This window comes from Pelobates fuscus, chromosome 6, assembly GCF_036172605.1.
Source record: "Pelobates fuscus isolate aPelFus1 chromosome 6, aPelFus1.pri, whole genome shotgun sequence".
Lineage (NCBI taxonomy): Eukaryota > Metazoa > Chordata > Amphibia > Anura > Pelobatidae > Pelobates > Pelobates fuscus.
Window position 1 is genome coordinate 133,856,312 of NC_086322.1, and position 72,089 is coordinate 133,928,400.

Genomic DNA, 72,089 nt, shown 5'->3' on the forward strand with positions numbered 1-72,089 from the left:
CATTACAGCTCTACTTCAAATGTATAGGTAGGTAATGTAAGAAATAGATTCAATTCTCACACATAAATTACTGTTAATGAAAGAGGAACTCAAAAAAAAAAGACACGTTTAAAGCCTATTTTTCAGATTCTTACATTATTATTGTTATTATTATTAGCATTTATATAGTGCTGACGTATTGAGCAGTGATTTACAATATCATAAAGGGGTGTGTTTAACTATTATATCTAAAAATTAGACAATTGCAAATTGTTACAGGAACAATAGATTGATTAGAACTTTGTTTGAAAGAGCTTACAATCTGAAGGAGGTGGTGTGTTAAAAAGACAACAGTAAGGAAGCGTGGAGAATTGCAACCAAGTGACAGAGTGGGAAAATGGCAGAATTGGAAGTTGAGAGTTAAGAGAGCACGGAAGTTGGGTTTACATCTAAAAGGGTATTCAATTATATAGTCCTATGTTTTTATTTTATAAAAAGATTAAGTATCTACAGTTGCAAGAAAAAGTATGTGAACTCTTTGGAATGATATGGATTTCTGCACACATTGGTCATAAAATGTGATGTGATCATCATCTTAGTCACAAAAATAGACAATCACAGTCTGCTTAAACTAATATCAAACAAAGAATTAAATGTTGCCATGTTTTTATTGAACACACCATGTAAACATTCAAAGTGCAGGTGGAAAAAGTATGCGAACTCTTGGATTTAATAACTGGTTGAACCTCCTTTGGCAGCAATAACTTCAACCAAATGTTTCCTGTAGTTGCAGATCAGACGTGCACAATGGTCAGGAGTAATTCTTGACCATTCCTCTTTACAGAACTGTTTCAGTTCAGCAATATTCTTGGGATGTCTGGTGAGAATCGCTTTCTTGAGGTCATGCCACAGCATCTCAATCTGGTTGAGGTCAGGACTCTGACTGGGCCACTTCAGAAGGCGTATTTTCTTCTGTTTAAGCCATTCTGTTGTTGATTTACTTCTATGCTTTGGGTCATTGTCCTGTTGCAACACCCATCTTCTGTTGAGCTTCAGCTGGTAGACAGATGGCCTTGAGTTCTCCTGCAAAATGTCTTGATAAAGTTGGGAATTCTTTTTTCCTTCGATGATAGCAATCCATCCAGGCCCTGACGCAGCAAAGCAGCCTCAATCCATGATGCCCCCACCACCATACTTCACAGTTGGGATGAGGTTTTGATGTTGGTGTGCTGTGCCTCTTTTTCGCCACACATAGTGTTGTGTGTTTCTTCCAAACAACTCAACTTTGGTTTCATCTGTCCACAGAATATTTTGCCAGTACTGCTGTGGAACATCCAGGTGCTCTTGTGCAAACTGTAAACGTGCAACAATGTTTTGTTTGGACAGCAGTGGCTTCCTCTGTGGTATCCTCCCATGAAATCCATTCTTGTTTAGTGTTTTATGTATTGTAGATTCGCTAACAGGGATGTTAGCAATTGCCAGTGACTTTTGTAAGTCTTTAGCTGACACTCTAGGATTCTTCTTCACCTCATTGAGCAGTCTGCGCTGTGCTCTGCAGTCATCTTTACAGGACGACCACTCCTAGGGAGAGTAGCAGCAGTGCTGAACTTTCTCCATTTATAGACAAATTGTCTTTCCATGGACTGATGAACAGCAAGGCTCTTGGAGATACTTTTATCACCCTTTCCAGCTTTATGCAATTCAACAATTCTTAATCATAGGTCTTCTGAGAGCTCTTTTGTGTGAGGCATCATTCACATCAGGCAATGCTTCTTGTGAAAAGCAAACCCAGAACTGGTGTGTGTTTTTTATAGGGCAGGGCAGCTGTAACCAACACCTCCAGTCTCATCTAATTGATTGGGCTCCAGTTGGCTGGCATCTCACTCCAATTAGCTCTTGGAGATGTCATTAGTCTAGGGGTTTGCATACTTTTTCCACCTGCACTGTGAATGTTTACATGGTGTGTTCAATAAAAACATGGCAACATTTCATTCTTTGTGTGTTATTAGTTTAAGCAGACTGTGATTGTCTATTGTTGTGACTTAGATGATGATCAGATCACATTTTATGACCAATTTGTGCAGAAATCCATATCATTCCAAAGGGTTCACATACTTGTTCTTGCAACTGTATATCATAAAACATGTGCTTGTAGGATTAGAAAAAAAAGTACACGCAGTTATTTCCTTTGCTTTTTTAGTAAAATGTACGTTGTTTGCTTTTAAGGGTTTTTTTTTTTTTTTTTTTTTAAAAAGTCTGATGAGAAATATAAACACAACTTCATCATCTCATTAAAGTGGTGTAGGTGCAGGTAACTTTTTTCCCTTTGGTTTTTACTGAATGTATTGGGGTTGATGTGTACTATGGTTGTTGCTGCCACCCAAGAGTATTAGAAGCTTAAGTACAGGACTTGTTTTTTTGTATTTGTATTCACTTTTGTATAACACAGCTATGTTACAATGCTGCCACCCACCCCATGTGCTCTCTATTAAGGGTGAATAAGTATGTAGGGGTTTAGAAAAATACCCCTCTCTGTCTCTTCAGAGCAAGCATGTCAAACTCAAAGGCTAGCATGGGCCAAATAAACAAGGTTTAAGTTTATGTGGGCTGCAAAAAAAACCTTAAATTTTCATAGAAACGTAGGTTTGTTTTGAAAAGAACAGTATAAAAGAAAACAGCATCCCCCCTAACAAACCCCAGCCCCCCATCTACTAATCCCCAGTCCCCCATCTATACTAAATCCCATTCCCCCTCTCTATACTAAATCCCAGTCCCCCTCTATATTAATTCCCAGTCCCACCGTCTATACTAAATCCCAGTTACACGCTTCTAGTAAATCACAGCACTCCCCTCTAGTAAACTCCCGCCCTTGTTAAAAAAATAATAATAATAATAATAATATTAGCCAACAAGCAGACTCCATTCACATTGCCAGTATATGACTCCAGTGTCCAGCCTCTGCTATCCCCTCAATGGCGCCGTCCGTGCCCTGTGCCAAAGCAGATCCTTCCACTACTCATTGAAACCCTGTGAAGATGCCTTTAACTTTGGTTATTTTTTGCACCTTGTTGCACCTATGCTGCAGACCGAGCTCTCTCCCTGGTCTCTAACCATTAAATGCACTTGGAAGACACCTGCGCATGTGCAGTTTGTGCCTTAAAGGCTTAATACTGATGACTTGCATTATGGGAATACAGATTGTGGCAGCCATCTTGGATGAGGGTAATTGCCAGTAAGTACCTAAAATGGAGGGGAAATTACTGTAAACATTCCAAGCTTATTTGGAAAGCATTTGCAGGTTCTCCAGACATGGATAAATGCTGTTTTCAGCCAGTTTAAATATGTTTGACTGTTTTCTTGGTTATGGAACTTGACAGTGCCCTTTTGTACTTTTATACTTTGCCATGTGTAATATTTATTTTGTTTATTTTATGTCTGAATCTACACCATGTTCTGATTGTGATGGAAATGCAGTGGTAGGAAAACTGTTATGCATTGCATGTTTTCAGAAGGTAACCTCTTCAGCTTCACTTATAGCTTACAAAGGAAGTTTCAATGTATTTTCTGAATCTACACCATGTTTTGGTTCTGATGAGAAAGCAGTGTAAGAAAATGTATGCTCTTTCTCCATAAGGTAGCATCTTCAGCATCACCTATACCGGCACAGCCACATGACAGCTGTGATGATGCTACCGCTTGATAACTCTACGCTTTTTTTACGCAAAAGTGTACACAGACTTGTCCAAATTTATACGCCTGCTGATGCAGGTTGTCATCAAGCTTTAGTTTTTACTGCTGTTTCAAAATCCTATGATGAGTAAGATGAATCTGTAGCCTCCAAGGGAATATTTAGCACCAGAAATCCTGCCTAAGGAGAATGCTTATCAATGTCATTCTATACCTGTACTGAAGGGTACCTATTGAGTATTGGAGCCCCTGGTGCTTTGCTTCATGTAAGCAACAATTAAACTCAAGCCATCACTGAGGGTGTTGAAGTCCATTTGTGACCTACCACTGGTCTTACAAGCTCTGACTAAACCATCATTCAAACCTCTAGCAGGCGCTTCCATGATGTTAGCACAGATGGTGCTGTTGTTGGTGGCTGGTACCTCAGCAAGGTGAATGTGTGAACTCCAGGCTTGATCCTGTGTACCCCCATTCACTGAATTTCAACAGGATATTATTGTCTTGCATTTAGCACCAGAGATCCTGCCTAAAGTGAAAGCATTTTAATGCCATTCTCTACCTATACCAAAGGATTTCAGGGCACTCTAGTGCTATTGCAGCATGGTGGGCTTTCAGTCTCTGCTGAAACTTTGTAAAGTTGGCATTTGGACCTCTTTGAACTTGTTTGTCCTGCATTACATATTGGACATTGAATCAATCAATGAGGTGTAATTTGGACGTCACGTCCTTAACTCAGTTCAATTTTCTAATCAATGTTGAATTGTTCTGATTATTTGATTGCCAGTTATGTATGTTTCTGTCCCTCCCTGGTATGCTTGGGTATTCCCGTGTATATGCTGCCATTTTTAGCCAGGAAAGAGGAAAATGTATTCAAACTTACCATATTTTTCTTTTCCTGGCTATTATTCATGGCAGCATATACTACCCACCCAGTGTTGGTTTTGCTTTTTCTGTAGGAGCTTGTTACTGATTGAGGGACCTATGCAGGGATACTCCTTTTATTTTTTTTGTTTTATTCCTGTCCTATCGGCTGTAGGGGGAGGAGCTAACCCATGTGTGTATGCTGCCATGAATAGTAGCCAGGAAAAGAAAATTACGGTAAGTATGAATACATTTTCCTCTTCAGTGAATAACTCTGGTTGGGTCAAAATTAGAAATGTACTAGATATCTGAAGCAAATATAGCTTCAATTTAGAAAAAACTAATTAGCAAAACAACTCGGAACATTAAATGAAAAAATAGAGCCCAAATAAATTTAAAGGATATACTCATATACTCAGGTGTAAGCAAAAAAAAAATATGCAAGAGCAAAATTATAAGAATAATAGTAGGAGTAATATTTCAGCAAGGAAATGTATACATTTTCTAATGAGAGTATGCAACAAAGGATTAACATTCTCACTTTATTTCTGGGTCATAGTGTTTGATCTATTCAGTGTTCAGCAAGGAAACTGCATCACTACATATCAGACAGCATGTGTAAAATGATATCTCAGATCTCCTCAGTTCCAAGCAACTTTGTTTCTTAGCTATTGTACAACCTTGCAAATGTCAAACTTCTATGCACACACACATATATATATATATATATATATATATATATATATATATATATATATATATATAGTTGCAAGAAAAAGTATGTGAACCCTTTGGAATGATATGGATTTCTGCACAAATTTGTGCAGAAATCCATATCATTCCAAAGGGTTCACATACTTTTTCTTGCAACTGTGTATATATATACATATATATATATGCACATTTACAGACACACACAAATACACGAGCTTACACAAACATTTAGAAACTCATATGCACAGACATAAACAGATATTAAAGCGAGGCAGCAGTCTTCCATTTTTTTAGAGGTGGGGTAGAAGAAGAACTGTAAAAAGCCTTCTTACCTGCCACCGTTCCCTGTCTAAACAGAAAATGTATGTGTGCTACAAGGCTGCTTGGCAGAACACGACCAACCCAGGGTTGATGCACAAGTGTTTTGGCGACATGGCACCCCCCTGAATGACTTGGATGATATTTGATATATTATTGTGATAATTTCAGGGGAAACTATTTGGTTGAACCAAAAGTCCCAAATTGGCTAATCAGTGTACAGCAAAGTATGTACATAATATAAATATCATGTATATATTTTGCAGTACACTGATAGTTGCATTTCCCCACCTATCAGATCAAATGAGAAGATGTAACAGAGGGAAAAAAAAACGAGGAATAGTTGAAAAAAAAACCTGTATTTATATATTTGAAATAAATGTATAAAAATAAATATAGATTTTTTTTTTCTTTTTTTTTTTTTTACTGTTCCTTTTTTTTTACTGGTCACTTCTCACTTGACCTGTGAATAAAATCAACATTTAGGGGCTGATCCCTAACCATCAATGATCTTTTCACTATCAATAATCTATTTGGCACCCCAATCCCCAATCACAAAACAAATAAATCACTTGTATATTATCTGTTTTGGTTCTTTCATGATATATCTACATGTGATTCAGAGTTATGGAATTCGGGTGACCCACTAATCGCCTGAGATCATAATGATTCGCAATTCATTTGAAACCAAATGACCAAGTCTATTGCTCACATCTTGATAATTTTCTCTCCACAGTCCATAATATAACTAGCTTACAGAAAATACAAAGAAACATTATTTCCACCTCTACCTGCAACTTTAAAGGAACACTATAGTCACCAAAACGGCTTTAGCTTAATTAAGCAGTTTTTTTTTTGTATAAATATTATGCATCTGCATTCTCATTGCTAAATTCACTGTCATTTAAGAGTTAAATCACTTTTGTTTCTGTTTATGCAGCCATAGCCAAACCTCCCTTTGCTGTGACTGACACAGCATGAATGAAAACAGAATGGTTGAATTTTCAGTCAGATGTAACTTCCTTTAAAGTTTTTATCTCCTGCTCTGTAAATTGAACTTTAATTACATAAAGGAGTCTCATGCAGGTTCTAGCCATCTATTAACAGAGCGGTAAATAAGAAAATCTAAATTAAACAGAATTTGTACTAAAGAAATTGTAAACATTAGATTTCTTTACAGGAAGTGTTTAGGAAGGCTGTATCAGTCACATGCAGCGAGGTGTGCATAGGGCTGCATAAACAAAGTGATCTAACTCCTAAATAACAGTGAATTGAGCAGTGAGACTGTATTGTTTATTAATATTTTGGATGATAGTCTGGTTGGCAAACTTTTGCCACATTTTTATTTTAATCCCTCTCCATAAATACCTTGTCCTAAACCAATTGTTATTTCTGTTCATTAGACCTCAGTTCATAAACACAGATAATAGAACATTCAGTGAAACGTAATGTTCTTTAAGCATACTTGCCTGATAATCCCAACCCCAATATGGTTTCTATTGAGATTTTGTATCTTACTTCCTCTAGATTATGAGCGAGGTCCTCAATATATTTTTGTTTTCCATTAACATTTAATATATATCTTAATTGCAGTTATACACCCACAATTATAGTGTAATACATGTGTGTGTGTGTGTATATATATATATATATATATATATATATATATATATATATATATATATATATATATATATATATATATCAATAATAATAATACATTGGAAATTATCAGTGTTATATCAGAGAGCAAAGAAAATGCCTGACAGCAGCTTTACTCTAAATGAAATGTGTTGTGAAACATATCTGCCTGGCAAAAGGCAAATCTCATCTTATTTAGAGGAACTACTTTGGACGAAACCCAATGATCAATGCAGAGAACTAATTTTCAAACAGCTTCTGGTTTGAACATTTCTCATCAGCATATAAATGTTGCATAGCAAATCCAAAAGGACAACTCTGCAATCAAACAGTTCTAGGTGTCAGCTTTGCAATTAGCTACAGCCATTGCAACATCTGCCTGCTTTTTTCTTGTTTTTCTTGTTTTTTTCCAGAGTTTTTGCAGAAGACAGAAACACATTACAGATTAACTTAATTTTCTAACTGCTATGAGTCAGACATTTCTGATAAAAAAAGAGTTTATATTTTTTTCTATCATACAAACAGCAGGTAAAAAGGATATTTTGGGTCTTTCAAAACTGCTTTTTGAAGTTGGTTCATACTCAATCTGTTCACTAAGTGCAAAGTTAATTTAAATTAACTACAGATTTGAAATTATTTATAGATTTAAAGGGAACCTTGACCTCTCCCCATTCTTAAAGGGACACTCCAGGCACCCAGACCACTTCAGCTCATTGGAGTGGTCTGGGTGCCAACTCCCACTACCCTTAACCCTGCAAGTGTAATTATTGCAGTTTTTTTTAAAACTGCAATATTTACCTTGCAGGGTTAAGTCCTCCCCTAGTGGCTGTCTATTAGACAGCCACTAGAGGACACTTCCTGCTTCATAGCACAGGTTTTCTGTGCTAGAGCGTCGCTGGACGTCCTCACGCTGTGTGAGGACCTCCAGCGTCGCTCTATTCCCCATAGGGAAGCATTGAAATTCATTTTCAATGCTTTCCTATGGGGTGCGCTAATGCGCATGCGCGGCATTGCCGCGCATGCGCATTATGTCTCCTCGGCCGGCGGGCGAGATCAGTCTCGCCCACCGGCCGACGTAACCAGAAGGAGGAGCGGCGGGGGAGGAGGAAGCAGCGACGTGGGACCTGTCGCTGCCCCTGGTAAGTGACTGAAGGGGTTTTCACCCCTTCAGCAACTTGGGATTGGGGGGTGGGAGGGAGAGGGACCCTCCAGTGCCAGGAAAACTGATTGTTTTCCTAGCACTGGAGTTTCCCTTTAATTGCATTGCCCAAAAAAAGTTTGGGCTGGCGAAGAAGGGAAAGGCTTGCAAAGGTTGCAGACGAAAGATCATTTTTTTTATTTTTATATAGTATTTGGGAAGTTTACCGGTATACCCAGGGGCGTATTAGCCGCGAGGCAAACAAGGCATTTGCCTTGGGCGGCATTTTCCAGGGGGCGGCAAAAAAAGCCGCCCCCAAATGCCCAAGGTAAATGTCTTGTTAGCCTTGCGGCTAACAGACATGCCGGCGGGCGGGCGGCTGGCCGGCGAGGGAAAACTTCCCCTGAGCTGTCTGCTCAGCTCCCTCGCCAGCCGCTGAGTGAGGGTCGGAGGCGGAGCCGGAATATGACGTCATATTCCGGCTCCCAGCCTCACTCTGAGGCGCGCGAGGGAGCTGAGCAGACAGCTCAGGGGAAGTGCTCCCTCGCCGGCCAGCCGCCCGCCCACCCGCCAGGCAGGCAGTGCCGCCCGATCGCCCAGCAGCCACTGGACCACCAGGGAAGAAGAGACACCCCCCCCTCCCCAGCATTCCCAAAGGTAAGGAGGCTGGGGGGGGGGGGGGTTAATAAAAAAAAAAAACGTGTTAAAAATAAATATAAAAAAAACGTGTTAAAAATAAATATAAAAAAATGTGTTAAAAATAAATTTAAAAAAATGTGTTAAAAATAAATTGAAAAAAAATGTGTTAAAAATGAATTAAAAAAAAAAATGTGTTAAAAATAAATTAAAAAAAAAGTGTGAAAAATAAATTTTAAAAAAATGTGTTAATGTGGGTGGGTGAGTGTGTGTCTGTGTCTGTTAGTGTGTGTGTCTGTGTCTGTTAGTGTGTGTCTGTGTCTGTTAGTGTGTGTCAGTGTGTGTGTGTCTGTTAGTGTGTGTGTGTGTGTCTGACTGTGTGTGTGTCTGACTGTGTGTGTGTATGTTAGTGAGTGCGTATGTTAGTGAGTGTGTGTGTCTTTTAGTGTGTGTGTCTGTGTCTGTTAGTGTGTGTGTCTGTTAGTGTTTGTGTCTGTTAGTGTTTGTGTCTGTTAGTGTTTGTGTCTGTGTCTGTTAGTGTGTGTGTCTGTGTCTGACTGTGTGTGTCTGACTGTGTGTGTATGTTAGTGAGTGTGTATGTTAGTGAGTGTGTGTGTCTGCTAGTGAGTGAGTGTGTGTCTGTTAGTGTGTGTCTGTTAGTGAGTGTATTTGTCTGTTACTGAGTGTGAGTGTGTCTGTTAGTGTGTGTGTGTTTCTGTTAGCTAGTGTATGCGTATCTGTCAGTGAATGTGTGTGTGTGTATTTAGTATGCGGGGCGGGTTGAAAGGTTGGGTGGGGGTGGCGCGGGGGGAGGGGGGGCGCCTGAGTTTTGTCCTGCCTAGGGCAGCACAAAACCAGGATACACCACTGGGTATACCCCACTTTTAAGTACACAATGGGACCAGAGCATGTATGTAAAACGAAAATGTACTTAAAGTGAAGCAATACCTTTTTCACTGACCAATGCAATTACAGGCATAACTGATCCTGCAACTGCAGATTTCCAGTGATTTTATTTCCAGTGATTTATTTACTGATTTCCAGTGGGCTTTTTATTCAGTTAAAACAAACAGTAAAAATAAAAATCTCATTCCAGATTGTACCAATTATCTTTAATGTTTTACTCATCTGACAACCTTAAACTGGGAGGAAAATTTAAATAAACCTGCCCACGGGGTCATTTTCTGTCAATACAGTGCCAATTTGTATTTATTAGCAGCTAACTTGAACACTTTGTTTAGAAACACCTCTTCATCACTTTAAGCATTTCTGGTTTAACTTTGAATCCTCAGAATTGTGGCTAATGCAGCTAAGTCGTAGTTATAGAAAATGGCAGGGTAAATAAATCCTTTTACTGGATGGCAGCCAATTGCAGAATATGAACAATGTATGGGCAGAAAAAAAAAAAAAATATATATATATATATATATATATTCAGCTAGGAGTAGACAATATAAATTTGAGATGATTAACCTGTGCCATGTCAGAAGGTGTGAAAAGTTCTTGCCCCAAAGACACTGAACTGAGCTGCTCCAGGCAAGAATAGAACCTTCCATTTCCTGTTCACTCACGGACAGAAGAGGCGCAGGAATGTCTGTACTCACGAGGCACCTTTATGTACACTCACGGGTATGTCTGTACTCGTGAGTGTACTTAAAGTGAGTGTATGTAAAGCGGGGTATGCCTGTAGTATCCTTTTAAGGAGAAGTTAATAGAGACAATAGAGAAGTTAATAGAGACAATTAGTATCAGAGGAAACTTAAACACTGTGCTTTCTCTGACAGTGAATATAAAATGCAGGATGATATTAAATTCTACCCCAACCCCCCTAAAGTAAAAAAAAAAAAAAAATTAAATATGTTTACACCACAGCTATATGTCTTAAACATATGAAAAATGTAGTATCATACTTGTCACGGCAAGGGTGCATAATTCATTGTTGCACTATATATTATTGCAATTTAATGTGATTTGTGTAGCACATACATGAATTGGCGGCTTGGTAGAGGACAGATGCCAGAAAGGGTTACTATAAATTTATATAGGAATATGATAGAGGTCAGGTGGTTTATAACATAAAATGCTCTTTTGATCAACCAAGGCTTCTGCAAGGTGTGAAAAGTTGCACCTCTATTGCCTGTATGTCTAGTTTCAATGTACACTAACTGACTTCGACCTTATGGCCTCTTAATAGATAGTGGATTCCTTAAAATCTTAATTGGCAATTAGGACCCTTGTGTCCGAGTGTCACATCCAAAAGAAACATAAATAATAACTCACAGATTAATAATTTAGCCTCATTGTGTGCATATTTAGAATGGGCAAGCATAAACATGGCTACCAGTGCCCAAGCCATTTGGAAGGAATTTTGATGTCCATTATATTAGATCCTAGTAGAATATGTCTATGGAATCGAAAAATTACAAATTTATAGATACAATTATTATTTCTGTGGCAGCACAAAAGAGGAGATAAAACCAACCTTGGAACACAAGGGGGTGGTCACTTAGTTTCTATAGATACGCCTTATCTCCACTAGAGTTGAGCGAACCCGAACTGTAAAGTTCGGGTTCGTTCCGAACATTAAGATTTTTGGACCCCGGACCCGAACACGACATATAACTGTATGTTCCGGTTGGAGTTCGGTGTTCGGCGATTTAATGGCACATTTTGAAAGGCTGCAGGGCAGCCAATCAACAAGCGTTTGACTCGTGTGCCCTTAGAAGGGCATGGCTGTGATTGGCCAGTGCAGCATGTGACCCAGCCTCTATATAAGCTGGTTACTTAGTATTATTAAATTATGCCCCTACTCGCTATACCGCGAGTAAGGGCATGTCTATTAAACAGCCTGTTGCTGCTCACTGTTAAAAAAAAAAAAAAAAAAAAAAAAAAGAACAGTCCCCCCTCCTGAGCGACGTGCGAGTGGGGGATTTTAAACTAAAAGGGGGACCTATTGCCCTCCAAGCCCCGACACCTGAGCGGCAGGTGGGGGCCCTAAATATCAATAAAGGGGGACCTATTGTCCTCCCTTCCAGCCCCCCCTGAATGGCGGGTGGGAGCCCTAAATATCAATAGGGGGGACCTATTGTACTCCCCCCTGACCCCCACCCCTGAGCAGTGGGTGGGGGCCCTAAATATCAATAAGGGGTGGGGACCTATTGTCCTCCCCCCCGGCCCCCACCCCTGAGCGGGAGGTGGGGGCCCTAAATAACAATAAGGGGGGGACCTACTGTCCTCCCCCCGGCCCCCACCCCTGCGCATTGGGTGGGGGCCATACATTAAAATTGGGGGGGACCTAATGTCTTCCCCCCCTGGCCTCCACCCCTGAGTGGTGGGTGGGGGCCATAAATAAAAATTGGGGTGGGACCTATTGTCCTCCCCCCCTGGCCCCCACCCCTGAGCGGTGGGTGGGGCCCTAAATAACAAGCTGTGTAATTTGACTCATAACTCTCTAAATGGTTACTTTCAATCCACCAATCAGAGTGTTGTTATGAGTCAAATTACAAAGCGTGGGAAAATTCCAAAGAACTTTCCCACGCTGTGTAAAATGACACAGAGCACTCTGATTGGTTGGCTTTAAACCACGACAGGGCAATGAGCAAAAGGAGAATTGGTTTTAAATACCCCTCCTGTGGATCCGATTAGCTGTAACCGGCCTTTGACCCCAAAAGCAATTACAAGGTTTCCATGTGCATGATTGCTGCTCAGCACAAACCCTCCTGTGAATCTGATTGGCCATGACTGGCCTTTGACCCCAAAAGCAATAACCAGGTTTCCATGTGCATGATTGCTGCTCGGCACGATTTTTCCTGTCTTAGGAAGGTAATGCTGCATGGCAAGACGTTTCCTGTCAGGAAGGTAAGTGCCATTAACCACATTTTTATGTGCAGATGAATATGTGACAGTGGGGTTATAGCTGCTTGATCCAAGGAGACATCTGACTGCTATTTTGGGGTCTAGAAGGAATTCTTTCCTAATTTGTTGCAAAATTGGAAGCGCTACAGACTCGATTTTTCCCTTCTTTTTGATTAACAGCAAAAACATATGTAAGGAAGGCTGAACTTGATGGACACAAGTCTCTTTTCAGCTATGTAACTATCTTATAAATTATTTAACTCCTCAAAGATGAATTCCCCAATGGAGAACTAAAATTCCATGGAGAGTGGTTTACAACTTTGCTTTATATTATTGTGGATGGCAAGTGCATCCCTTATGCTACATAACAACTCATGTGCCACACATAATTTTTGTACTGGTATTCTGATCACTGTGTGAACATTTTTTTCCTGGCTTTAACTAATATGTTCACAGTAATTATTGTATTTCTCAAATGCTGCTCCATGTGATGACTACTCCTCGATGCCAATTTATGTATTCCACTACAGTCATTTTATCTACTGTGACATGCATATTTTATCATTACATTTCTATGTTGTTTTGTCATCCACTGTTGATTCTATTTTGATATACCTGATGTTGTAGCTTAAATAAAGAATGAAAAAATAATTTTAAAATTGTATACAAAAATATTAAATCATTTGAAAAGCTTATTAAAAAATATTAAACGGAGGTATGAGATATTCCATGATAAATCACTATTTTCTGGTGCATTTGTGCTTGAGAAAAGCATCTATTATATATATGTAATATTGTTCATACTATCTTGCCAGACAGCATAGAAATTGCACACTATAGATAAAATGAAATTGTCCTTCTCTACAATGTTTTATTGTTTTAACTTATTGTTATAGCATGTTGTGCATTTCTAAAAGTAAATAAAAATACCAATTAAAAGAAAAATGAAAATATAGGCCTACATATACCATAAAAAAATAATTTCATGCAAATAACAGTATAGCAAATATATGTCCATATTTTAATAAATGGGCTTGTCTTAGAATTGTCAGAAATTTGTTTAATATATACTGATAATTGGTGATGCTACATAGAAAGTCTAAATGTAACTCTGATTCTCCACATATAAATCAACATAGTAAACACTTGTAGCAAGTTATCCTAATAAGAACTCTATGACCAGGGACCCCAAAAACATAGTATTGCCCCAATAGCTCTACCTCAGAAAAAAGCAAGACGAGTCTCTTATCAAGAATTGTTACATATTGCAAAACATAAGCAAAAAAATTATATATGTCAAAAGGTAGTCTATAGATGTCTTTTTATAGGTATGTATAATTACCCTTATGTGGGGCGTGGCTTGACGCTCGGCGAGGAAGGACGCATGTGAGAGAGGCTCCGTCCTAAATTGGCCCAAAAGCGACTGAATCAGCAACGGTGACCACCAAACTTCACCCCAATCACCCCTCACTATGGCCCAACAAAAGGGGAAAAGGAATCCTGACCAACCCGAAAAAAACTGATTCTTTACGGCCCAAAATCAACCGTCTAAAGCCCAGAGCCCATCAGACCAAGATGGCAACGACACACTCCCTCTACAGGGATCCCCTGGGGAAAGAGCTCTCCCAGTCACACAAGATATACTTCAAGCATGCCTTGACGAAATGTCAGAGAAACTGCTGCACAATTTTAACAAATCTATTTCGGACTTAAGAAGAGATGCCTAAGAATTAGGTGACCGGACTGCACATATGGAAAACCGCATGGGCGAATACACGGAGGCACACAATGATATGGCAGATCATGTCCAGAACTTGGAACAAGAACTGTCAGCATGCCAAAACAAACTTATGGACCTGGAAGACAGGTCGAGGAGACAAAACATACGTTTTAGAGGTATACCTGAAGCAGTTAAGCAAACGGACACAGTGGCACACCTCACGGACTTTTTTAAAATTCTAGCTCCGGATCTCCCAGCGGACATCCTCCTCATTGACAGGGCCCATAGGGTTGCTAAACCTAAATTCCTCCCAGAAGAAGCCCCCTTCACTACTTCCATGCAAAGGAAGTGCTAATGCAGGCGTCCAGGCGGCGGAAGGATCTCCCTGCTCCATATAACTCCATTCAATTATATGCCGACCTCTCAGCAAGAACCCTGCAGAAGAGAAGAGAGTGTAAATTAATCACAGATGCACTCTGTCTCCATGACATGCCGTATCGCTGGGGACATCCAGTTCCCCTTCATTCAAAAAAATGGAGTCGTCAATACTATCACCACTCCAGATGAAGGCAAGAAAACACTGATGAAATGGGGCATAACATTTCAACCCAGCGCCCACCCAAGTAGGGACAATTTGAAACACCCGGCCAAGCTACCCTCAGACTGGAAGAAGCCGCGAGCTGGAGGGAGAGACTAAGAAGATGAGATGAAGATCCATATGCCATGGGACTCACTACAGCAGCTGAAATGGCGTGCAAGCCATCCTGATACACAGTTTCGACACAATTGGACTTAATTGGACTAACGGTGTTTAACGCCAAATTGTATAACAAACTGCTATGAACACAGGTGACTGTCCGTCAGACAGGTGAATATGCTACCTCCCATACACTCGCACTATGCCAGCCTGACACATACACGCACGCAACACTTTTGCACCGTTTATACATCACAAACCACATACACAGGGTCCCACATATGATATGCATCCAGATGGAATCACAGGGGTCTGTTAATGGTATATGATCCTCGAAGGCACGACAGCAACTCGCCCACACTCCTAGGCCGGGGACCGTCAACTAGCCCATTAACCTCTGACACATCCACCCCCAAACATGCAGAAACTCGCGTTACAGCAAGAAGCTACACAGTTGAGAACACTGTGATATGGGAATACACCCGTGGAACACCATGGTAGATCTCACCACTTATCCACATCAACAGGCAATAACACTTTATAAGCAATCATACCAACACCCACGACACTCAACTGCACACGACACACCAGATCACCCCTCATCTGGGAAACTACAACCCCTGCTAACCAAGGGGAAAACAAACTACCTGGGGCACAACATACACTACTCTATGGGGGGGGGGGGGGAGTAGCCAGCGTACTAGAACACATCAACAAAGAACAGGTCTGATGTTTTATGACAATGGGATAATATATATATATATATATATATATATATAAAAATATATATATATATTGTGACCGAAAGCAAGGAATTGTGCTGGAGGGAATCTATATACCTCCCCAGATTTTGCAAGGTTCCTACTTTGTGTAATTAGCCCCAGGGAAATGTGTAATGTTATAATGAATGTTGCACTTTAAATATGTGTATATTTGGGCCCTGGGGTGGAGTACTTGGAGAGTAGGGTGGGCCAGTGCTCCACTCCACATTTTGGAAGTTGCTTGGAACCTACAGGTGAGAAGTCCAGTTCCAGAGTTTGAATCCTAATTTAACTCACCTGAAAAGGATTGCCAATTACCGGTGCTATTAAGTACTCCCCTGCCAAGGAAGGAGGGAGATTGTGTTTGGTTTCTGTGAGTGGAAACAGAGAGCTGAAAACCCTGAAACAGTAAGGTTGTTTATGCTTATGTTTATGTTGGGAAATGGACAAGCCATCCAACCCAGTTAGCTGATTATTTTGTTTAGTTAGTGCTCAGAAGAGCAAGGCTTTTGTTTTATATATTTTTGTTACCTTTATACCTTACTGTGCATTTATTTTGGAACCTCAATAAAAGAGCAAGTTAATTTACCTCATCCAGCGTGTGAAGTGTCTCTAAAGCCTGAAAAGACTGTGTGTAACACCCCAATCCCAGGAAAAGGTACCAAGGGAAAGGAGTACTTTTGTCACATATGGTGGAGAATGCGGGTGTCACATTCACAGTAAATGATGTGGAACACAACTGCAGATTTCTTAGGACTTTGATCTTTTATTAAGACACTTAGATAAAACTGAGACTTCAGTTCCAGAATTACAGTTACTCTTTCTTTAAATAATAAACGGTTTGTTTCATTTAGCATTGACAAGGTTCAGAATTCATTAGAGTCCGTTATTCTTGTTAACAGTTCAAATTGTAAGAGATTATATACATTGGAATTATCAGTAGCAAGAATGGTGCAGCAAAACTTAAATAGTACTTGTTTTGAGGGATGCAGTAGCAGGCTTGCTGGACAACTTGATAGCAGACTTTAGTATGAAGAAATAAGATTATCTGTAGCAAGACAGGTACAGCTGAACTTGAATAATACTTGATTTGAGGAATGCTGTAGCAGGCTTGCTGGAGAACTTGATAGCAGACTTTAGTAAGTTGAAATAAAGCTTTAGCATTATTAGCTCTTAACTCAGAGACTGTAAGTTACTTAACTTCTAGAAGTAGAGGGATTGTGTCCCCAGCTCTCCTCCGAGGCGGTTGCTTCAGTGAATGGTTGCCGAGAGTGCTGGTATCTGTCTCTGATGAGGAGAGATGTTGGGGACTTGAATATTCCTCCGGTCCGGTCTAGTAGCGAGTGGTCGTCTCAGCGAGGTATGTGAGCCGGTGAGTTTGGCGTGGTACGCGTTTCAATAATCCAGCGTCTATCAGCTGGTGCGGTCGCATTAAATAGCAGACCGCGGCAATGGGGGTGTGGCTAAGCTCCGTCAAACCCGGAAGCATGAGGAGACATCGGGAGGCTTAAGGCCTGACAGTACCCCCACCTTAATGAGCAACCTCAGGGTGCTATCTCAACATGGTTTAGAAGGGTACCGTCTATGAAAAGCAGAAATCAATTTATCAGCATGGATTCCAGAGGAGTTTTCCCAAGTATCTTCATCAATCCCATATCCCTTCCATCTAATGAGGTATTGTAAAGAGCCACGATGAATCCTTGAATCAAGAATTTTCTGAATCTCGTATTCTTCTTCACCCTGGACTAAAACAGGATCAGGAGGAGTAGTTACATCTCTACGGAAGGGGTCAGGATGATGAGGTTTAAGCAAGGACACATGAAAAACAGGATGAAGTTTCAAAGTAGGTGGAAGTTTCAATTTAACAACATTACGGTTGATAACTGATAATATTGGAAAAGGACCAAGAAAAAGGGAACTTAACTTTTTTGATGGTCGGTTTGTAGAAATGTTTTTCGAGGAAAGCCAGACAAGATCACCAATCTTATAGGTGGGAGGAGGTTGTCTTTTAGCATCAAAAAACTTCTTTTGATTGGATGAGGCCAATTCTAGATTTTCATGTAATTTTTTAAATAGAGAGGACATGTGAGAGATTTGATTCGAAACGGAGGGGTTAGAAGTAGGAATCGTCTGAGCAGGAAACGAGGAGGGATGAAATCCATAGTTAGATAAAAATGGAGTCATTTTGCTACTAGCATGATAGGAGTTGTTATATGCGAATTCTGCCATGGGTAACCATGTTATCCAATCATCTTGTAAATGGGAACAATAACATCGTAGATATTGTTCTAAGCATTGATTGACTCTTTCAGTTTGTCCATCATTTTGGGGATGATATGCAGATGACAGTTTACGTTGGATATGAAGAGAAGCGCATAATGCGTTCCAGAATTTGGAGGTAAACTGAGTCCCTCGGTCCGAAATGATCTCATCAGGCAGTCCATGAAGTTTTACAATATTGTTAAGAAATAATTTTGAAAGTTCAGAGGATGAAGGTAATTTCTTTAAAGGGATATAATGGGACATTTTCGTGAAACGGTCCACTACCACCAAAATGGTGGTATGCTGTTGAGAAGGGGGAAGTTCCACCAAGAAATCCATAGAAATGGATTGCCAAGGCCTTTCAGGAATCGGCAGGTTCAATAAATGACCAAATGGTTGATGATGTTCATATTTGGATCTTTGGCAGGTTGAACAAGTTTTAACATATGATTCTATGGTTTTGTCTTGGCGCGGCCACCAATAATACCTTTTGGACAATTCAAGGGTCTTTTTTATACCTGGATGACCTGCCAGAGGGGAATCATGAATAAATTTGAGTATTTTATTTCTGAAAGCGGGAGGTACGTAAATTCGGTCCTTGAAATAGTAAAGACCTTCTTTCTTTAATAGTTTAACTGAGGTAGGAATTTCAAGGGCATCTTCACTGAGGTCTTTTATGTCGTCTAGAAGGGAAGATAGGATTCCAACGACTGTAAGAGGAGGAGGTTCCAATTCAGTGTCTGAATGTATTCTGGAAAGGGCATCTGCCTTTTTAACCCAGGTCTGAAAACAATTTGATAATTAAAACGGGGAAAAAAAAAGATTCCATCGTACTTGTCGGGAAGAGAGAGTCTTGTTAGAGTGAAGATATTCAAGATTTTTATGGTCAGTGTAAACAATTAGAGGGTTTTGTGCACCCTCAAGAAGGTGTCTCCAAGTTTCTAAGGCTGCTTTGATACTTAATAATTCTTTTTCTCCTATAGGATAATTTTTTTTCGGCAGGAGACAATGAACGTGAGAAGAAAGCGACTGGATGAAGGGGTTCTTGAGGAGTTTTATGTTGAGAGAGGACAGCTCCAATTGCAGTTTCCGAAGCATCCGTTTCAAGGACATACAGATATGTGGAGTTTGGAAGTTGAAGAACAGGAGCTGTTGTAAACCTTCTTTTTAATTCTTCAAAGGCATCTTGAGCTTTCTTGTTCCAATTAAAAGGATGTTTTTTTCTGTTAAGTTGATTGAGTGGATGAGCTACCTCTGAGTAGTTTTTAATAAATTTTCTGTAGAAGTTGGCGAATTACAGAAACCGTTGTAGTTCTTTTACTGTAGAGGGAATGGGCCAATTGAGGATACAATCGATTTTTGAATTATCCATGCTTATTGAATGAGGGGAAATAACATAACCTAGAAAGGTTATTTCAGTGACGTTAAAGAGACATTTTTCTGGTTTAGCGAATAATTTGTGAGTTCTGAGTCTGGATAATACCCATCTTACATGTTTTCTGTGTTCCTCGTGAGTGTTGGAGTATATGAGAATATCATCTAAATAAATGATAACACAAATGTCCAAAAGATCTCTAAAGATGTCATTTATAAAATGTTGAAAGGTTGCAGGGGCATTGCAGAGGCCAAAAGGCATCACTAGATACTCGTAGAGGCCGTATCTTGTTCGAAAAGCAGTTTTCCATTCATCGTTGGCTTTTATTCTGATGAGGTTATATGCCCCGCGAAGGTCAAGCTTAGTGTAGATGGTAGCAGTTTTTAATTGTTCAATCAGTTAATTGATCAGGGGAAGAGGGTAACGATGTTTAACTGTAATTTTGTTTAAAGCTCTGTAATCTATGATGGGACGTATAGTCCGGTCCTTATTTCTCACAAAAAATATACTTGAGGCAGCAGGTGAGCTGGAGAGTCTAATGAATCCCTTCCGGAGGTTTTCATTCAGGTATTCTTTGAGAATTTGTAATTCAGAATCAGAGAGAGGGTAGATGTGTCCAAACGGTAAGGGCGCACCAGGTATGAGGTCTATAGGACAGTCATAGGAACGATGAGGGGGGAGCGTTTCAGCTTCCTTTTTACTGAAGACATCCGAGAAGTCCGAATAACGAGGGTATAACTGGTTCTTTAGTGGTCTGAAGGATTGGAATATGTTGCAAGCATGTTTCCTTGCAATAATCGGAATTAAAAGTAAGAGAAAAGGGGGACCAAGAGATTTGAGGGTTGTGGTTCCTTAACCAGTTGATCCCTAGTATAATAGGAAAAAAAGGTGATGGGATAATATCAAATATAAGATTTTCAGTATGAATATGATTGGTGGTTACTTTTAGAGGGATGGTTTCATGAAGTATCGGCCCCGCGGAGATGAGGGAGCCGTCGATCACTCTAACAGGAACAGAAGTGCTTTTACGAACACATGGAATTTTATTCTTTGTTACAAAGGTTGAATCGATGAACACCCCATTAGCTCCAGAATCAATGATGGCCTCGGTCACAATTCTTTCTTTGTCCCACTGAAGTATGAGAGTTATAGGGGAGAACTGAGTAGTTGTTATAGAGGAGAGTGCATTTAGGATGGATGAGGCATGAGTATGCCTATTGCCCTTTATCCGTTTCAACAAGGGGCAATCAGAGACAAAATGAACTCGAGAGGCACAATAAATACAAAGGTTTAATATACGTTGTAGATTTTTCTCTTCAGGAGTGAGGGGACTTCTTATTACCCCTATTCTCATAGGTTCGGTTGGTAAGGATGAGTTGTCAGAAGGCTTTGGAGGATTAAATGATTTTTTCCCAATTGAAGTTGAGAGAGCCTTTTCGGCCTTTCTTTCTCTAAGCCTTCTGTCAATGCTGATCGATAAATGAATCAGAGCATTCAAAGTAGTAGGGAGTTCTATTCTAGATAGTTCATCCTTTACAGCTTCAGATAAACCGATTCGAAATTGGTTGCGCAATGCGCTGTCATTCCATTGCGTTTCTACTGCCCATCTTTTAAATTCAGCGATATAATCTTCAACGGGTCTATGTTTTTGCAGCAAGGTTCTAATTGTTAAATCAGCAGTATTTTGTTTGTATGGATCTTCATAGAGAAGAGACATGGCTTTAAATAATTCCTCCAGTGAATCTAAGATGGGGTCATCATTGTCCAAAAAGGAATGGGCCCAGGACATAGGTTCACCTCTCAGAAATGAGAACTGAAAAAACCATAGATCTTTCTGTGGGATAAGATCTAGGTTTTAAAGCAATCAATAATTTGCAGGAATTAAAAAACTCCCTATATTTGGAACGATCACCATAAAATTTTTCAGGGTTACATACAGCAGGATCGCTAGTTGAGTGCAGAACAGTATGAGGAGAATGCGTTTGTAAGTCTCTGACATAAGTGAGAATTCTTTCATTTGTAACCTGCAGGTCTTGCACACCTTGGTTAAGTGAATCGACTCGTTGATTCAGCAACAATACTTTAGAATCGAAATCTGCTGGTTCCATTACAAAGGCTGGATTATTCTGTCACGTTCACAGTAAATGATGTGGAACACAACTGCAGATTTCTTAGGACTTTGATCTTTTATTAAGACACTTAGATGGAACTGAGACTTCAGTTCCAGAATTACAGTTACTGTTTCTTTAAATAATAAACGGTTTGTTTCATTTAGCATTGACAAGGTTCAGAATTCATTAGAGTCCGTTATTCTTGTTAACAGTTCAAATTATAAGAGATTATATACATTGGAATTATCAGTAGCAAGAATGGTGCAGCAAAACTTAAATAGTACTTGTTTTGAGGGATGCAGTAGCAGGCTTGCTGGACAACTTGATAGCAGACTTTAGTATGAAGAAATAAGATTATCTGTAGCAAGACAGATACAGCTGAACTTGAATAATACTTGATTTGAGGAAAGCTGTAGCAGGCTTGCTGGAGAACTTGATAGCAGACTTTAGTAAGTTGAAATAAAGCTTTAGCATTATTAGCTCTTAACTCAGACTGTAAGTTACTTAACTTCTAGAAGTAGAGGGATTGTGTCCCCAGCTCTTCTCCGAGGCGGTTGCTTCAGTGAATGGTTGCCGAGAGTGCTGGTATCTGTCTCTGATGAGGAGAGATGTTGGGGACTTGAATATTCCTTCGGTCCGGTCTAGTAGCGAGTGGTCGTCTCAGCGAGGTATGTGAGCCGGTGAGTTTGGCGTGGTACGCGTTTCAATAATCCAGCGTCTTTCAGCTGGTGCGGTCGCATTAAATAGCAGACCGCGGCAATGGGGGTGTGGCTAAGCTCCGTCAAACCCGGAAGCATGAGGAGACATCGGGAGGCTTAAGGCCTGACAGCGGGCAGCACACGGCAAAGTCTGTAAGTAGGGAGAAAGAGACTGCTGAGAAAATGACTGCTGTACAGCAAGAGACAAACAGGAGGACTGCAGAGACTAATGCAATACAGCAAGAGAGCATTTCAATACTGCAGCAGCTTGTACTGGCTCAAAAGGAAAATACAGATGCTTTATTCAAGCAAGTGGAAGCAACACAGGCAGCAGCTCATCAATTGCTCAGAGAGGAGCAGCAGCATGCCACATGTGTCATACAGCAGGAGATCCAGAGTCTATCACAAAGGCTGGCCAGGGATGCCACAGAATCACCACAATGTCCAAAGGTGATCAGAGTGAGTCACTACTTGCAAAAGATGGTATCCACAGATGACGTAGAGGCCTACCTGATGGCATTTGAGCGAACCGCTGAGCGAGAAGGTTGGCCTGAAGTGGAATGGGCAAGTCTGCTAGCACCATTTCTTACTGGTGAATCCCAGAAAGCATACTATGATCTGGAACCAGCGGAAGCCAGTGACTACAAGAAGCTGAAAGCAGAAATACTGGCACGCCTGGGGGTGACAACAGCCGGCCGTGCCCAGAGATTTCATTCGTGGACTTACAGCCTGGATAAAGCGATTCGTTCACAGATGTTTGACTTGATACACCTTGCCAAAAAATGGTTGCAGCCAGAGATCAACTCACCCAGCCGCATTGTGGAGCAACTGGTGATGGAAAGATTCCTAAGAGGCTTACCTATTGGACTTCATCGGTGGGTCAGTCAGAGCAATCCCCAAACAGCAGACCAATTGGTTGAATTGGTTGAACGGTATATAGCAGCGGGAGAACTGCTTCAACCTCCTGGCCAAGAGAGACCCAAGAATCTGAAAACCTACAGCCCCAGCAATTATGGTAAGACTGTTCCAGGGAAAAGGGGGTCTTTTGATGAGAGAACAGGGTTTTATTACCCAAGAGACATTGTTAAAAGAGAAAAAGACTTTGGGAGGTGGGAAGAGCCTACAAATGAATCAAAAAGTACTAATTATGGTATAAAATGCTTTAAATGCAGAAACTTTGGACATATTGCAAAAGACTGTCCTGAAAATGTTGAACCAATGGAGTGTAATTTTGGTAATAATTGGGAAGGAATTGCACTTTATTCACAGGTTGTATGTTCTGTGGAAAAAAATGGTTATTTGAATAGTCACCCTGGGTGTACCGTGAATGTGGAGGGAAAAAATATACAGGCATTGCTAGATTCAGGGAGTATGGTTACCCTTCTAGACCAATCCTTATTACAGGATACTCATATTGTTAACTCTGGAAAAGTTGATATTGCTTGTGTGCACGGGGATAGACATAACTACCCTACTGTAGATATACTTGTTAAAACCCAGTGTGGTACTGTAAACTGCAGAGTGGGGCTGGTACCAAAACTGGCACATGAGATGATTATTGGAAGGGATTTTCCCCATTTTCTAGACCTATGGGCATGTTTTGAAAACCCATCAGGTGAACAGAATGATGAATTTCCTTTTGCAAATACTCTGGCAGATGAGAGAGATCATGATGATGAACCTAACAATATGCAGCATTCCCCTATAAAAACATTAGTTGGTGAAAAGCCAGAACAAACTAATGCGGGACCTTCTAGAAGCTCTGAACCAGATATAGAGTTAGCTGATTTAGAGGTTAGGCCTGGTAACTTCAGAAGTGCACAGTGGTCTGACCCAACATTATTGGTAGCCAGGAATAATATTTCTATAAGGAATGGATCCCCTGTCAATCCAGGGAATTCTCTTACTTACCCTTATTTTGAAGTGGATAATGATCTGTTGTACAGAGTTGAGAAAAAAGAGTCCGTTATTACAAAGCAGCTGTTAGTACCACAAGCCTATTGGCGCACTGTGTTAAACCTTGCACATAGCCATGTTTTGGGGGGTCACCTAGGGGTTGACAAAACAAGAGAGCGTGTTTTGAGGAGATTTTATTGGCCTGGAGTAATCGCAGCTATCAAGAACTACTGTTCGTCATGCCCTGAATGTCAGGTCACTGCGCCCTTTACGGCTTACCGTAGCCCTTTAGTACCCTTGCCTGTTATTGAAGTGCCTTTTGAACGTATTGCTATGGATTTTGTGGGTCCTCTGGTAAAATCCAGTAGGGGGCATCAGTATATATTAGTAGTACTAGACTATGCTACCCGTTACCCTGAGGCAATACCTATGCGCACAACCTCAGCAAAGTCCATTGCTAAAGAGTTAATGATGATGTTTAGCCGGGTTGGGATTCCCAAGGAGATCCTATCAGATCAGGGTACTCCATTCATGTCCAAGGTTACAAAGGAACTCTGCAAGCTCCTTCACATTAGACACCTCAAAACCTCTGTTTATCACCCACAAACCGATGGTTTGGTTGAGCGATTTAATAAAACGTTAAAAGCTATGCTGCGCAAAGTAACTGATAAAGATGGGAAAAACTGGGACTTTCTATTGCCCTATTTAATGTTTGCCATTAGAGAAGTACCCCAAGCTTCTACGGGTTTCTCACCTTTTGAATTATTATATGGCAGATACCCCAGGGGATTACTTGACATAGCAAAGGAAACTTGGGAACAAGAAGCAAACCCACATCGCAGTGTTATAGAACACATAACTCAGATGCAGGAACGTATTGAAGCCATTATGCCAATAGTCAGAGAACACATGCAAAAGGCTCAACAAAATCAGCAGAATAGCTATAATAAGAATGCTAGAATTCGAGTATTTCAACCAGGAGACAGAGTATTAGTCCTAGTTCCCACAGTAGAGAACAAATTCCTGGCAACTTGGCATGGGCCATATGAGATTATTGAAAGAGTAGGAGAGGTAAATTATAAAGTAAGGCAACCAGGTAGAAGAAAGTATATTGACATATACCATGTCAATTTGCTAAAACCATGGAAAGAAAGGGAAGTTCTGGTTACTACAGAGGCTTCAACCTTCCCTGATAAGTATAATATTGACCCCGAAGTAAATATCTCAGAGACCCTGTCAATACACCAGACAAGGGAAGTTAAGGAGTTTATTAGATTAAATAAAGAGGTATTCTCCCCAGTCCCAGGAAGGACTAGTGTGATTAAACATGACATTTTGACAGAACCAGGAAAAAGGGTCAATCTCAAACCATACAGAATACCCGAGGCTCGCAGAGAAGCTATCAGAGCAGAGGTTAAGAAAATGTTAGATCTTGGAGTCATTGAGGAGTCACAAAGTGACTGGAGCAGTCCAATTGTGCTGGTACCAAAGCCTGATAATACAGTACGGTTTTGTAATGATTATCGCAAACTGAATGCTATTTCTAAGTTTGATGCATACCCCATGCCTAGAGTTGATGAGCTAGTAGAACGACTTGGGAGAGCTCGGTACCTCACTACACTAGATTTAACCAAAGGTTATTGGCAAGTACCACTCACAGAGCGAGCAAAAGAAAAGACTGCATTTTCTACTCCTGATGGCCTATTTCAGTACAGAGTTTTGCCTTTTGGCTTGCATGGTGCCCCTGCCACATTCCAAAGAATGATGGACAGAATACTAAAGCCGCATATGCGCTATGAAGCTGCATACTTGGATGATGTTGTAGTACACAGTGAGGATTGGGAATCTCACCTTCCAAAAGTACAGGCTGTCCTTAACTCAATACAAAATGCTGGCTTAACTGCTAACCCCAATAAGTGTACAATTGGCCTAGAGGAAGCAAAATATTTGGGCTACTCTATTGGTAGGGGACTAGTGAAACCCCAAGTTGCTAAAATTGAAGCCATGCAAAATTGGCCGAGACCACTGACTAAGAAACAGGTGAGAACATTTCTTGGCCTCATTGGCTATTACAGGAGATTTATATCCAATTTTGCTACAATTGGAAGCCCATTAACTGACCTTACTAAAGCTAATGCTCCAGTAGTGGTAAAATGGTCCCCAGAGACTGAACAAGCATTCAGAAAGCTTAAAGAAGCCATTTGTGCCCAACCAGTGTTGGTAACACCTGATTTTTCTAAAGAATTTATTTTGCAGACAGATGCCTCTGATGTAGGACTAGGTGCTGTTCTCTCTCAGGAAATTCAGGGTGAGGAGCACCCCATATTATATTTAAGCAGGAAGCTTAATCCCCAAGAAAGAAACTATTCCATTGTTGAGAAGGAGTGTCTGGCTATAAAGTGGGCAGTAGACACACTTAAATACTATCTCTTGGGACGAAAATTCAGACTAGTGACAGACCATGCACCCTTTACTTGGATGAGCCAAAACAGGGAGAAAAATAGTAGAGTAACCCGCTGGTTCCTTAGCTTGCAACCCTATAATTTCTCCATAGAGCATAGGGCTGGGAGTGAACAGGGAAATGCAGATGGTCTTTCGCGGATGCACTCGCTAATGTCCATGGTCGCTCGACCCAATAGGTCTGAGCTGGGGGGGAGGATGTGTGACCGAAAGCAAGGAATTGTGCTGGAGGGAATCTATATACCTCCCCAGATTTTGCAAGGTTCCTACTTTGTGTAATTAGCCCCAGGGAAATGTGTAATGTTATAATGAATGTTGCACTTTAAATATGTGTATATTTGGGCCCTGGGGTGGAGTCTTTGGAGAGTAGGGTGGGCCAGTGCTCCACTCCACATTTTGGAAGTTGCTTGGAACCTACAGGTGAGAAGTCCAGTTCCAGAGTTTGAATCCTAATTTAACTCACCTGAAAAGGATTGCCAATTACCGGTGCTATTAAGTACTCCCCTGCCAAGGAAGGAGGGAGATTGTGTTTGGTTTCTGTGAGTGGAAACAGAGAGCTGAAAACCCTGAAACAGTAAGGTTGTTTATGCTTATGTTTATGTTGGGAAATGGACAAGCCATCCAACCCAGTTAGCTGATTATTTTGTTTAGTTAGTGCTCAAAAGAGCAAGGCTTTTGTTTTATATATTTTTGTTACCTTTATACCTTACTGTGCATTTATTTTGGAACCTCAATAAAAGAGCAAGTTAATTTACCTCATCCAGCGTGTGAAGTGTCTCTAAAGCCTGAAAAGACTGTGTGTAACACCCCAATCCCAGGACAAGGTACCAAGGGAAAGGAGTACTTTTGTCACAATATATATATCAAATATGTACCTGTTCCCATATACAACCTAAATGTATATAGTATTATCACTGAAGCTAAGTACAATACTGTATTAGACGGTTAGGCATGTTGTTATATGCACACAGTTAGTTCAGTGAGCCATAGAATGATCGTTGACTCTAGCATGAGTCACCACAAACAGCTTCACAGTAAACCATGGGGGCAATGTACATTATGTTTGGTCATAGCGACTAAATACGGCCAATAGTTGATTTGAATCACACTCTTCAACCACGCTCCTAATGGTACCGATGTTCGGTCCCCCAACCCACAAATGGGTTATAGTTCTATTACAATTGTTGCTCACACACTCTCAGTGCGACTCACCTTTAGACCCCCCCTCCATCCCCCTCAAACCCACCCAAAAGAGAGCCTGAAATTCCTACACTATGCAATAGCGTGAGCAATTTGTGGAGGAAGTCAACCATACGATTTGCCGATAAACATATTACGTCCACCGCCACACAAAATAGCTCCCAACTCTGCGATATGCCTCCACATAACCAACAGAGAGTTACCTCACAACCTACAATGAAGCCACAACAATTCTTACAAACAACCACAGCCGCCTGCAAAGCTTCCACCGTTACACTAGTATATGAAAATACAGAGTTATAATGTAAGAGGGTTGAACACCCCGTACAAGAGGCACTGCCTCTTCAGAGATCTTAAGAGGGACCAACCTGATGTCATATGTCTGCAAGAGACACACTTTAAGTCCCCACCCATAATAAAACAAGCCCTATACCCACACCAATACCACGCCACGTCGGGGAAGAAAACTGGAGGTACATCGATTCTAATCAGCAACACAGTCTCCTTCCAACACCACGACACAAGGACAGACAAAGAGGGAAGATACCTTATAGTCCTATGCACAATTAACAACACTAAATATACTCTGGTCAAAGTATACGCACCAAACACGAACCAGAGGAATTTCCTTCATAAAATACTGACTTTACTACAACCGATTCAGGAAGGCATTCTTCTCCTCTGTGGGGACTTCAACCAAATTTTAGACCCCCAAAGCGACACAACCTCTCACGCAGCCAAAGCGTCACAGACCAGACACCAAAAAGCATGCACAACATATCTCAGACTACTAGATAGCCACAAATTGTTCAATGTATGGAGAGTCCTTCACCCACAAAAAAAGGACTACACATACTAATCTTCCACACGTAACATGTACACCAGAATAGACAGATTCCACCTAGAGAGCCAACACCTAGACCAAGTGCTCGACTGCTCCATAGGCCAGATCTCGTTGTCCGACCATGCCCCACTAACATTAACCCTAAAAGACAACTACGACTATAAACACAAGAGCCCGTGGAGACTAATCGAAACATTGTTGACGGACGACTCTTTTAATAAGCAAATTGAAGAAGCCATCTCGGAATTCTTCGTGCTGAATAATACTGGGGACACATCTGCAAGTACTAAATGGCAAACACACAAAGCAGTCATTAGGGGACTACTCATAAGGAAAGCAGCACAACTAAAACATTCCAATAGAACCCAATGGCTGATATGGCACAAACAACTGGCAGACCTCACGACGGCGAATAAAACACTCCCAGCAGCCACAACACAGAAGGCAATTAGGGACATTGCGGACAAAATAAAACTTCACACTTTAGAGAGAGTAGGATTTAATCTCCGCAAACTTAACTCCACACACTACGCACAGGGCAACAAAGCCAGCAAAACATTAGCAGCTAGACTGAAAAGAAAGGAAGCTAACGCAAAAATGTCACATATTTTTACACACAACAACAAAAAAGTAATTTCCCCCATTGACATTAGTAACACATTCGCTACTTACTATGACAAACTATACAATTTGGCACAATCCAATCAAATACCCACCCCCACTGACAAAGACATAGTGGCCTATCTATGTGACATACACCTACCGACTCTCAACCAAGACCAATTGGCCCAACTACTTAGTCAAGTCACGGCAAAAGAAGTGGTTGAAGCCATACGCACCCTGCCAAAAAACAAAGCACCAGGCCCAGACGGATTTACGAATGCGTACTACAAAAAATGTGCTAATCAACTAGCTCCCTCCCTAGCCTCACTTTTCAATTTAGCCACCCAGGAAAAGACGCTCCCAGCAGACCTCCTTTTGGCGCACATCATCACACTCCCTAAACCGGGCAAACCACCGACCCACTGTCCAAACTTCAGACCAATTTCCCTTCTTAACACAGATGCTAAATTATATGCGAAAATATACGCCCGACGCCTAGGATCGTTACTCCCAACACTAATCCACGACGACCAAGTGGGATTTGTGGCAGGTAGACAGGGAGCAGATAATACGCGCAAGGTATTAGATCTGATCCACAGCATAAGGAGGAAAGGCCTTAGCAGCCTCCTAGTCTTGCTAGATGAAGAGAAAGCTTTCGATAGACTCAACTGGAAATTTCTCCAAGCAGTCTTGTCAAAATTCGGCTTTCTCTGCCAATTCACAAACACTGTAGCGGTCCTCTATAGCAACCCGACTGCGAGAGTCCTAAACGCAGGATTTCGTTCTAACGAATTCACACTTAGCAATGGTTCTCGCCAGGGCTGCCCCCTATCCCCACTGCTATACGTTCTGGCATTGGAACCACTAGCAGCCAAAATCAGAGCAGAATCAGCAATCCACGGGATACCACTCAACCAGCAGGAATATAAACTAAGTATCTTCGCGGATTACATATTCCTAACCCTTACACAACCACTCATTTCCCTACCCAACCTTATGCACCTCATTACAGAGTATGGGCGGCTCTCATACTACAAACTTAATGTTACCAAAACGCAAGCCCTAAGCATCAATATAAATAACACCCAACTAGACATCCTCAAAAGATCATTCCCATTGGACTGGAGAAACGACTACCTTACGTTTCTGGGAGTTAAAATGTCCAAAAACCCCACTTCCATGTTCCAACTAAATTACCAACCTCTACTAACAACCTTTAAAACCACTTTAGACTCTTGGGAGGGGAAGTATCTATCGTGGTTGGGACGCATAGCGGCAATAAAAATGTCCCTTTTGCCAAAATTGCAATAATTGTACAGAACACTACAAATTCCGCTATTGGGGAACTATATCAAAAGTCTCACAAAACTACTAATAAGCTTCACTTGGCAACATAAGAAACCTAGAGAAACCTAGAGAAAAAGATAGAAAACTATTGGGCCCAACATCCAACATTATACTCCATATTCTGGACCCCTAAACACCACAGGAAAGATACCACACACCTTCTACCAACGACCAACACATCCTACAACAATGGGACGTGACCAAACACAAGATGGTACACTACCACCCGATACCGCTAGCAACCCCGCTAACTGCCCTAGGGTCGGCAATACCGATGCTTAACACACACCCTTGGACACAGGGGGTCGTTGAAATAATCGATCAGCTGTACAACGAAAAGGGATTTCGACCCTTCCCGGAATTACAGCAAGAATTCAACCTCCCCAACAATCTAATCTTTGCGTACCTGCAAATGAAATCATACCTGACCAACAATAAACCCAACAAGGTAGGCGCCACACTGACACAGCATATGTCAGAATTTGAAAAGACATGCATTGCTACAAAGCCCCTTAAAAAATTGATCTCCATGAATTATAAAACCCTCCTCCAACGGGTTGAATGACACACACATACAAGCATGGCCCATGGAAATAGGGAAAACCATATCTCAGGAACACTGGGCCAAAGCTTACTCTTCACACAAAGGCGTCACCTCCTGTGCCAACCATCTTGAGCTGCAACGCAAACTGTTATACAGATGGTACCTGGTACCTACTAGGATCAATCGGATATGGCCAAACTCCTCCAACAAGTGTTGGAGGTGTGGACAAGCAAAGGGCAACATGTCACACATATGGTGGTCATGCCACACCTTACAACCATTCTGGAAAGAGATCCAGACTATTCTTACTGACGCAATGCAAACACAAATATCACTTACACTGGAACTATGTATCCTATTTATACCACCTGACACAATGACTAAAGATGAGTGGGCAATCTCATACCACATCTTAATCTCAGCAGCGATGTGTATAGCAAGACTATGGAAGAACACAACACCCCCCAACTGAAACTCTCTGATGAACCAAGTGAAACTTAATTGGACATATGAAATGACATACGCACACCAATTCGGAATGAAAAAAACACTTACACCAAGCCTACAATACCTGAATACCTAGACCATTCCACGACTGATAACAACCAAGGCCACAACATAGGGTCGTAAGCCATTTTATAATACCTCTTTATAACCAAGTTACCCCCCCCCCACGCCTCCCCTCATGTCCCCCCTTCCTTAACAATAAAGTACAGTGTATGACCCCAAAGCTAGATCATGACACCCCTGAGTCAGGGTGCACAGTACAAGCAAAGTAGGGAAACTGGGTATTGCAATATGTTCTCGACAACCACTGAGTTATCAAAGAAGTGAGAAACCGACTAGGAAACAGGGAAACAACTTGCAGAAAAAGTTAACACAGGATATGTATGAACATGTACCACCCTACCTGTAAATTGCAAATGCTCCACTGAAACTACTTGCGTACTTTATAGCATTGTGCTTGCTTGCATGTACTGTACAATAAAAATTGTCAAATTCAAAAAAAATATTACCCTTATGTACCAAGCAATATTAAGTCTTATATAGGAAAAAAGAAAGAAAGAATAAAAAATTCAAAACTCAAAAGAAAAAGGCAGTGTGGTAATATAAGGTGGATCTCACCTAAAAGGCTTATGGGCTCTCCAAAAATGTTTGTTTGTTTTTTAATGGAGTGGAGCACTTTCAGAGCCTCTGTGTGGTGAAGTCCTTAAGCATAGAATTGGCACCAAAGCGCCAACTTGATGCTGATGCAGTTCTGTATGTATTAGGCAGGAGACCACAGTAATCTACCACAATGCAGCACCAAAACTTCTAAATGGCAGCAGCTGCTACGCATACGGACCAGTAGGTCCTTCCAAGGAAAAAAGGAGAAAGTTCTAAAAGCTAGAGGAGCAATAGAGAGATCAAGTGCCAATGTTTTAAAACTGCCTTTTTAACCTTATTACTAATTGTGCATGGAGAACTGAAAGGAATCCTTCTTGATGTCCGATACAGACTCAAATAATGTTTCTCTTTGTATATTCTGTACCCTATCTCTTTGTTTGTGCAAAATCTAAGTCATAGCCCCTCTCTATAAATCGTGTAGTCATCTCATTGAGCCGTAGTTCGGACTATTCTGATTTTGAAATAATCCTTTTAGGACTAACAAATTGGCAATATGGTAAGCCTTCCTTAAAATGAGTAGGATGTACTACTGAATAGGAGTAAATTGTTCCTATCTGTGGCTTTAGTATACAGATCTGTTTCCAGTCTACCCTGATCTAGCCATACCCTGGAGTCATGGAAGGGTACTTTCTGTGTACTAATTGTGGCTGTAATTTGAATGTTGCGGTCAAGATAATTTATTACTCTTATAAATTGTTCCAAGAGACTGTGTGGTCCCACCCAAGACATTTGACAGACATAACAACATTTTGAATGGAAGTATTTAGACTCTGTATGTCCAATTCAACCAACAGTTTTGAAGTGTAATCTCAAATGTTACTTTGAGAAGCTTTAACAAAAATGTGTTGTATCCAGGGACGGCGCTTCCTATAAGGCGAACTAGGCAGCCGCCTAGGGTGCCAGATAGGAGGGGGTGCCCTGCGCCCCCATCGCCGGCCCTTTAAATGCTGCAGCCACCTGAGCGCTCTATAAAGAGCGCTCAGGCAGCTGCCGCACTGCCTCACCTCCCCTCCCCTGTAGCGTGGCCGAGCTCCTTTCCGGTCCGCGGTCCTGGCCGGACTGACAGGAAGTGCACACTCAGTGTGCATTTCCTGTCAGTCCGGCCGGGTACAGGAAACAGAAACTCCTGTACCGCGGACCGGAGAGGAGCTCGGCCACGCTACAGGAAAGGAAGGTAAGGAGAAAAGGGGGGGAGAGAATTAGAGATTACAGGGAGGGGGAGGCGGGGAAGAAGAGATTACAGGGAGGGAGAGAGGGGGAAAGAAGAAATTACAGGGAGGGGGGGAGAGATTACAGGGAGGGAGGGAGGGAGGGAGGGGGGATGAATAGATTACAGGGAGGGAGGGGGGAAAGAAGAGATTACAGGGAGGGAGGGGGGAAAGAAGAGATTACAGGGAGGGAGGGGGAAAGAAGAGATTACAGGGAGGGGGAAAGAAGAGATTACAGGGAGGGAGGGGGGGGAAAGAAGAGATTGCAGGGAGGGAGGGGGGGAAAGAAGAGATTACAGGGAGGGAGGGGTGGGGAGAAGAGATTACAGGGAGGGAGGAGAAGAGATTACAGGGAGGAGGGGAGAAGAGATTACAGGGAGGGAGGGGGAAAGAAGAGATTACAGGAAGGGAGGGGGGGAGAGATTACAGGGAGGGGGAGAAGAAATTACAGGGAGGGAGGGGGAAAGAAGAGATTGCAGGAAGGGAGGGGGAAGAAGAGATTACAGGAAGGGAGGGGGGAGAAGAGATTACAGGGAGGGAGGGGGGAGAAGAGATTACAGGGAGGGAGGGGGGGAAAGAAGAGATTACAGGGAGGGAGGGGGGAAGAAGAGATTACAGGGAGGGGGGAAAGAGATTGCAGGGAGGGGGAGAAGAGATTACAGGGAGGGAGGGTGGAAAGAAGAGATTACAGGAAGGGAGGGGGGCAAGGAAGAGATTACAGGGAGGGAGGGGGGAGAAGAGATTACAGGGAGGGAGGGGGGAAGAAGAGATTACAGGGAGGGAGGGGTGGGAAGAAGAAATTACAGGGAGGGGGGAGAAGAGATTACAGGGAGGGGGAGAATAGATTACAGGGAGGGAGGGGGAAATAAGAGATTACGGGAAGGGAGGGGGGAAAGAAGAGATTACAGGGAGGGAGGGGTGGGAAGAAGAGATTACAGGGAGGGGGGAGAAGAGATTACAGGAAGGGAGGGGGGAAAGAAGAGATTACAGGGAGGGAGGGGGTTAAAGAAGAGATTACAGGGAGGGAGGGGGAAGAAGAAGAAGAGATTGGAGGAAGGGGGGAGAAGAGAAGATTACGGGGGGAGAAGAAGAGATTACAGGGAGGGGGGAGAAGAAGAGAAGATTACGGGGGAGAAGAGGAGAACATGGGGAAGAAGAGGAGCACAAGAGGAGAGGGGGAGGAGAATACAGGGGGGGATGAGAACACAGGGAGGGGGGTTGAGAAGAACGTGGGGGAGGGAGAGACCACTAAAGGAGGGATGGGGGTGTTGGAGAGACCACTAGGGGAGGGCGGTGAGGATAGACTGCTAAGGGAGGGTGGGGGGAGAGCAGAGAACACTAAGGGAGGTGGGGGGAGAGTAGAGACCACTAAGGGACTGGGGAGGGGAGGAGATGAGAGACCACTAAGGGGTAGGGGAGATCTCTATGGGACGGAAGGGAGAGCTCTATAAGACAGGGGGCAGGACAGGGAGCTCTTTCACACTACGCACACACACACACACACACACACACAATGCATCCCTATACATACTCAGAAACACACAATGCATCCCTACACACACAGAAACACAACATGCTTCCCTTACACACAGAGAAACACACAATGCATCCATTACACACACACACAATGCAACCCTTACACATAAAGACAATGCATCATTTGCACACATACACAAAAACACACAATGCATCCCTTACACACACATGCAAACACACATTGCTTCTCTTACACACACACAGAAACACAATGCATCTTACACACACTCAACGCACCTTGAGCTGTGTAAGGGGCCCCAAAAAATTGAGCTGCTTGCCGTTCTCCCAGAACATTGAATTTTGTGACCACAGTTACAAACAGCCTCCAGAGATCCTGTTCTACACCATACCAGTGGAGCCAGACTGCAGCCAGAGCCCATCACCATCCTCATCTGGTTGTAAGTAGGCAATCTAGTATATTATTAGTGACACTTATCTCTAATTTACCTCACATTAAAGGGACACTTTAGTCCCCAGAACCACTGCAGCTTAATGAAGTGGTGTCTATAGTTTGTCCCTGCAGGCTTTTTAATGTAAACACACACTGTGTGCAGCACTGGAGTTAGTTCATATGGCAGATCATATGGGTGGGGCATTGTGATGTCACGGGGGGGGGGGGGGGGAGCAAATCTTTCTTTTGCCTAGGGCGGCAAAAATCCTTGCACCGGCCCTGGTTGTATCCTTCAAGAATGATTTGTGTTTTGTTACAAAAGGAGACAGAATTTTGTAAAAAAAAATTGGGCTACATGTTGGAATAAAAAAAATCTGAACCCGCTACTATGGGTCTATCTGGAGGATGTATGGGATCTTGTGTATTTTGGGAAGGTTAAGTAGGACCAGAATTAATAAAATCAAAGTTCTTTTGACTGATAATACCCTTATCCAAAGTCCTCAAATTAACCAAAATCATTTTTTTCGTTCATGTCCCTGTGGAATTGGTTTCCAGTTTTTTATAGTTATCACTCTGAGACTTCATTTCATTTATATAATCTACTCCATCCGTGATTACCAGAGTGCTCCCATTGTCTGCAGGTTTGATGATGATGCTGGGATTGATTGTAATTTATTAATCACTTGTTTTTCACGATGAGAGGAGTTGGGATGAGCCCTAAACCATCTCTTATATTGGCTGTTTCCCTCAATATTTCTTAATTTGTCCAATTCTTTTTTAGTAAAATCAATGCAGCCACCAAATGATGGATAGAGGGTGGAATAAACTCACTTTTAGTTTAGACATCAACCTGCAGACCATGGTTAATGTCCTGGAGTCATGACTTTGGTATTATTATCCATACCAGTGTGCAAGGTACCAGTCCCCTCTGTGACATTACTTGATACGGCCTATACTGACAAAATTAATTGTAACTATATCAATATCATCGTCTAACCATTCAATGTGTGTTTTAGGTACAAATGATAAACCCTTATTGGTGGTGATTAGATCAAAGGAAGTCAGATGTCTGAGTTATTGTTCTGAGTATTTTTTATTTTTGAGTCTGCCCTTCTGATTTATTTGTATCTGATGGGAAGTCCTTCTCTTAAAAAGCATAGGCTGAGAAGGATTAAGAATATCCATTGCCATGCCATGTCCTTTGTCCGCTATTAACAGAAAAGTTGAGTTTAATGCGTGCAAAACAGGACTAAAGTCTGCATGTTTCATAATCCCTTTTGTCTCTAAGGAATTTAGTGTATTTGTTTATTCCGTTTCATTCTTAAATGTAGTTATTTTGCCTTCCATATCTTTTTTATTCTTGGTAAAGTCGATGATGAAATATTTAATTGGAGTGGTTTCTCTAATTCCAAGATTGACTCGTGAGGCCCCTGATCTCTTCATAAATAGTCTGATACATATGTTTATATTTAGCTTATGCAAAGTGGATTTAGCATAGATTCAGCACCTACTAGTTTCAGTATCACTATAGGGGAGTGCGGTTAACTATATATTTTTTTTTTAATTTCTTAAAAACACTTATTTACCAGTCCCATATCTTCTATGATTGAATTGAGGTAATAAAATAGGTGATATTTAAAAAATATATATTTCATTTAAAAAGTAAATTTGAATCCTACATCATTGCTGTTGAACAATGTTTCAAGCTCTAAACATTCCTGTACCAAACCCTGCCATACAAAAAAAGATTTACATTCTAAGCAGCATACTTACAACATAGAACCATTCCTTTACCAAAAGTCAGAGAAACCAATTTTATCACATGACAGGAGGCTTCGTATTTTGCATAACTTTCTTTACTTTATGCCTCCAGCAGCACAAGTCAATCAGAAAACTTTAAACCAATCAGTAACAGGCATCACATCCATATATAAAGCCCTGACAGTCACATGATTTCCTCTTTCTTTGCTGCTTCCAGCCAAGGCACAGGTCAGAGTATTAAGCTCTCAACTGTTTTTCTATATATAATGCATATTGATCTTGTGGTCCCTTTAACTGGTTTTGGTATTGTACCTTTTCTTTTCTTCCCCCTGTCTGGGGCCTCCCTTTTCATCTGCCTCCTCTATTTCCCGTGCTAAATCCATCCTTCTCCCTGGACTGTTAGGTGGGTTTTTCCCACTGTGTTTCCCCTGCTGGGATCTGTTACTGTCTGCTTGCTTGCCTGTTTGTCCCTCGCGATTCGCGGCATTTTACCGCGATCGTGCGGGAGCACCAGGCTCCTCTAAGGGTCCCAGGGTACCGAGGGGTGGGTAGGGGGGCGCGAGGGGGTGCAGACCGAGTCCATCGGACCGCAATTGCGGGCCGCGGTCGCGGACTGCGCGGCAAATTTGCGCGCGAACGGCGGCCATCTTGGATCTCGCGATACCGCGAGATCCTCGGCGGCCATCTTAGTTTCGCCAGTTCGTGATTCCCACGAACTGGCACAGATTTTCTGCTTCTATTAATGTTTTTATGTGCCATTAAAGTATTACAGTATGTGTGCCATCACAGGTACACCACTTGATTGAAAGAGCAAAAAATTATGATTGCTTTACACTGAAGCTGACAAAATATTCTGTCATGTACACTGAGAAGTTTTGTTGTTTATCCTATTATTTGAATTAATTCTTCATGCTCACATAATATAATGTGTAACTAAACACACTCCTCACTGCAGTTAATCCCTGCAACTCAGTGTTAAAGGGCCACTGCAGATAACTTACCAGTAGGATGGTATTACACCACACCAGGAACAACTCCCATCAGGCTAAGCACTCTTCTCACTGCAGTTAACCCCTGCAACTCTGTGCTAAAGGGCCACTACAGATAACTTACCAGTAGGATGGTATTACACCAAACCAGGAACAACTCCCATCAGGCTAAGCACTCTTCTCACTGCAGTTAACCCCTGCAACTCTGTGCTAAAGGGCCACTACAGATAACTTACCGTGAGGATGGTATTGCACCAAACCAGGAACAACTCCCATCAGGCTAAGCACACTCCTCACTGCAGTTAACTCCTACAGCTCTGTGCTAAAGGACCACTGCAGGTAACTCACCGTTGGGATTGTATTACACCAAACCAGGAACAACTCCCATCAGGCTCAGGCTGCACTGCCCAATTAGATGAACACTCAGAAGGCAATGATGATTGTTACAAAGCACTGAAGAACTACCCAGAAATCACTACATACAAACAATCAACAACAACAATTTGTTGTACAAGGGTGACCACCACGCCCAATCAAGGGCTTATAACGAAGTACGCACAATCCACAATGGCAAAATTTCCACAAAATTCCATACACAAGGGTGACTCCTTGCAAAAGCGTACTGAGGTCTTCGATACCTCACATTACCGGGCTTACGCCCCGACCATTACCGGGCTCCGTCCCGACCATTACCGGGCTTACGTCCCGACCATTACCGGGCTTACGTCCCGACCATTACCGGGCTCCGTCCCGACCATTACCGGGCTCCGTCCCGACCATTACCGGGCTTACGTCCCGACCATTACCGGGCTCCGTCCCAACATTAAAGACCGTTCACCCCGGTCGATAAGAGGGTGACCCCTCTTCAGACCACTAGTCAAACTCCTAGTGGTACTGATTATTTGGTACCTGGGTACCCCCCAGTTGTACGTGGAAGCCACTGTGTAGACACATACGCACTGACGTATCCTCTGTCTCCCCACAGATGGGAAAAAATCATACTACCATTGTGTCAGACACTCCACAAGACCCTCATGAGAGGATGAGGAACCATTATCTCCATCGTCCTTAGAAATCATAGACGAACGGAGGGCAGAGGACTCTCCCTCGGAGGAGGAGGTCTGGCAAGACATACCTCAGGAAGTCAGAGAACCCAACCAAGACCCGGAAGGGCTAAGGACATATAGATATTGGGGTCTAATCCCCACGCCCTAGGACGGGCTGATAACCACGGAGTACGATCTGTTACTGTATGCCAGATCGGAACACAATGGATACATGTATGTCGACAGCACCAAGAAAGGAGAGCTCACGGTGCTGCCAAAGCTCCACAGTACTATACCCAATAAGGGTGACCCCTTGGATAATTTGGAGACTACCGTACCTCCCCATACGGGCTTATGTCCAGACATTCCTGACCGTTCAGCCCGGTCTTATTGAGGGCAACCCCCTCCTCAGACCACTCCAGGAAATCTCTAAGTGGTACTGATAGAACAGTTCCCGGAGAACCCCAGCGGTATGTGGAGACCCACTAGTGGCAATAAGTGTATTACCGTACCTGACACCTGTCTCGGTACCCCACAGACCGGAAGAGGGTCCCAACATGACCCCAGGATAGTCTTACCCGGTGCTAGTGGCGTAGGTACGAAGGGGTGACCACCGCGCCCTTGTCCAGGGCTTCTACCTTCAGAATATGCTCTGGCATTGCATGCACAGACCAGGGCACACTACATGCATGTGTTCCGACACCTCTACGCCCCAATTGAAGGACCCGTACGCCCTTCCCTTAACCGAGAAGGAGAACTCACTATACCGCCAAACTCCACAACTCTAGGACATATAAGGATGAACCATTAGATTATACATAGGGAGACTTTCACGTCTCCCATACCAGGGTACGTCCCGGTCCTACGGAGGGTGTCCTCATTCTCAGACCACTACACAGATCCTGCGAAAGTGGTACCGATTAATCGAAATGCTGGGTGACCCCGGTTATACACAGAGACACACTGAGGGGCAATAAGCGTACTGTTGTACAATCCTGACTCCACAGACCGAAAGGGTGTGAACCAACAGGTCAGATTTCCCTCAATTCACCGACCAAATTTCCAGGTGAAGATTAAGCCGCCAGGGCAGCTCCGGGGGAAGAAGCCCTCTCCAAGAGGCTGGCTAACAAGTCGGACACCTTACCACCTAAACACCATGGGAAGGGCCCAACGCGACTTCCCCAAAGGGGAAAGAGAACACCCCGACTTAGCGGAACCGTCTCTAAGAACGTTCTACACATTGAACATCTCAGACCCCTTCATCAGGGTACGAGGACTCCATTCTTCCCCTTCTCTGGAGATCATAAGAGAACGGAGAGTCTCCATCGGAAGAGGAAAAGTCAGAACCCGCCTGGCAAGAAAAGTTTCTTTTGGCACACTGGAAAACCTTGGTTGACTCGCGTACCACCAGACACCCAGGATCATCCGAAAAGGGGTTTTGCCGAAGCACCGGGCACACCTTGCAAACCTCCGGCTTCGGGGAAAAGAAGTACGAAACAAGGTCAGGATGGAATACCCATGTCATCTAGGAACGAACAAGATAATCCTCAACAGTGAGCTCGGTGTCACTACAGGGATATTCATGCCACGATCAGACCGAGGTCCACGTAAAGTAGTAAAGAAGAAGACAGGAGACTCTCACCGTCATCAACATAGGACAACCCAATGGTTTTGGGGACGTACCGACATCTCAAGAAGGAAGGTATACATCTATTAGGAGACCTACTCCTCGAAAAGGTTTTCTGCAAGGTTAGATTTGAAAGGACACTTACCTACTGTCTCACTTAGTCCCTCAAGAAGTTTTGGAAGCTGGTCAGGACGCACTGAAGAGCAAAGGGTATCCGCCGTAACACTTGCTGACCCTTGGCAAGCCCAATTCCTAACTGTGTAGACAAACGAGATTTATTGTCACAGTTCCTGGAATTGTTGGGATTCATAGTGATTGAAGCGGAGTCAGTTCGATTCCAGTTCCGAGTAACTACATATCTCTACTTCGGAATAGATGCCACATTGGACGGATTGCACCTTCCCCACATCAGCGATAACGACTTTCGTAAGGAGATTCGACGGATATGACGGAAAGGCTCCATAGTACCTTGACTACTTCCCAGGACCACTTCACTGACGGGCCAGACATCGGCTGAAAGCTCACTGCATGAGATCCGGGCACACCTACGAAATTGGGATCAGAACGGCAAGGACTTCGATAGTTCTCGTTACAGAGGTAAAGGAGCTAAGCGGGACTTCTAGAATGATTGTCTTTAATTGGGATCATCCTCTGCTTCTTTAGTTTTAACTTGCCTTCGGGCAGATCAAAGGGAGAACATCATCGATTGTTAACGCAGGAGCGGCTAGAGTTGGTGGATTGGTGTCTTCCAAGGGAGACGGGTATGTCAAGGGACTATCGCAACCAACTAGAGTCATGAGACTCATGGACAACAGGTATTCCCCGAAATGATTTATCCACATGGAACACTTGGAAGTCACGGGGGTATGGAAAGGGACTACGATCCTTTTATTACCCCTAGCTACCTCGATATTGAATCTTGCCCATAATTTTTTCACGACGGGCCGATCGGAACGATTCGACCGCTCCATTAACGGGATACGTTCCGTTATTTCGACAGCGCATAGTACAATTCACGACACTCCGGTCGATCAAGAACCTTTGATAGACCGTTTTTTTCCGTGGGGTAGCATACGGTCCAAAACCATGAGTTAAAGTATCACTGTTGTGAGACTTTGATTGGGTTTGTTTCGGAACTAGTCAGATAACACGAACCTATCCCGCCGTCAGTCATAATCACATTATGTTGGATTTTCGTCGGATATCAGATCTTCTGGAGTTCGACGTATATGGTTTTTCGGTATCACCTGAAGGAAGGACCTCTACGGTTCTCGTAGAACTAAATCTTTTTCGCGTCCGTGTTTTATCCTGTTCCCGGCGTTTTTTTCACAGTCTTTGTGCAGTTATAGCGGTGTTTGGTTATATGGAGATCCCGACAACACTTAGATTGACACATTAAGACATCGGTGGGGTTTATAACAACCATACAAGCCAGTTACCATGAACACTCCATCTAGATGGGTTCACTGGTTGTCATCGTTAACGGGGGAGGAGACGTGCTTTAGGTACTCATTCGGTACGAGGCACGGCTGCTTCTCCGGCCTTCATGAGGGGCCTCTATATTTTTTACAGGCGGCGAATTGGACACGGCGAGACAACTTCTGTATATTTATTTTGTCAACCACACGCGCATCCTTTTGCTCATACCAAGCTTTAAAAATGCAAAATACGAAGCCTCCTGTCATGTGATAAAATTATAGATTATGCTAACGTAGTGTACCTATAATCTTAATTTTAATAATGACAGGAGGCGAGTATTTTCCCTCCCTGTTTCCCTCCCTATACTCTGGGAAATTCGAATTTTTCTGGTTATCATTTTCAGTCTAATTATAAGATTTTGGATATTTCAGTATATTTATGGGATGCTTATATAGTTGACGGATGTTACAGCCGTGGCGATTATTATAGTAAACCATGGTTGTTTAATGTTAAAAAATTTTAACGTAATATATATATATAGATGCATATAGTACTGTTTTTTTAATGTGGACATCAGTTGGGTTCCACCACCTTTCACGTATTTCTGTTCTTTTCAGAGTAACCATCATAAAGATAAAGATCAAGATAAAGCTGGAAGGTTTTTCAAGTCGTGTTCCAAGTTATGTTCTACCCGTTACTCAGGACTGTTATTTGAATTCCCTGACATTATAATGTACTGTTTTCGCATCAAAGAAAGAGGAAATCATGTGACTGTCAGGGCTTTATATATGGATGTGATGCCTGTTACTGATTGGTTTAAAGTTTTCTGATTGACTTGTGCTGCTGGAGGCATAAAGTAAAGAAAGTTATGCAAAATGCTCGCCTCCTGTCATTATTAAAATTAAGATTATAGGTACACTACGTTAGCATAATCTACAATTCTACATACATCTTCTCCTATGATAAGCTTGCTGTGTAGCTTGGCACACACTTGGTCTCCAAATTGCTAACACATTGTTGGTAATGATATTCTCCCTCGAAGAAGAACTAGTGATGAGTTAAACAATTAAAATAAATGTAAGAAAATCACATACCTTGATTTTGTTCTATACAAGTATATAAATGGAAATCTACAGTCAAAGATATGAGAGGCCAATGATGCATTTACTTTTTTGACATAAGAGAGTTACTATACAGCATACAATTTTAAAAAGAAATCCTCAGAATATGAAAGAATGGCAATGACCTATATATATCAATAACATATATTCTTGTTTTTTGTGGTTGATTAACCAAGTCCTTGTGGTATTTGGGCAAATAACAAACATATGGAGTGGAGATACATATAGAAAATCAACAAACAATTAAAACATCTTTACACAGAAATTCATTATCCTAATTCACATTCCAGCATTTTTTTTTTCAATTTGAATTTTGGAGATCTCAGCAATATCTAAATTCTCTAAATCTTTTAAAACAATGGAGTTAAAATATTTAAATTATATGGTTTGTCACTGGGACGAAAGAATATTGAGTTAAGCCTTAAACAAGGACATTACTGATTGTTTATTGTTACTTTTTATGTCATTAGATTGAGATATCACTCCCCACTAGATTTTTCTCAAAATTATAAATTATTGTAGTTGCTCTTTATTTACTGCATTATTTATAAAAGTTATTTTAGTGTAATATCATTAAAAAAAACTTAGGAGCATTAATAACAAGTTCACGTTTATTTGGTCCTAATATGGGAACAACCTTAAACCTTTATCTAAAACCTTTAATTCAAATTCTTTTTGACTTTCAATTTATAATTCCTAATTTTCTCCTTACATTACTTTTTTTTATCCTTTCTTTCCTTCCAATTTTCTTTGCATAGTGAATTCTGACAAAAAGCAGTTAAGACCAAACTAGAGACAGACTGCCTTATTGAGCTTACCCTGGAAAATATAATGGAAACATCCTCTTGTCTATGCTTATTTAATGTAAAAAAAAAAAAAAAAAGATACACATAGCAGAGTAAAAAATAAATGTATAAAAAGATTAAAAATCCCATGCATCAAAAATAGGGTGAAAAAAAGGAACATTACAAAGTTGAAGAAAACCTGGACATGTTTTGAGTCTTCCAAATCCCTTTTCTTCAGCAACTGACAAAAAGAAGAATCTGAGATATTTGAGTTGTTGGTATCAAAAGAGGATATGCAATCCACATTTACCCCCTTGATCACTTCAAATCATTTCTCAGTTTCTTTACTGCCCTCTCTTTAGATATTATTTCTATTGCTATATATTTTTTATTTTATTTTTTTATATGGATTCATTTTGGCTTATATATATAAGTCCTTACCCAAAATTGTACTTTATCTGAACCCCTGTGCTTATTTAAAAGGCAATAATTGTGCTTTGAAATTATTAATATATGCTTTTAATTGAACTATTTCATTGTTATGCTAACTAATAGGGATGTCCCGAACAGTTCGCCGGGAACCGTTCACCGGCGAACATAGCGTGTTTCTTGATCTATTTTGTTTATTTTGGTATTGACCATGGCTTTGTTCTTGACTCTGAATTTATCTTTAACCCTTTCCTGTCTTGTTTGTCCGTGTGACTGATTACCATCTACCTGACTCTGGCTTGTTCTCGTTTTCGTAGTCTCTCTGTTACCATGACCTCGTCTAGTTTCTGACTACGCTTTATCTCTGTCTGACGTTTAGTCTGGCCATTCTAAGTCCAGGTAATAAGTTATATCCTAGTCTTGTCCCTTGCTATCCTAAACTCTGCGTGTTGGGGTATTACATCATGACATTATGATAGGACCATGGGCCCTGCAGGTTTAGGACAGCAAATGGCCTCCTATGAGGCAAGATTTTAAGAACAGGATCACCGTATGGACCAGATTGCCCAGACCTATCAGACACTTTTGTCCAGAAATGCTTATTTGGCCCCTGAGACACTGGTATGCGTACCATCTCAACCCGTACCTCCCATTCCAGAGGCATCTATCCTGACTAGAGATGTCCCGAATAGTTCGCTGGCGAATAGCTCCTGGCGAACATAGCTTGTTCTCGTTCGCCACGGATGGCGAACATATGCGATGTTCGGTTTGCCCCCTATTCATCATCATTGAGTAAACTTTGACCCTGTACCTCACAGTCAGCAGACACATCCCTCCCAGCAGCAGACACAGCCAATCAGCAGCAGACCCTCCCTCCCAGAAACTTCCACCTCCTGGACAGCATCCATTTTAGATTCATTTGGAAGCTGCATTCTATTTTTTTTTTTTTTTAGACAGACGTGTGTTATATTTGAGCATGCTAGGCTGAACGTGCGTATATCATGGGTAGTTGCACTGAGGGTATGAGTATATAGCAGTACATTGTTGTGAAAGATGACTGTCATGTTTAGGGTGTAGCTTGCACGTTATCAACTGTGCATTTATATCAGCAGCTCCACCACTAGATTTAAATCAAGTGGGAGTCGCCCCATGAGATGAGACTAGTGAATAACATAATACATGAACGGTTAAGGTAAAGGCATGTAAGGAACTATGACAATAAACTCTTTAGGAGGTGAAATAATGACATGTTTAAACGCTTGCTACTTTACGATTAGTTAATGTGCAGAGAGCAGTTCATGTGAACAAAGGCATGGTGTGGAGGATCAGCTATAGTGGGACATGCTTGGCAGGCTGCTGTTTACTGCTTGTGCTCATCCGATCCCTTCTGGGCGCCAGGTGCAGACCTTGGGAGTCCCTGATACCTGGAACAACAAAGGCAAGTCTCTGGCTGAGTGCCAGGTACGCGGCTTGAGGAGGTGGAAGCTTGTTTTGTTGGGTATTCGGATCTGTCCCGGTGGTGCTTCACGTCCGGTGCGGGATTGTGGTGGCATAAGATGGAGGCGAGTGCTTGACATGGGGCAGGCTCTGCATTTCTGTTTGTGCCTCCGGTCCCGTCTCTGACGCTTTTTGCGTTGGTGGATTTTAATGGGGACTGCTTCGCTTAGCTGTGGTGGAGCTTGTTGGGGCTGTGGTGGAGCTTGTTGGGGCTTCCTGCTTGTTATTTGCTTCCAAAATTGATTAAAGACTCTGTCCAGCCATGCTTTGCTGGTACAGGGAGTCGCAGATGAGTATGTCAGCCTGGGCGGCTGTGCTCTGTGCGTCCATTAGCTCCAGACAGCCTCTCAGGGGTGGACCGGGATAACCCCCACCGGTCCGAGGGGGAGGGTAACGTAGCTCCTGCCGGGAAGTAGCTGCTCCTGGGCATCTCAGGATCGGGAGATCGCCCGCCTCGCCCTCCCAGTGAGCACCAGGCCACACTTGCCACGCGGAGGTAAGTAAGACTCTGTCGAGTTGCTGACCGCTATTAAGCATGTCGGGTCGGTCAGGTAGGAGCAACATTGCTGGGTCATCCCCTTCTGGGGTGACATTTTGCTTGTTGATAGCTGCTTAAAGTGAGATATTGAGGGAGCTCACACGAAGTGCGTCTTTCCTCCATGACAGCTAGGCCCCGCCCCCGGGGGGAGGGACAGTGTAGCTGCTGCTGATTTAATAGGGAAATCGATAGCTAGGCTAGTGTATTCAGTGTCCACTACAGTCCTGAAGGACTCTGATCTCTGCTGTAAGGACAGCACCCCAAAAAGCCCTTTTTAGGGCTAGAACATCAGTCTGCTTTTTTTTTTTTGTGTAATCTAATTGCAGTTGCCTGCCTGCCAGCGTGTGTGTCAGGCTCACAGCGTATACTGTGCCCACTTGCCCAGTGCCACCACTCATATCTGGTGTCAAAAAAGCTTGCATTTAAAAAAATAAAATGTTTTTGACTGTAATATAATAGCAGTCAGTTTCCTTCACACGTGTGCGTTTCAGGGCCTGCCAGGGCACAGTGTCACACCAGTGCAACTCATATTTGGTGTAACAGTAGTGTACATTAAAAAGAAACTAGAAATTTGACTGTGAAATAATAGCAGTCAGTTTCCTTAACACATGTGCGTTTCAGGGCTTGCCAGGGCACAGTGTCACACCAGTGCAACTCATATCTGGTGTAACAGTAGTGTACATTTAAAAAAAAATGCAGGGCGCTTGTTGTCACCTTTCGGGGACCCTTGGTGTTGTACGTGGCTGGGTGGAGGAAGAGACCTTCAATGACATCAGTGAGGACAAGGAGCGTGACATGGCTAGCTTGGTATCCAACCTTGTGCAAATTGGGAGTTTGCGGTTGTGCAAATGGACTGTTTGCGGTTGTTTGCGGTGCGTTAAACGGGGAGTTTGGTCTGTCACTGTGAAGCGGGCGTAACCCTTACACTACCTGATCGATACAACATCATACCTGATGTTTTAAAGCACGTTATTCCAAACAATTTAGGAATGTTAGGTGATTTATGCCCTTTATGGATTAAAACCAGACTCTGCATCAACTATGTAAATTTCCATGGGAGTTTTGCCATGGATCCCCCTCCGGCATGCCACAGTCCCGTTGTTAGTCCCCTTGAAACAACTTTTCCATCACTATTGTGGCCAGAGAAGTTTGCGTTCTCCATTCGCGAACGGAAAATTTTATGTTCGCGACATCACTATGTTTTTGTATAAGGAGTTTGAATGTCATATGTTACATGGTGTGGCAGCTATCTTGGCTAATGTGTGTATTTTTTTATTAGTTACAATAATATTTTATCTTAAAGTGCTTGTGGCACAAATGTAAAACAATGTGTGTGCAGTTATGTAGTAGACAAGAACCAGTGTGATTTGGTGTCTATTTTAGATTAGTCAATAAAATGTGTTTTCTTCAGAAATAACTAAAAGAACACTATAGCATTATAAATACAAAACTGTTTTCCTAACTCTAGAGTGCCTATTGCACTAAAGGGATTGTTTGCCCCCTCGGTGTTGAAATGGCTAGAAACCATTTTGACACTTATCTCTTTTTATATATTCCATCTCTGTCTTTTCCGACGTCTCACTGGGGGGAATCTAATGCGCATGAGTGGTGAGTGCCACGCGCATTAGAGCCTCTCTATAAGAAAGCATTAATTCAGTGCTTTTGCTTTCTTATGGGGGATTAGAAAATGCTGGATGTCTGTGAAACAATGACTCTTTGGTAGACAGCTACTAGAGGCAGTCTTAATCCTGCAATGTTTGCAGCTGCATAGTTAAAGGGACCAAGACCACTGATGAATAACAGTTGTTAGCTCTGCCATCTGTAATATGGAGCCATTATGACATATGGTCATTTATACTGGTTTCAAATATAGAAATTCTGTAAATAGGTTTTAATAATTGCATAAATATGTTATATATGTTGCTCTACCTTCACGTGTGCACAGGCCGTACCCTTGTTTTTACACTTGACTACCTACATTGCTGTTTGTGGCTATATTTAATTATTGTGTTTACATCAGTAAAACTATGCTGATTTTACTTGTATTTCAATTTTTTTCTGTGTATGCAGTTATATCAGAAAAAGTGTGTATATATAGGAAGTGTCAGGCAGATAGAGAAAAAAGATATACATTTATCTGGGATTTTATCTGATTTTTATCGAAACGTTTCAGAAGATAAAAACTAAGCAGAAATGTGTATGAGAAAATATATTTGAAGTTTAGAGTGAAAGAAATGTGAAAGGAAAGAAAAAGCTGAGGAGGGACACTGGTAAGTAAATTATCATCTGCCATCTTGTTTATGAGGCAATTGTTATAAATTTGGTGCATCAACATCACATATTGAAGATGCAGACACAAATACTTGGATTTTACTGTGCAAAATATACACGTTCTATTTGCATTAATGCATGCCATGAAACTTTATGATTTAAGTATCTAAAAACGTCTCACTTAAAAATTTAAATCAGCCTTTGCATGTCGTATAGTAAAAATGATATCCATTCATCATCGCTCATTAACTGCTGATATTGTGTAACAGGAAAGCAGATATTTATCATTTAGTAAGCATCTTTGTAGTCACTAGTTCTGTTCTCACTAGAGTATATTTTTTTTATAATACAGAATGGTGGGAGATTTTTAATGATGAAGGATTGCAATGTATTGTGTAAGTTTTGTAAACATCCTACATTTTCATTTGTATTTCAGAAATACAGAAGCAGATTTATACATTTCAGTAATGAGAGGAATCCCAACTCTGTTGGAAACTGTTAGCTTTTGGATATATAATATATGATGATTGCAGGGTATGATATATACAATAGATTAAGACTACAGTGTCAGATGGGTCCTTTATTGTGCAAAGGCTTAAAAAGAAAGTGAAATAAAAGTAAAACATATACTTTAACCCCTTAAGGACACATGACATGTGTGACATGTCATGATTCCCTTTTATTCCAGAAGTTTGGTCCTTAAGGGGTTAATGGTTTGCATAAAATGTAATGGGAATTACCTAACAGTCAGTTTAGATGGTTTAGTGTGGGTATTGGTTTGTTTTTAATTGATATAATTAGTTAGTGCTTAGGGATTGTTCTCATGTAAATGCAAGGTCAGAAGATACATTGATGCATGTAACTATGTTGCACTAACAAGATAAGACCATCTCTCTTTACTTAATCAACTTCCACTTACATGTACATTCAATAATTATGTTATATTGTTAACCCTTTTACTATATAAGAGCATATGTGATCTCATTAAAGTGAATATGATAGTTCTTTGGGATTCACACCATTGATTAAAAGATTGAAAATCCCCTATAACCTTTGTCAAGAAATGCTCTTCTTTTACATTTTTGTTAAGGAAATGACATCACAATCTAGTTCAGACAAGGCAAGGACAAGAAATGCATTGCAAAAGAATAGGAGAAATAAAAGCATTTTTATGTATTTTTTGTTTAATTTTTTCCCCTTCTCTGCATGCTTTTTCTACACTGATTGTTATCTCTAAAGGACAGCGTTTATAACAATGATCGCATGGCTAAGGTGCATTTATTAATTGTTTTTTTTAATACTACGCATATATACACATGCGATAAGTAAAGATTATATTAAAAATCATGTGCATTGTCAGTTTCCCTTTAAAGAATGGGAGTTGGTTGCTGTCAAATGTAGTTTTATAGTTTGATTTTTCTAGGGCAGGGAATAGTGAATTAGTTACCATCTACCTATATCCTTACAGATAGAACTCAGCATCACATTTTCTTAATAAAAAGCTTACACTGTATTCAGTATTGTGGCATGTGTTATATAATCATTGATTTGACAGTTTATCTAAATTACAAAGATATTACTTAAACAATGACTCTGTTTTATATAATTGTAGATTATGCTAGCTTTAGTGTACCTATAATCTTAATTTTATTAATGACAGGAGGCGAGTATTTGCTTTAGTCTCTCTTTACTAGAACTCCACAGCAGCACAGAAAAACAAACAATCAGAAAAAAGTTAGGTACTATAAAACCCCCTTCCCATTGCATAATTTCCTCTTTCAAGCTGCGACAAAACAGAACAAAGGCAGAAAAAATAATGGGAAGCAACGAAGTCCAGATACGAAGAATACAGCAATGTCCAACGTCTGAGAAGAACTGTCAACCAGATAGCGTTGATGGACTGAAAATAAATAAGTCAATGTCTACCATCCACGACGAAGTGCCACACTAGATAGCGCTGAAGGACTGGAAACTGAAACGAGAGAAAAACAGAATCGAACAGGTTGATTATCCAATGAAATGTATTTTGAATAAACTTGTAGATACCCAATGTAGCAAACAAAATTACCTTAATATGTAGATATCCCAACCCTACTTATGAAAAACAGACATAAGGACAGGTGACAGGTAGCAGAAACAACAAGCAGAGTTGTATACGTACCTGATTAATCCAAACTATAAAATTAAAGGGAGGGATAAGAACGGGTGGGAAATACTCGCCTCCTGTCATTAATAAAATTAAGATTATAGGTACACTAAAGCTAGCATAATCTACAATTTTATAACATGACAGGAGGCTTCGTATTTGCTGTTTTAACGCTCAGTCAACAAATTCCACGCTGTTTGTTTCGCTGGTACCCATTCCCTGAGCTACCCGAGCAAACCCAAATGGACTTTCCAACTGCGATAGATGACAATACACCAACCGATGGAGATGCCAGTTGATGAAGTATCCCAAAAACGGAAAAAACATCCTCCGCTGATAGATCCAATGTACGTGGGGTCGCGACCTGTTACCTACCAGCCGGTCCATGAGCTGGCAAACTGACCTATTAGCCATTTCCCTGCAGTTATAAAATGTCGAAGGTCATTTGCGGACTTAGGGCCGCGATAAGACACTGCCACCATGTCACAACTCTTGATGTATAAGGTTGCTCCACTGATCGTGCCAGGGGCACCCGGCAATGTGGCCTTGCAGGTAGACCTCCACTCTCAAGGGATGCGCCCAAGTCCACCACCAAGTCGCAATAGAACCGAGTAGGATCTTTCGTTCCCTCCTGGCCTATCCGGTGAGATGTCTCATCCGAGAATAAATTTATAATGCAGGCAAGAGTGTGGTCAGACTAGCCGTATCCTAAGTGATTCCAATATTCCAAATGGACTGTGTAATCCTCGGATGTGGTAGAGAAAAGACTCCAAAAGGACGTCCATTCAGGGTTCCGAACTGAACTTGTGTAGAGGAACGGTGGTCTACTATTCAGGGAATAGTGAATCCCAGAAATATTCAAAGGGATGGGAAGTGCAAACTGGAGCGCAGATTTCCATGCAGATTTGTCCTCGTCTAAGAGTGAAAGATGTTTGTGTAGGAGTAGGGGCACACCAGGTACCTCCATAAAGTCTTGTAGGTCTCCTCGACGGTAGTTGAAAAGTAGGTTAGCAAGAATCCAAACAAAACGGCTCCCGTGAGGGATAAACAGAGTATAGATGGAGGGTCCACCATCTCCGAACCCTGTTCCCCAGGTATGCGCTCCGAGGAGACGGGGCAGTCCTGCCATCTTATCCCAAGATCTTAATGACCGGGGAAGTCAAGACAACTGGGGTTTCCGGTCTTACCATGTGATCCATACGTACGGTTTACCTTCAGACCGGGTAATAAGCCTTCCTTAATCTTGTTATCCGAGCAAGGCAGTGCCCGTTTGCTCCATGAAGGTCTCCGTATCTCCTGATATCTTGACATGGGAGAAACGGTCTGCGCAGTTTGTTCGTAATGGTCTGGATATCCAAAACAGAAAGCAATTCTCTGTATTATATGGTGCAGAATATACCAAAACCTGCACTCTCGTAATACCGGAGGTCCATCCGTTAGCCATACCATCTCCGGGAGTGTGTGTAAATAAGTGGGAGTCACCCCCGTTATACCTCTGTGAGTATTTCTCACGTATGTTACAGCGGTCCGGATCCAGTAGATCCATTACAGTAGATAGGATAGAGGGATCCAGTCTAAGTATGTATATCTTGCATGACCAGGCAGACCTCTATAACGAAATCAGTAGCATGGACGTCAGCTCTAATTGAATGCAGGAGGGACGCCTCTCTATGTAGTCATCAATGTCTTGCACAGGTACAAGCCTGTGTGATGAACAAATGGCCGGTACTGTAGAGCGTCGAGTGTATGAGAGAGCCGCGCTCTCTACTAATGTGATCGCATACCGTGATAGCGCCCGGCTGCTAGCCTGAGCGGGCCACACCCATTAATAACCAACAGCAGAGTCTACATCCGTGACCAGTTCTCTCTATGAGAATGTGTCCTCCAAACCTGTCCTCTGTATCCAGCCCAGTATCCGGTTCTGTATAAGAGAGGGGTTTGCCCTCTGTTTCTGAAAATAAATATACTCGGATCGAGGTGATGGAGGGCCGCACCCTCCTGTGATCCAAACTAGAGTCCCTAGAGACTCAGGGTGACCAACTGCAGGGCACACCACTTATTAATGTCAGCATAAGGCTGAGGGCAATCTTCGGAAACAACGATGGAAAACTATCAACCGACTATCCGGATCCCATGCGCGCGCGGGGTCCAGGAAGACCGTTGGTAGTCTGAGGAAAGCTGGAGACGTTCTCCGCAATCCACGAGTGCCCGGGAGGTTGGAGGAGGTCAAGTCAGGCCTCTCGACGACCCGAGCGAAAAGGAAAAGGAAGTCATGAAAGAACAAAAAAGCAAAAATTAACGTAGATAAGAGTAAATACACCAATTCTATCTCAGATAGAAGGCAAATAGCAGGCCGGAAGGTAATAAAAGTAAGCCCCACTGGACAGGGCCAGGAGCTAACCTAACACGGGAAAAAACTACCAACACCTATAAGGATTCCGGGAGGCAGATACGCAGTAGATGTTAAAGACAAGGAAAAACACTGCTTTCTCCTGTAGGTGTCTGAGTACCGGTCCTTGCCTGTGCGAATTTCTCCTTGGAGATGTGCCGTTGCCGGTTTGGAGTAAACCGTGGATGTGTCCGGGGTCTTCATACGAAACCCTGCCCTTCAGGCATGAGGTTTAGGGCCTTCACCCTTCCCACCATATTCAGATGGCCGTACATTGGTGTCCTCTTGGATAGTATGGCAATGGTACTTGTCTGGACACCTGCCTATTTCCATGTCACTGGTGGGCACTGGTTTTTCCTCAGTGATATTCCCCCAGGCCTGCGGCCAAAAGGGGTTCGGCTCCAATAGAGCAGGCCCGTCAGAAGAGCACAGGCCCAGCAGGCCAAAATGAATGGACACAGAATAGTTGGCCAAGCAAATAGGCACGAACATAGCAGGCCCTTCAAATAGGCACCAACATAGTAAGCCAATAAATGGGGCACAGACATAGCAGGCCATTTTAATGGGCACAGACATAGCAGGCCGTTTTAATGGGCACAGACATAGCAGGCCGTTCTAATGGGCACAGACATAGCAGGCCGTTCTAATGGGCACAGACATAGCAGGCCGTTCTAATGGGCACAGACATAGCAGGCCAATCAATGGGGCACAGATATAGCAGGCCAATCAATGGGGCACAGACATAGCAGGCCAATCAATGGGGCACAGACATAGCAGGCCAATCAATGGGGCACAGACATAGCAGGCCAATCCTGGGTTTCATATTAAATGAGTAATGGGGACCTCTGAGTTTGGCAAAGTCCCCTAAATGTCTGTAAATCCTCCGGGTATCCTGTGACCTAGGACCCTTAGACACTAATCTTAGACAGCGTACTACTGTGTGAATAAACCGTAACCGGGACTGGCGGCCCCTAAGTGCCCAGCAGGCAACATAGAGGTAAAACTCGTTATATTGGGTTTAAGCTGGATATGTTCCAGTGATATAGTGTCCATAAAATCAAGCTCTGCTGAGCAATACCTTCTTTAAAGTGCAAATTGTAATGCACATGTACATACAGATCTGTATGATATATCTTATCTTTATTGTAGGTCATCATCATCATCATCATCGTACCGCCTGAAGGGTATAGTACTGGTCTCTTCAGGAGGTCTCTTCAACTCAATGAATCTTGCCAAGAAGCCTGATAAGATAGAATAGTATCGGCATAGACAGGACTGACATCTACCGTCAGTGAAACTCACAGCAATCCGTGATATCTATAGCACGAAGACCCACAGCAAGCCGTGCTATATACACTGACATAGAACTCACAGAAATCTGTGATATATACATAGTCATAGAACCCACAGTAATCTGTGATATATATATATACACTGGCCTAGAACTCACAGGAATCTGAGAACTCACAGTAATCAGTGATGTATACATATACATAGCCATAGAACCCACAGTAGTCTGTGATATAAATATACATATGGAAACTCACAGTAATCTGTGATATATCTACCTGAAACTCACAGAAATCTGTGACATTTACACATGGAAAGCTAACAGAAAACTATAAATAAACACATGGGAAACTACCAGTAATCTGTGTAAATAAACACATGGAAAACTACCAGTAATCTGTATAAATAAACACATGGTAAACTATCAGTAATCTGTGTAAATAAACACATGGCAAACTACCAGTAATCTGTTTAAATAAACACATGGCAAACTACCAGTAATCTGTATAAATTAACACATGGTAAACTACCAGTAATCTGTATAAATAAACACATGGCAAACTGTCAGTAATCTGTATAAATAAACACATAGCAAACTACCAGTAATCTGTATAAATAAACACATGAAAAACTATCAGTAATGTAAAGGAAACATTCCCCAAAGAAAATAAAAGAGCCAGAAAGGCACATAAATCTCACAACCAAGCATAGTTCATAACAATCATAAATAAATCACACTAAATCCCAAAGCCACCCACTAGAAGCAGGAGGCAGTGGTACTCTGACTTGTACTGATGCGGAGCAGCAAAGAAAGAGGAAATGATGCAATGGGAAAGGGGTTTTATAGTACCTAACTTTTTTCTGATTGGTTGTTTTTCTGTGCTGCTGTGGAGTTCTAGTAAAGAGAGACTAAAGCAAATACGAAGCCTCCTGTCATGTTATAAAATTTGTGTCTACATTATTATTCTCTAATGTTATATTATGGGAGGATAAATATACTGCAGATACATTACCTTATAAGAACAAGATCAGGTAAAGGACATTTATTAGAGCCCATTAATCCTACTCATAAGAAGGTGATGATTAAAAAGAATTAGTAGAATATAGAATTTATTTAATTTAATTTTCTCCTCACTTTATCGATTCTTGCATACCATCACAGTATTCTACAGTATATATCACACATTGTGAAGAAGGTAAAATTGATTTTTTTCCCAACTTTCTCAGACTGAAGAGAAATTATTCATGTGCTTCTAAATACCAGGAGGTTTTAACTAAAGTCAGGCATGCATTAGTGTTTGGATTTCTGACTTGATTTAAGTAATATCTATGTATGGTAAGGATCTGAGAGGATTGTTCCAAAAACCCACATTCTGTCATAAAAGATGACATTGTTAAAATTATTTTTACTTGTAGAGCAATCAGAGTTAGCAGAAATCTATGATCTGCAAACTTTCTTTGCCTTAGGGATGAGCATAACCACCTAGCAAAGCTAGTGGGTATGCGGCAGCCTCCCGGAGTCAAATGTCACAGCTGAAGAACACAGTGTTTCAGCCAATCAGGTAATCAGGAGAGCCATGCTGAGCGCGGGAATCCTCATTACCACAGATTTTTTTTTAATTGGGAAACTGTGTATGGTTAGCTCATCCCACGAAACACTGAGAATATATATTACACAAAACATGGGTAAAAGATACCAAAAAACAAAACAGTCAACCAGTAACAACGTATAAAGGGTAGAGAAACTTAATTAGACATCTAAACAAAACGAATTAGAGAACCCAATTGTGACAAACTTCCCTTTTCAAGTGAGTTTGCCACTTGCTCCTGGAGGAGCCTGCTTGCCAGCCTCCTGCCCACAGACAATGGGCCCTGCAAGGAAACCTGTAAAAGACTACCAAACTTGACCGACTGTTAGCACTGATTTCCCTGGAACTGTTTTGGGCATGGGGCCATGCTTGCGGTCGGTCAAAACTATGACTTCTAGGAAATTCCTGAACCCCTGAACAGATCTGGGTGGTTTTTGGATATATTGTTCACCCAGATGAGGGCATCAATGTGACTTTTATGGGGATATGTTGGATTTTGGGCTACTTTCTAAACTTTGTGAAAATTTGTTTTTTCTGCCTCAAGATAATTGAGTTACTTAAATTACTTTACTCAAATATCTCCTAAGCAGAAGGAAGGGATTGTGTGCTGTACATGGGCATGTCACAGACTGTATGTTTGTTCTGATTGGTTTATGTCTTTTGTGTTCCTGTGCCCCATCAGGTCCAGGGGGTGTTCCTCTACCCTGGAAAATTGTATAAAAGGCCAGTGTGTCCCATTAAACTAGAGCTTCTTGCTTACACTCCAAAACTGTTATTGTAGGGAAAGAAGATTTGCTCCTGTGTCTGCTGTTCCAGCTTGCAGGAGATTTAATGGGGAAAGTCCTTGTAAGGAGTAGAGTTAATTCCCCATTCGGTTCCAGAGTTCCCAGGACTGAGTGTCGTCCAATGCCTGGAGGTGTCAGAGCTAATTTTCCCTTCGGATCCAGTAAGGAGGTGGTGGTTCCAGGGCCCCAAACAAGCTACAGCTGCGGTTTGTCCCTGTTCCAGCAAGGAAGCAGTCTTTGGCGGAGGTACCCAGTCGGGGTGCCAGGTAATCCGTTACACCAATAGTAAAGGGAAACAAGAACATATTTAATAAGACTTGAAATTTTTTGCATAGTTCACACAGGTAAACAGATAACAAGGCAACAATGTATAAGCTTAAGAAAGTATCAAACAGATACCGGAACTGGAACATCGTGAATGGCAGCAAAATGAGTTCTGTAAAGTTAAATTAAATGTTGTAACAAGTCTCTGAAAACAGGGATCTGAAAGCAGGGGAATTAACCCCCACAGCACGGAGAAAATAACACTGCGCATGCACAAAAAAAAGAAAAAACAAGGAGGGAGCAGGCAGCACTACCAGCTCCCTCCTTGTGATAATATTAATTCCTACCCTCATACCCATTAAAACCTATGACCCCCATATTAGTAAAAGGGAGGTTAAATCCTCCCACATGCCCTAAACAAATGTAAAAGTACTAGTGACTGGGAAGCTATTGCTGCCCATTCGTGAGAGCAATAAAGGGGGACCTGGGCCTATTCACCCATGGTGGGGAGCCTGAATAACTAAAATGGGGGGACATAGTGCCCCCCTGTGCCCCCATTCATGACCAATGGGTGTGGGCTATTAATACAAATGGGGGACCTAGTGCCCCTCCCCAAGTCCCCACTCATGTACTGCATGTGGGGACCCTAATAAATGGTCCCTACAGATGAGTGGCAGGTGGGGACCCTAAGTAAATAAATAATGGGGGGGACCTAATCTCCCACCAGGTCCCCACTCATGAGCGGAGGGTAGGTACCCTAATTAATAAAAGGGGGGACCTAATGTCCCCCCTGGTCCCCACCCATGAGCAGCGGCTGCAGAGCCTAATTAAATAAATGGGGGGACCTAATGCCCCCCCCCAGGTCCCCACCCATGTGCAGTGGGTGGGAACCCTAATTAAATAAACAATGGGGGGGACCTAATGTCTCCCACAGGTCCCCACTCATGAGCAGCGGGTGGGGACCCTTATGAATTAAAGGGGGATCTAATGTTCCCCCTGGTCCCCACCCATGACTGCTGGGAGGGGACCACAAATAATAAAGTGACTAGGGCTCCCCATCTGGGTGTATTAGCAGGATGTCGTCTAGATAGTACAGGCACATGTAGCCTTTTAGTCTGACATGGGCTATAACTGATTTCATTATTCTGGAGAATGTGTATGGTGCATTGGATAGACCAAACATCATAACAGTCCACTGCCAAACATTTGCTTTACATTGAAACCTGAGGAAACATCTGTGTTTCTTGGCTATAGGGACTGAATGTAAGGCATCTTTTAGCTCTAACTTTATGCAGAAAATGTTTTCTGTATTTAGCCTGGAAAATCTTTTTCTTTTGATGAAAGCTTTCAGAGACTTTACATTTAGAACCGGTCTCCAGTAACCGTCTGATTTTAGGGTTGGGAACAACGGACTGACCCATCCTGTGATAGACATATCTGCCAACTCTATCTTCCCTTGATTTAAAGCTAAGGGAAGGGAGGCATCTAGCACGGGGTTCACCTCTTTGACGGGTGCAAACCTCTGAACTGAAAACCTTAAAAAGAGGAGTTTTAAACCCCTTTGAAAAATCTTTACAGACCATTTGTCTGAATAAATATCCTTCCAATTTAGTGGCTTGTGAGGAGGCACGCTTATGTGAATGCATGGGTTTTCTCTTGAAAGCTGGACCACCTCTGGTATGAGCTCCACTGCCACCGCCTGGGAGCTTGTGTTTTCCACTGTAGTGGCAGTACTGGGCCTGGTGAGATGCTTCTCGGGATGCTCCTGCGGCCCAATAGGGGCGACCCTCTTTCCGAAAAGGGCTTCTTGTAGCCAGGCAATTACTTTTTGAGCTCCTTGTCTTATAACAGCCTTTAACTTCCTAAATGAACGAGGAACTAAAAAGGTAAGAATCCTCCAAATTTGAGAACTCATGTGATTTAGGGGCTAGGTCAAACACTCCTGCTGCATGGAGCCAGTGGGTTTTGCGAAAGTTTAAGATGTAATTAAAGGATTGGCCAATAATTAACACTGCTCTGCCGGACACTTTTAATAAAGCCATCTTAGATGCCAAAAAAGATGAAGCAGAAGGTTTCTGAGCATTGCCTTCTTTTTCTGCTTTATCCAGCATCAGTAATAGTGGGCCCACAGCATGAGTAATTTTAAACTGTATATTATGAAAAGTCTGGTCTGTGGGATCTTTAGCTCCCTGGCATAGATAACAGCAGGATCTACCTGAGGAGCCATTAAAGCTTGGATGTACAGAATACCAATGTGGTTCCTGAGGAGAAGGTCATCCTCCTTAACCAAGGAGGATCTAAAGGCTAGTTTGGGAAAATCTCTAACCTCTAATCTCTGACTCTTGCACCATAGCCCGTCTAGAGTAAAATAGCTTTGATTGGAAAGTCTTTCCTAGGAGACTCACTCTAGCCATCTGAACGTTGCTATGTTTCCCTCACTCAGTGGAAGTTGCTGAACGGACCACTTCCCCAGATTCCTAGTCTATTTCTGGAGAGCCGTGTCTAGAACTGGATTGGCTTTGGGAGGAGGAAGGAGCAAACGCTCTTGAAGAGGAAGGAGAAGGACTATCTAACCTCCAATGAGATTTGTCCTTTTTCTCTGGAAGGTGTTTCAAATGAGGGAAACAAACTATTCCTCTTTTGTGAATCTGTCCATGTGATCCTGTAATTTTGCGCGTACTCAAACGAGTATGAGGGGAAGGAGGAGCAGTATAATTTCCCTCAGACAAGAAACTGGCAGAAGAGACCAGCAGCCTTTCTTTATTCTTTTTACGTAGAACTGGGACCATATCCTCCTCAGAAGATGAAGAGGATAGATCCCTGGCAAGGAAAGCTCTCTTATGGAGCTTTCTAACATTGATGGGACAGCCTCTAAGAGAGGCATCCACTAAATCTGTGGCAGACACAGATATGGAGTCCTCTATCAATGATGCAATTTTCTAAATCTGAGGTAATCAGGATTCCCATGCTCAGCACGGCTCTCCTGATTACCTGATTGGCTGAAACGCTGTTGCTTTGCAGGAGCACAAGCGGTTTTCAGCTCTGGAATTTGACTCAGAGAGGCTGCCGCATACCCACTAGCTTTGCTCGGTGGTTATGACTCCCAGAGGACAAATGGTGGAAACCTGCTGAACAGTTCAATATTCAGAACCCAACAGTAGCTGGACCCAAATGAGACACATTGTGGATAAAACCATTCACATTTTATGTATAGTAAAAAAGCAACTCTTTTTATGTCATACTAAAAATAGTTAGTAAGCTGTAAGGTTATTGATTATTTGAGTGGTGTTATTTTGTGATATTACAGCTCTCTTTCTACAATATCTATCTATCTATCTATCTATCTATCTGACTGTCTGTCAATTATCTATTGTCTGTCTAGCTGTCTATCTACTATCTATCGTCTGTCTGTCTGTCTATCTATGTCTGTGCTTTCTGTCATTTGTCTGTCTTGTGGCTTCTTTTAATTTGAACATCAAATTGGGTGATGTCTTCTTTGAATTATTCTCTGTAATGAAAATGCTCTTCAGTCAGCCATTCAGCAAGAGATTTTATATGTCCCTGTTGACTTGAAGAGCCTTCAGGTTGTTGATATCATAAGGTTTGCATGTTGATGTCATTTGAAATAAATGGTTGAAGTGGTTTGGAGTTGAAGGAGCTCTCCTGCGGTCACTGTTGCAATCTACTTGTTCCTGCAATCTACTTATTTTTTTTTTTTTTTTTAAGCTACAACATTATGGTCCACAAATAGAAGAAAATGTATTGCCTCAAATGCTTACATTTTGCTCAGAAGTTAGCCTGTAAGCTCTGTTAGTAATATATATTAGTAATATATATTTTTTTTTCTGACTTCTGAGTGTATTAATTTGCTATGCATGTTTTTACAGGCACCAGTAAATTCAACCCCTAGTTGTAAGGTCCTGATTATCTCAGCTGAAATCTTTTCCCATTTAATATCTGTGAATAAAACATTTAGATTGTGCTTTCATCTCGAAATTAATTATAAGCTTTTAAGAAATAAGCAATATGATAAACAAAACCAGCAACAACAAAAAAACTTTCTTTCAGAGAAAAAAAAAAACTATTTTTTTTTTAATTCATCTTTTACAGGATCTTGTAACTTAACTAGGGACCAAATTAAATAAACATACTATACATGTGTACATATTTATGGTGTATACATGCACAGAAAACCAGATAGTTAGGTTTCCAATATATGTTAAGGGTCATTGTTACTATGCTAATTTTTTTATAAGTTAATGGAAATTAAAATTTGGCAGTAATTTGTCAAATAGTAAATTGAGTTCATTCTGCTCGATTAATAAAGTTATCAGATTGTCATCCTAAAATTGTTTATATAAAAGTTGTACATTTAAATATATTATTATATTGCAACAGTTACCTTTTATAAATCAATGTTATTTTGACACTCGAGCAAGTTCAATGTCACAGTTAACTTATTTTGTACTTTTGATATAACTTTTTCCAGAAGGTGGCACCAAAAGACTCAGAATTTATTCCTGATGAGCAAGATAGACATTCCCATTCTTCAGCTTGAAAGCATTTGTTCACTGACAGACAAATTGCATAGAACGTTCAAGACAGGAAAACATTTTAATTTGGTAGACATTGAACAGCAGGCAATCTACAGCATGTGTTGGCATTTTAAAGTGTATGTGAAGCTTTGAAATTGCAAGCAATAGAAACATACTGTCTTTAGTTAGAAGTAGCATAAATTAAAGCTTAGGCTCTTTACTTAAAGATCATCTGCTTGATGAAAGCATTTCCTTTCAGAAACCGTGCTTTAATTTACCAAGTTGAGAAAAGTTTTCATTTGCAAAGAAGAGTAAGAACAAAAAAATAAAAAATAAACATACATACCCATTATTATATTTCTGGAGCATTATAGTATATTCATGATAATAGTAGAATACAGAGATTATCACAATAAGCCACATTTATTTCCCAAGATAAAATGCTGAAAAAAACCCCAATAATTTCATGTTGTAGTGAATATGGTTCACTTTTAGCTCATAAAAACATATCTTGCCGCAAATGTTTTGTGTGACATATGTGCTTAAATATATTTCATTAAGGGGTTTCAAGCACCATAACTACTTCAGTGTTTCACAGTGGTCACAGTGTTTGAAGGCTGTATGTGCAGAATTTCAATTCGAAAATCTGCACATGCAAAGATAATGAATGTATACCATGGACTGCCGTGCGGCAGCCGTGATGTTTCCGGTCCCACGCCGCTCCAGCCAAAGTGAACGCTGGGTGTCATTCCGATGTTCCTGGTGCAGACCATGGTCTGCACTCCCTTACGTTTGCAAGGCTGCTGGATCACTGCGGCAGCCTTGTGCCACCTACGGGAGTCCTTAGAAATTACAGGACCCTGTAGGTTTAGGATTCCAATAGAATGTTGGTTGTCCATATATAAATTGCACTCTTTCTGAAGATCCTTGCCCTGTCGTGGTTTATTCTACCCGAGAGTGCGTACTGAATAGTTGTTGTATTTTAACTATTCTGATTTTCTATTTCCCTGATCTTTGCTTATTTATTCATATTTTGAACATTTCTGGCATTCTTGATCTTGGCTTTTCATTTGGCTCATGATTCATGACTCATTTGACTAATGCATTTTCCTCTATCTATCTATGGCACGTTAGCCTGGCCACGCTAAGATCTACATATATCCCTCTGACCTTTTCTTTATTTTGGTTACTGTTTCCCTAAATTCTGTGTGTAGTGATTACCCAATCTTGACACTGAGTTGCTGTTTGACGTGTAACTCCACCTCTGGTGGTGTCAATAGCCAGCCTGGAATGAGAGTTCAAGGCAGCTAATGTTAAATCTGCATATATTGGGCATCTGTTGTTAGCATGCACAACATGTTGGTGACAAATGATCAATAACAGAATGCCCCCACAATGCACAATGCCCCCACAATTCAGATCAATTAAAACTATAGTATGGGACCCCCTTCCCGCCCCCGTGGAATGAGAGGGGAGTGACATAACCAGAGGAGGATTGTGATGCAGGGATAACCTGGCCTCAGCATAGGATCGCAGATACATTTATTTCTTTTCATTTCTTTTTTCTTTTGGGATGGATATTAAAACTATATTATATTGGTTACTACAAGCGCAGCACATATACAGATGATCATAGTAAATAATATATGTATGCATTAGGGTAAATGAACAACAGTAAGGCCCAAATACAAGATATACGGATAAAAATTGCAAGAAAAAGGAATACATACTGCATTTTATAACCATTCAAGAAAGATTAGCATGTGATGTATTTTAAGATTATTACTGTAGCATATTTATGAAAAATAAATATATATATATATATATATATATATATATATATATATATATATATATATATATATATATATATATATATATATGCACATCACGTGCATGGCTTGGGCTTGGAATAGTTGAGTGACCATTCCAATGATAACCAGCAGCATTTAGCCTAGAGACAACATGGCTTTCCTTTCACTTTGTAAAAATATGTTTTACTTATCCCTGTATTTACCAAATATGTATTTGTGTAACATACAAATCTAAAGCTTTTCATCTTGCAACTGGGCACTTTAATTTTAGCCCCCAGCCAATCATTGTTATAAGCTATGTCCTTTGCACCTGGCAGTCAGTATACTGAGAAGAGGAGAAAATAAACATCTGTGTTTCTCATCTTCATTAGCCATTTTTGCCTTGTATGAACTGGATTACTGATTAAGATAACAGTGAATGATGGGCTCTTGGAGAGTCTTGGAGGCCAGCCTCTTGCACACAGACTATGAGCCTTGCCCCAAAGCCCCTTAATTCTTTAGGGGGTATAGTCACTGTGAGGAGAGAGAATGGAGGCCCAGGGTGATTGCTCTATCTCCCTGCTGCAGCTTGATGAACTCGGGGGACTGCCTGGACCCGATCTCCCCCCTTTAGCTGGACCAGAAGGTACCCTGAATCTCTATGGAACTGTTTCTCAGATCAGAACTGTGCCATTATTCTGTGAAATTTTGATCAGGTGCCACTCAGTCCCCCTATCACCAATCATGGTGCTATTTGGAGGGGATGTCAGGGAGGTAACTACTTGAGGGATGCTCATTTCCTCACGGCTCCAGCAACTCCTTTTCCAAGATTGGAACCAACTAGTTACATACATGGAACCGGATTGGAGTATATCCCCAACCTTATTAAACTTGAAAATGTTAATTCCAGAACAGAAGAAAAATGCCCACGCACTCCAAAGCTTTGCAAGGGAAATTTATTGGAACCAAATTTCACAGCAACATTTTGACCCCTCAAAGAGTCTCTGTCAAGCTTGACAAAGATCCTTTGAGAGGTAAAAATTTGAGGGGTAAAGTTTATATATACAAACAAGACTTGAAGGAACTGCACTCAATCAATCAGTAATTCTAAGGTGCAACCAGACCTGGCACTAACACAATCCCTACACGGTTTATTCCAAAACAGAATAAACAGGTCCAAGCACTCTAAAGCTCAGCAAGACAAATTTATTGGAACAAAGTTTCACAGTAATGTTTCAACCCCTTAAAGGGTCTTTGTCAAGCCTGGGGTGACAGGGAGGGAGTTGTTTGTTCTATTGCTTTATTGATTACCCCATGTTGAGGTGATATGCATTATACATTGCATAAATATTTGTGAGATGTTTGAATAAAGTACACTCTGTTTTCACCCTACATCAAGTCTCCACAGATGTTTGGGTGAGCTGCTGTAATGACTGAAGGTGTCCTGCAGGAAAAAGACAGAGGTTGATGAAGATATTAAGGCTGAGTACTGAGCTCCATCATACAGAACATCTCATTAAAAGAGGTTAACACATGTTATTGGTGATTTTTAAAGTTCCCTATTAAACTTACTGGAGAATTTAGACACTAATTACGGTGTCTCTGATTGGTGAATTATAAAATTGGAATGAAAGTAATACCAATCTATACCTATAAAGCACTTAGGCTTGCTGAAGTGTTTTATGGATGAGGAGTATCCTATTAAACAGGCACTTCATAAAAGTGCCTATTTCTATGTCACTTCAACACTTATTATTAGTGATGCCACGAACATAAAATTTTCGGTTCGCGAACCGGCGAACCGTGCGAACCGCCATAGACCTCAATAGGCAGGCGAATTTTAAAACCCACAGGGACTCTTTCTGGCCACAATAGTGGTTGAAGGGGGGGTGGAGGAGACCTACTCTCCTTCCCCCCCCAGCCCCCACCCCTGGGCAGCAGGTGGGGGCCATAAAGGTAATGAGGGGGGAACCTACTGTCCTCCCCCCCGGCCCCCACCCCTGGGCGGCGGGTGGGGGCCATAATGGTAATGAGGGGGGGGACCTACTGTCCTCCCCCTCCGGCCCTCACCCGTGGGCGGCGGGTGGGGGCCATAAAGATAATGAGGGGGGCACCTACTGTCCTCCCCCTCTCCGGCCCCCACCCCTGTGTGGCGTGTGGGAGCCCTAAAAATAACAAAAAGGGGGGGACCTACTGTCCCCCCTGGCCCCCACCCCTGTGCGGCAGGTGGTGGCCCTAAAAATAACAATAAGAGGGGACCTACTGTACCCCCGGCCCCACCCCTGAGCGGCGTGTGGGGGCCCTAAAATTAAAAATAAGTGGGTTCTACTGTCCCCCACTGGCCCCCACCCCTGAGCGGCAGGTGGGGGCCCTAAAATTAACAATAGGGGGACCTACTTTCCCCCCCCCGCCCCCACCCCTGAGCGGCGGATTGGGGCCCTAAAATTAACAATGTGGGGGACCCTATTGGTAGTAGGTCCCCCCCTTATTGTTATTTTTAGGGCCCCCACCCACCGCTCAGGGGTGGGGGCCGGGGGGAACAGTAGGTCCCCCCTTATTGTTATTTTTAGGGCCCCCACCCTCCGCACAGGGATGGGGGCAGGGGGGGACTGTAGGTCTCCCCTTTATTTTTAATTTTAGGGCCCCCACCCACCGCTCAGGGGTGGGGGCCGGGGGGGAGGACAGCAGGTCCCCCCCTATTGGTATTTAGGGCCCCCACTCGCTCAGGGAGGGGGAACCTTTTTTTTTTTTTTTTTTTTTACCCTGTACCTCAAAGTCAGCAGACACATTCCAGCCAATCAGCAGCAAACCCTCCCTCCCAGACCCTACCACCTCCTGGACAGCATCCATTTTAGATTCATTCGGAAGCTGCATTCTTAGTGAGAGGAGGGACAGTGTAGCTGCTGCTGATTTAATAGGGAAATCGATAGCTAGGCTAGTGTATTCAGTGTCCACTACAGTCCTGAAGGACTCATCTGATCTCTGCTGTAAGGACAGCTCCCCAAAAAGCCCTTTTTAGGGCTAGAACATCAGTCTGCTTTTTTTTTTCTGTGTAATCTAACTGCAGTTGCAAGCCTGCCAGCGTGTGTGAGGCTCACAGCATATACTGTGCCCACTTGCCCAGTGCCACCACTCATATCTGGTGTCACAATAGCTTGCATTAAAAAAAAACAAAAAAACTTTTTTGACTGTAATATAATAGCAGTCAGTTTCCTTCACACGTGTGCGTTTCAGGGCCTGCCAGGGCACAGTGTCACACCAGTGCAACTCATATCTGGTGTAACCGTAGTGTACATTAAAAAAAAAAATAGAAATTTGACTGTGAAATAATGGCAGTCAGTTTCCTTCATACACGTGTGCGTTTCAGGGCCTGCCAGGGCACAGTGTCACACCAGTGCAACTCATATCTGGTGTAACAGTAGTGTACATTTAAAAAAAAAACAACACTTTTTTGACTGTGAAATAATAGCAGTCAGTTTCCTTCATACACGTGTGCGTTTCAGGGCCTGCCAGGGCACAGTGTCAAACCAGTACAACTCATATCTGGTGTAACAGTAGTGTACATTTAAAAAAAACAACACTTTTTTGACTGTGAAATAATAGCAGTCAGTTTCCTTCACACGTGTGCGTTTCAGGGCCTGCCAGGGCACAGTGTCAAACCAGTGCAACTCATATCTGGTGTAAAAGTAGTGTACATTTAAAAAAACAACAACACTTTTTTGACTGTGAAATAATAGCAGTCAGTTTCCTTCACGCGTGTGCGTTTCAGGGCCTGCCAGGGCACAGTGTCACACCAGTGCAACTTATATCTGGTGTAACAGTAGTGTACATTAAAAAAAAAAAAAAATTAAATTTGACTGTGAAATAATAGCAGTCAGTTTCCTTCACACGTGTGCGTTTCAGGGCCTGCCAGGGCACAGTGTCACACCAGTGCAACTCATATCTGGTGTAACAGTAGTGTACATAAAAAAAAACAACTATAAATTTGACTGTGAAATAATAGCAGTCAGTTTCCTTCACACGTGTGTGTTTCAGGGCCTGCCAGGGCACAGTGTCACACCAGTGCAACTCATATCTGGTGTAAAAGTAGTGTACATTTAAAAAAAAAAAACACTTTTTTGACTGTGAAATAATAGCAGTCAGTTTCCGTCACGCGTGTGCGTTTCAGGGCCTGCCAAGGCACAGTGTCACACCAGTGCAACTCATATCTGGTGTAACAGTAGTGTACATTAAAAAAAATAATAATTAAATTTGACTGTGAAATAATAGCAGTCAGTTTCCTTCACACGTGTGCGTTTCAGGGCCTGCCAGGGCACAGTGTCACACCAGTGCAACTCATATCTGGTGTAACAGTAGTGTACATTTAAAAAAAAAAAAACTAGAAATTTGACTGAGAAATAATAGCAGTCAGTTTCCTTCACACGTGTGCGTTTCAGGGCCTGCCAGGGCACAGTGTCACACCAGTGCAACTCATATCTGGTGTAACAGTAGTGTACATTTAAAAATAAAAATAAAATTTTGACTGTAATAGATTGAATAGCAGTTAGTTGTCTGCAAGCGTGTCTGTCAGGCCCACAGCGTCTACTCTTCCAACTTCTGCCAGTGCCACTCATATCTGTTGTCACAGTAGCTTGCACGCATATTACCACTAATCGAAAAAAAAAAATGACAGGCAGAGGCAGGCCAACCCGCAGGGGCCGTCGTGGTCGTGGTGCTGTGATTCCCTTTTGGCCCTAGAATAATGCCCAGTGTTCAGAGGCCACGTACCCTGAACTCGAAAAGTTCTGAGGACATAGTTGACTGGCTAACACGGGACACCCAATCTTCTACAGCTTCCGCTCGGAACCTTGACGCACCATCCTCCTCCAGCTTAGTTTCGGGCACCTCTCAAGTTACCACTCGCCCGCCTGCCGCCACCACCAACACTAGCACCACAGCCGCTTCACTTGATCTATCAGAAGAGTTATTTACACATCAGTTGGAAGAAATGAGTGATGTGCAACCATTATTGCCAGAGGATGTAGATAACAGGGATATGTCTCAGTCAGGCAGCATTACACACATGGACATACGGTGTGATGATGATTATGTTGTACCCGCTGCTGCTTCCTTTGCTGAGTTGTCAGATACAAGTGAAGCGATTGATGATGACGATGCGTCCATGGATGTCACGTGGGTGCCCGCTAGAAGAGAAGAAGAACAGGGGGAAAGTTCAGATGGGGAGACAGAAAGGAGGAGGAGACGAGTTGGAAGAGGGGGAGGTCATCGCAAGGAGCTAGTGGCACTATGAGACAGCATGCATCGGCACCCGGGGTCAGCCAGACAGCACGCCAATCGACGCATGCTGTTGCCACCACCAGAATGCCGTCATTGCAGAGCTCAGCAGTGTGGCATTTTTTGTGTGTGTCTGCCTCTGACAACAGTGATGCCATTTGCAACCTGTGCCAAAAGAAACTGAGTCGTGGGAAGTCCAACACCCACCTAGGTACAACTGCTTTGCGAAGGCACATGATCGCACATCACAAACACCTATGGGATCAACACATGAGTACAAGCAGCACACAAACTCAAAGCCGCCATCCTCCTCCTGGTCCAGCATCTTCAGCCACGTCAACCACTGCTGTCCTCCTTGCTCCCTCTCAACCATCCGCCACTCCGTCTCTCGCCTTGAGCAGTTCCTGCTCATCTGCCCACAGTCAGGTGTCTGCCAAGGACATGTTTGAGCGTAAGAAGCCAATGTCACAAAGTCACCCTCTTGCCCGGCATCTGACAGATGGCTTGTCTAAACTCTTAGCCTGCCAGCTTTTACCATACAAGCTGGTTGATAGTGATGTCGCGAACACAAATTTTTCGGTTAGCGAACGGCGAACGGGAACTTCCGCAAACATTCGCGAACCGGCAAACCGGGCGAACGTCTGCGGCGTTCCAATTTTTTTTAGCTATTGGGACACCGCAGTGGAAGGTACCCGGACGAAATTTCTTTGCACAAAAGGCAATCCCCAACCTGTACTCGATTGTGCAAAAGGAAGTAATGGCATGTCTGGCACACAGTGTTGGGGCAAGGGTCCATCTAACCACTGATACCTGGTCTGCAAAGCATGGTCAGGGCAGGTATATCACCTACACTGCGAATTGGGTAAACCTGCTGACGGCTGCCAAGCATGGAATGCGTGGCTCTGCAGAGGAGTTGGTGACACCGCCACGACTTGCAGGCAGGCCTGCTGCCATCTCCTCTACTCCTCCTACTCCATCCTCTTCCATAACCTCCTCGGCTGAGTCCTCTTCTGCTGCTGCATCTTGCTCCACATCAACGGCACCCCCCCAGCTCCACAGGTACTATTCCACATCCCGGATACGGCAGTGTCACGCCATCTTGGGGTTGACATGCCTGAAAGCAGAGAAACCAGCACTCCTGTCCGCCGTGAACGCACAGGTGGATCAGTGGCTGACTCCGCACCAACTGGAGATCGGCAAAGTGGTTTGTGACAATGGAAGAAATTTGTTGGCGGCATTGAATTTGGGCAAATTGACACATGTGCCGTGCATGGCACATGTGTGTAATCTGATAGTACAACACTTTGTGCATAGGTACCCAGGCTTACAGGACGTCCTGAAGCAGGCCAGGAAGGTGTGTGGCCATTTCAGGCGTTCCTACACGGCCATGGCGCACTTTTCAGATATCCAGCGGCGAAATAACATGCCAGTGAGGCGCTTGATTTGCGACAGCCCTACACGTTGGAATTCAACACTCCTAATGTTCGACCGCCTGCTCCAACAAGAAAAAGCCGTTAATGACCATTTGTATGACCGGGGTGCTAGGACAGCCTCTGCGGAGCTGGGGATTTTTTTGCCACGTTACTGGACGCTCATGCGCAATGCCTGTAGGCTCATGCGTCCTTTTGAGGAGGTGACAAACCTAGTCAGTCGCACCGAAGGCACCATCAGCGACATCATACCATTTGTTTTCTTCCTGGAGCGTGCCCTGCGAAGAGTGCTGGATCAGGCCGTAGATGAGCGTGAAGAGGAAGAGTTGAGGTCACCATCACCACCAGAAACAGCCTTATCAGCATCGCTTGCTGGACCTGCGGCAACGCTGGAAGAGGATTGTGAGGAAGAGGAGTCAGAGGAGGAATGTGGCTTTGAGGAGGAGGATGAAGACCAACCACAGCAGGCATCCCAGGGTGCTCATTGTCACCTATTTGGTACCCATGGTGTTGTACATGGCTGGGGGGAAGAACATACCTTCAGTGAGATCACTGAGGACGAGGAACGGGACATGAGTAGCTCGGCATCCAACCTTGTGCAACTGGGGTCTTTCATGCTGTCGTGCCTGTTGAGGGACCCTCAGATAAAAAGGCTGAAGGAGAATGACCTGTACTGGGTGTCCATGCTACTAGACCCCCGGTATAAGCAGAAAGTGCCTGAAATGTTACTGAATTACCGCAAGTCGGAAAGGATGCAGCAGTTCCAAAATAAATTAAAAAGTATGCTTTGCACAGCGTAAAAGGGTGATGTCACAGCACAATGGAAATCTAACAGGGGAAGAGGTGAAAGTAATCCTCCTCCTCCCATGACCACGCCGGCAAGGACAGGACGCTTTACAGACGTGTTGTTGATGGAGTACATGCAGAGCTTTTTAAGTCCTACGCATCGCCACAGCCCTTCGGGGTCCACCCCAGAGAATGACTCGACCAACAGGTAGCAGACTACCTCGCCTTAACTGCAGATATCGACACTCTGAGGAGCAATGAACCCCTTGACTACTGGATGTGCAGGCTTGACCTGTGGCCTGAGCTATCCCAATTTGCGATAGAACTTCTGGCCTGCCCCGCTTCAAGTGTCCTGTCAGAAAGGACCTTCAGTGCAGCAGGAGGTATTGTCACTGAGAAGAGAAGTCGCCTAGGTCAAAAAAGTCTAGATTACCTCACCTTTATTAAGATGAATGAGGGATGGATCCCGAAGGGACTGACAGTGGGCGATACATTCGACTAAAAAAGGCCTGATGAAGGGGACGTAACAGGGATTAAACTGATAAGAATAGTACTACTTAACACACCACTCCTATCTGGTGGCACATTAGATTGCATGCGCAGTGCCCCAAATTTTAAGTAGGAGGACCAACCAAGCATCTTTTTCCATCTCCCGGTTCCTAAAATCAATGCCATA